Source organism: Gobio gobio, assembly GCF_949357685.1.
Source record: "Gobio gobio genome assembly, chromosome: 1".
NCBI classification, from domain to species: Eukaryota; Metazoa; Chordata; class Actinopteri; order Cypriniformes; family Gobionidae; genus Gobio; species Gobio gobio.
The window spans coordinates 85,570,080-85,642,168 of record NC_137097.1 but is presented as its reverse complement, the minus strand read 5'-3'; the positions used below and the strand labels follow the sequence as shown (position 1 = coordinate 85,642,168).

The 72,089-nt window shown below is 43.2% G+C and overlaps 1 protein-coding gene across 1 annotated transcript; it reads right to left on the bottom strand.

Annotated features, from left to right (window-relative positions):
• Window positions 1-29,687: 29,687 nt before the first annotated feature.
• LOC307132272 (uncharacterized protein) lies at window positions 29,688-69,851 on the bottom strand. Its single transcript, XM_079826471.1, has 2 exons — window positions 69,792-69,851; window positions 29,688-31,991 (listed from the first exon to the last, which is right to left on the bottom strand). Exon 2 carries the CDS (start codon window positions 31,984-31,986, stop codon window positions 30,922-30,924), a length of 1,065 nt encoding a protein of 354 aa, XP_079682597.1. The 5' UTR covers window positions 31,987-31,991; window positions 69,792-69,851; the 3' UTR covers window positions 29,688-30,921.
• Between the last annotated feature and the right edge of the window lie 2,238 nt (window positions 69,852-72,089).

Here is a 72,089-nt window from a genome sequence, read left to right as displayed (position 1 = left end):
TCCGTCATATCTCTGTAGAGTCTTTAGTTTGATCATATTTATAACGCTGTACCGATTCTTTTCGAAAACACCCGAGCTCATGCAGGCGTGCAGAGCTAAAGAGTCACGGACACACACACACACACACACACACACACACACACTACATCATGACATTATCCCTGGATAACTTTCGATTCACTATAAATGCCACCCAGTTGTGCATTGTGTAGTTAGATATATGCAAAAACAACATTTTTGGAAATAGTTAAAATAGTTTTGCACAAAGTGTTGCTTTTGCAAGAGATGTCTGATGTTTTGTGTGTAGAGTTACAAGAAATGGAGCCATATTTTCAGAAATTGTGTGTAAGCAATTAGATAAAACTGTAAATGAATCCAGTTTATTTTAGTTCAGGACTCATAGTCCAGGTGTTAGTAATCTGTGCTTAATCTTTGTTCCAGGCAACAATTTTTTAACTCACGATTAACTAGATTAAGGCCTACTCTTGGCATAATTTAAACCCTGTCCAGGAAACCACCTCTTGAAAATCTGCATTGATAATTCATAAAATGTGGTGTGAGCTCAATTTAAATGACAATTACAGAAAAACACAATCTGACTTAACTATAAACACACAAACTTGTACTTTTCACATTTATGATTAATAGCCATTTAAAAAATCATTCACAGTGCAGGGTGGAAAAATTAATGTTGGTATGTAAACTGTATGCTTTACTTGATTTATTTGTGTGCTTTGGTTCATTGTCTTGTTGCATCACATAACCTCTCTAAAGGTTGAAGACATGAACTGCTGTCCTGTATTTTTTTATTTTTTTTACATAACATTGGTTATCGCTAATGACATACAGAGTAATTCATCTACACTGTGAGCCCGGACAAGTTGAATCTACTTAAAAAATTGGAGCAAACTGGTTGCCCTAAAAATTTAGTAATGTGTACTAAAACGAGTACATTTTACTTAAATTTAAGATAACATTTTAACTTAAACTTTAAACTTGTTTTAGTCAAAAAAATTCAGAACCTAGATAAAACTCCCCCTGCTGCTACTCTGATTTGCATTTGTGTAGCTCACAGCATGTTCATTTACATGATAAAGCCTCCCCTAGAATTAAGGGAAGGGGGGGTCATGGGGGGACAACTGCCAAGCAAGGCCCACGTCAATTTACCACAATTTACGGCAGTTTTCGGTGTTGCCTGCAAATTGCCGTGCACAGTCGTAAACCTGAAGTTTCACGGCAATCTACAGTGTCACATACTGACGAAAATCCCACTTTTCATGCAGTGTAAATCAGTACTCATCACAATAGATACTCATTACAAAACCCAAGTTTAAAACCATGTTAATAATGTCAAGTGTTTTATTAATACGTTCTAATTGTAGAGAGATATAGATAGATAGATATACTCACTTTTCATTAATAGTACATAGTTAAATCATAAAAATACACACATTACACATTGAATATATATATATAATGCAAGTTATATATGTAATGTAAATTAATATATATATATATATATATATATATATATATATATATATATATATATATATATATATATATATATATATAAAATGTAAGTTTATATATATATATATATATATATATATATATAAAATGTAAGTTTATATATATATATATATATATATATATATATATATATATATATATATATATATAAACCCCATTGCAACATTTTGTTAAGGATTTTTAAAGTAAAAAGTTTCTATTCATATTATGTCTTTAAAGATTATATTAGATCAATTGAACATAAAGCTTAAAACACTAAAAATGAAAACAAAGATTGAGCATTTGAACATTTATTTATATGACAAAATATTTTTTACTCAAGCATTTCAGAATGAAACTTTTTTCATAGTACATAATACACATTACACAATTATACACTGGAATGCATAATTCAAGCAGATTCAGATTAATCAAATCCCAAAACAACACACAAAAATTATTTACTTCCCCAAAGGCATCATATACTAGCTGGGGTTTGCTTTAAAAAAATACACAATCAGACCAAAGAGAATATATTGAACTAGGTTCAAAGTTATTGCACAGCAGGTACATGACAAATTAAATCAAATGAAATCTCCATAAATATACAATTAATTCTGAGACTCCTTTTGTCCAAATACTTAAAAAACACTAAAGGCTCTTTGGCAAGTTGTTGGTCAACCATTTCAGCCTGTTAAAGTTGAAGAGCTTTTTCCTGGTCTTCCTCTTTCAATTTCAGAAAGCACGGCTCCTCCACGAAACCTCTGAAAACGTTTGGTAGTTCACCTGCAGTGCAGAGGTCTTCTGTGATCCGTGGCTCCTTCATGAGAGAAGGGTACAAAAAATGGGATGAAATGTTGGAAGTTTTTAACATGTATAATAGTTTGTAAAAAAGTTTTGAAATTCAATTTCCCTCATGTCTATTTTTGTGACAAATCATACCCTGTCACAAATCAAATTAATTAACCATTTTCAGTTCAAAATGTATACAGAAATCAAAGGCAAGCTTTTCACACTGAGCTTATCGTCGTTCTAAAGACACTTTTAACCCCGGGTGAAGTAACATTTCACACTTTTATATTGACGTGCATTTGACAGTCACTGAAACACTGTGCATTCTATATAAATAATACATTCAGCGTTGGAGAGGAAAAATGTCAAATGCTGACAGAAAACGCAACAATTGCAGTGAAGAAGAGACCATTTAAATTATTTTATAGTCTGAAATGTCCATTCAGGATAAACTTGTAATACTCCTCATGCAAATCTTGAGCATTTATGTAAACATTTTGTGTGCGGTGTTCGTCCAATCAGTGACACTGACACTGCAGATAAGGATGTTATCCCATGGTTTAGTAAAGCACAGTGTGGAACGGCAGTGTGTGAATACCTAGGATTAATTGTTCATCTCAGGTTAATTAATGATCAGTGTGAAACGTGAAGCAAGATAACCCAGGATTCTGTATACCCGGGGTTTACTATTTCAAGTGTGAAAAGCCCTCATGTTTTTTATCCTAATGAAGAGAAGCTCTTATTTTAACAAAAATGTCTTACCATTAACATGAATATCCCACAGTCAATAGAGCTGACCAACTGTTGTGGAACAGTCTAAAACAATAGAACATTATTAAGTTATTCCTGGAAAAGATGTGACAGATATAACAACACACTATCTGTATAAGTAGCTTATGTCTTTATGAGAGCCTTTTAAAACTAACCTTGTTTTTGATCAGCTTCCATTGTCCTGTGCTGGGGTGAGTCTGCTTGTCAATTTACTGCAACAAAATCAAACCGAAATATATTATATATAATGTAACCATAAAAATTGTACAAGAGAGCCAAGTTTCATTTTTCTCAAGCAAAAATTACCACTTCAACCACTGCAAATTCAGAATATAAAAGAAACTTTCAGAACATCATCCAAAATGAACAATATCTATAATTGGCAATACATTTAACATGTTTGGTTGTGTATTTAATTTGATTTTAAAAGGACATATTCAGACACATTAAATATAGTTTGTATTTTGTTAGGTTAAGCACATTGTGCTTATATATAAATATATCTACTTGAAACTTTGAAGATGAGATTACATTTTTGACCAAATCATGCAACCAACTAATTCCAAAAGGATAACTAATAAATAGTATTTATTGCCACTGTATATAAACAAATAACTCAAAACATTCATACCTTCATGGACAGTTGCTTTTTGAAGTGAATTTGAAGGTGTGCATTCAACTAGTGCCATCTGGTCAGTTTAAAACCCCTGGGCAGTAAAAGCTGTTGCAGAATGTCTTGCATTGATGAAAATGAAGTAAAGCTGAGTATCTCCAAATCGCAATATGCCTCTATAAATTAGAAAAAAAATCCACATAAAACACATTGGTCATTATCAGAAAAGGTATTTAAATAAAAAATAAAGCGCCAACAACAAAGTAAACTCACAAACAATGAATATGTAACTTAAAGCAAGACCATATCAACAGACGCGAGAGACATCGTAAAGCTCGTTTAAAAAAAAGATTAAAGCCACGTGCTGTATAAAGTGTTAATACAACAACGATGGATCAAACAAATAAATACAAATAAACTTAATAGATTAAAATCACAACACAAAAACAACTGTTTACCGTGTTCTCTTCTTCCGCCATGCCGATTGTTTAGTTTTCGTTAACTCCGCCCACTTCCGATCTGAGGCTGCTACTCCGCCCACTTCCGGCATGTGGCTGAGGCGTGGCGCTGTTGTCCTCAGACTGCTCTGAGTGATGTATATGGGTTCTGCGGTTCTGCGGCTGCATATTCGATTTTCTTTTCTTCAGCGAAGCCCTTCGCATCGCTGGATCTGGAACCCGCCGCCGTGATCGTGCAGACGAGCAAGCAGAGGACAAGCGCCTGAAGAAGCCGGCAGCATCGCGCCACCTTCAGCCATCCGTGCCTGCTCTGCTATCCGGCAGCCCATATCCTTTTTCACGCTCAGTGTTGTCGCCGCTGCGTCACACTTTCTCAAAAAGAGCCGAGCGTTTGTTCCAAAATGTCTCGTTCCACCTGCGGCTCGTGTCACGCGCAGCTCAGTTCCGGGGACCGCCATGTGATCTGCGCTCTCTGCCTGGGCCGTGATCACGCCGCCGCCGCACTTCTCGCCGGCGGATGCCCGGAGTGCGAGGAACTGACGATGTCGACCCTGCGGGCTCGACTCAATCAGTTCGAGGACGACATCCCTCCAGTCTCTGCTAAGCCGCGCAGAAAGAAGCGCCGCTCGCAGCGGACTCCGGAGTTCGCTGAGAGAAGCTCGCCGGAACCCTTACCGCCCGCTTCACTCTCGCCTTCCCTGCCCCCATCCCAGGCCGCCATTTCTGTTGCCGCCTCCGGGGATGAGGCGGATGCGGCAGCGGAACGCGCCGACAGCTGCTCCATCATGGCTTCCGACAGCGAGGAATGGTCTTCCGCGACCTCTTAAAGGCTGCCCTCCCGTCTAAGGCCTGCAGAGTGACGTCATCGCTGATCGGCCGCGCTTTCGCTGCCTCCGGTCAAGCTGCATCTGCTCTGCACTCTATGGCCGTGCTGCAAATCCTCCAAGCCAATCTCCTCCGCGACCTGGACGAGAAGAGCTGTGACGCTGAGTTGATCACGGATTTGCGAAGCGCGACGGATCTCTCCCTCTGCGCTACCAAGACCGCAGCACAGGCCCTCGGACGCTCTATGGCCTCCCTCACGGTAGCTGAGCGCCACCTCTGGCTCACGCTCGCGGACATGCGAGAAACACAGCGCGCGGCCTTCCTAAACGCCCGCTCTCCCCGTCTGGGCTCTTCGGACCAGCGGTCAAGGGGATCGTCGATCGTTTCTCTGAAGTGCAGAAAACGACGCAGGCCATGAACCTCTTCCTGCCTCGACGCCCCGGCGCCAGCAATAGCTCCGTTGCTCGCCGTCCTCGCGACCAGCCAGCACCGAGCTCCGCGCAGCGCCCAGCGCGGACCCCTTCGTCTCAGCGAAGACCGAGCGGCCGCCCCAGATCGCGCTCTTCCAGCCGTGGTAAGCCGCCTCCCCCTCGGGGCCCCCGGCCTAGGATCGCGCTGAAGTCCGAGCCTCCAAAGTCCTCCTAGCCAGAGGCAAGAAACGACGGTTAAGTCCCGCCGCGGCCGGACCACCGTCAAAACTCTCTTTCCTGTCAGCCCCCACCACTGTGGCTGCTGCAGATGGATTTCACGCAGCCAACGAGCCGGCAAAAACGCCCTCTCGCCTGTCAATAACCGCCGTTTTTACGGCGAACCAGAGAAATCACAAAAGTTGCATTATTTCTGGTTGCACGGCTCACGCCGTATGTGTTTCAAATGCAGTAAATGCGCCCACTTTTCTGTGTTCACCCCTGCACACAAGCACTATAAACCCCGTGTCCCCCACTCACATAAAGCGGCCACCGGCCGCTCGAGTGCTAGAGTTAGGTCACGTGTCCGCTTGTTTGCGTCCACGCCTAGCCACCACACGCGCTGTCACACAGCCACTCTTTACCGGTCATGTTCCACGCGTAAGAGTTGTGCCCGCTCAAACGCGCTCACACATTTTCGCGAACATTATGCCTCAGGCGCTACGCGCCGCGCCACACACCATTTGTTCTCCGCCCAGGGTGGCCGGAGCGATGAGTGTAGGGCCACACACAAGCCATTCCCCGCTCAAAGCGGCAGAGATACAGTGTGTAAGGCGGCCAGCCATCGAGAGCGATCGGCTGGCCCACAGCACAGAGAGCACGCGCACCGCGCCCGCCCCTCCTATACAGGCCGTCAAACCCGCGAAGCGCAGCGTTTCGAGCCCGGAGGCCGTTCTATCCCGTGTGGCACACGCGAAAGCGTGGGAAGCCATTCCAGGTGTATCAGAATGGGTGCTGAGAACAGTGAAGCACGGCTACACTCTGCAGTTCGCTCGCCGCCCTCCGCGCTTCTGTGCGCGTACAGAGACGAGAGTGAGCGAGGAAGTAGCACATCTACTTCGAGCGGAGATAGCCACGCTGCTGTGCAAAGGGGCTATAGAACCGGTTCCCCATTCTATGAGCGAGTCAGGCTTTTACAGCCGGTATTTTCTCGTGCCAAAAAGGGATGGGTCGCTCAGACCGATTCTGGATCTGAGGCGTCTGAACAAAGCTCTTATGAGGAGATCGTTCAAGATGCTCACGACCAAGCAGATCCTCGCAGATCCCCTGCCCGAGAGACTGGCTAATTTCCCTAGATTTGAAAGATGCATATTTTCAAATCAAGATAACGCCGCGTCACAGGCCATTCTTACGATTCGCCTTCGACGGCCAGGCTTATCAATACACCGTCCTTCCGTTCGGCCTGTCACTAGCACCCCGTACATTTACGAAGTGCATGGACGCGGCCCTCGCTCCCCTGAGAAATCGAGGGATGCGAATATTGAACTACCTGGACGATTGGCTCATCCTGGCGCAATCAGAGGCCGAGCTCCTCGCCCACAGGGCAATGCTGCTCAGCCATCTGGACAGCCTGGGGCTCACGGTCAATTGGACCAAGAGCTCATTAGTGCCCACGCAATCAACCTCATTTCTGGGTTTGAATCTGGACACTGCGGCAATGTCAGCCCGCCTGTCACCCCTACGCGCGCGCCAAGTTCGGCGCATGGCTGCGTACTTCCGGCCGGGCAAAATCGCACCTCTCAAGCTTTTTCAGAGGATGCTGGGACGTATGGCCTCAGCTGCAGCTGTGCTCCAGCTGGGCTTAATGCGAATGCGTCCGCTGCAATGCTGGTTAAACGCCCGAGTGCCTCACAGAGCCTGGGCGTCCGGAGGCTTCAGGATCAGAGTGACTCAGGGCTGCGTTTCAGCCCTAGAGCCCTGGTTAGTAGCCGACTGGTACCAGAGAGGAGTGACAATGGGAGCCATCTCACACCGCAAAGTCATCTCGACGGACGCCTCCACCTCGGGTTGGGGCGCCGTTTTTGAGGGCAGACCGGCCTCGGGCCTCTGGTCGAGCGGAGAAAAACTCCTACACATAAACTGTTTGGAGATGATAGCGGTAGAGAACGCGCTCAAGCATTTTCTCCCATTTATACGAGGACACCACGTGTTGGTCCGGTCGGACAATACCACGGTGGTGTCCTACGTGAACCGGCAGGGCGGTGTCAGGTCCAGGTGTCTGGGCAATCAGACGGAACGCCTGCTCGTGTGGGCACACAGCTCGCTGCGCTCGCTGAGAGCTGCGCACGTACCGGGCCACCTCAATGTGGGCCCGGACAAGCTGTCCAGGGGCCTCATTCTCCCAGGAGAATGGTCCCTGCACCCCCAGACAGTCCAGCTGGTATGGCGCCTATTCGGCAGAGCGGAGCTCGACCTCTTTGCAACAAAAGAGAACGCCCGCTGCCCGACGTTTCTGTCCAAAAGCGAGGATGCGCTGTCCCAACCTTGGCCCAGCCTCCCGCTGTATGCTTTCCCGCCGATTTCCCTATTGACCCAGGTCATAGCGAAAATCAGGGAGACGCGCCGCCCGGTGCTCCTTATAGCGCCGCGCTGGGAGAACCAGATTTGGTACCCAGAGCTGGTGAAGCTGTCGCACTCACCCCCCTGGCCAGTTCCGCTGAGAGCAGACCTCCTCTCTCAAGCAGGAGGGTCAGTTTGGCATCCCCATCCAGAGCGATGGTCTCTGCACGTATGGGTGACCAACGGATACCCGTTGACCTGCCCGAAGGGATTATGAACACGATTTCACACTCTAGAGCCCCTCGACGAGGCGGTTATATAGTTCTAAGTGGTCGGTGTTCACTGAGTGGTGTGCTTCCAAGGGATTGGATCCACAGCAATGTGGGGTCCAGCGGGTGCTCTCCTTCCTCCAGGAGCTGTTGGAACTGGGCAGGTCCCCTTCCATGCTCAAAGTGTATGTAGCGGCTATAGCAGCGTTCACTCAGACGACGCTAGGCAGCACGCTAGGAAGGAACGAGCTCATCATCCGTTTCCTCAGAGGAGCCAGACGGATGAATCCCCCGCGGCCCCCATCGGTTCCTATTTGGGATCTGGCCTTGGTCCTAGAGGCCATGAAGGCTCATCCTTTCAAACCGCTCGAGACTGTGGAACCAAGGTTCCTTTCGCTAAAATCCGCGTTCCTGATAGCTCTGGCTTCAGTAAAACGCGTGGGGGATCTACACACGCTCTCAGTGAGCCCGACGTGTATGGAGTTCGGCCCAAATGACTCCAAGGTCATTCTTAGGCCGAGGCATGGTTATGTCCCCAAAGCGATAGGCACTCCCTTCAGGGCGCAGATTGTCTCCCTCTCGGCTCTGCCAGCACCCGACGAGGGGGATGGTGGCAATGTCCTCTGCCCTGTCAGGGCATTGAGGGTTTACGTCACATGCTCCGCCGCCTTCAGGCGTTCTGAGCAGCTATTTGTTTCGTTTGGAGGGCGCACTAAAGGTCTCGCCTCCTCGAAACAGACCCTGTCCAGGTGGATAGTGGACGCGATTGCAGTAGCTTACGCTTCCAAACACCTGCAGTGCCCGCTAGGTGTCAGAGCACACTCCACTAGAGGCATGGCCTCTTCATGGGCCTGGGCCAGAGGGATTTCCATCCACGATATCTGTATGGCGGCAGGCTGGGCCTCCCCGTCTACGTTTGTGAGATTTTACAATCTGGAAGTTCCTGCCTTACAGGCGAAAGTGTTATCAGTTCAATAAGGCTGTTGGTTCTGCCCAGTGATTCTGCGCAGACATAGCTCACATACTGGTAGTAAGTTCGGTACGAGGCTTATGTAAATTTGAAGGAGACCGGCGGTGCCGTTCCCTCATTTACGAAAAGAGCTGTTATGAGTTTGAAGGTGACCGGCGGTGCCGTTACCTCACTCATATGACAAGATATTGTGAATTTGAAGGCGACCGGCGTTGCCGTTCCCTCATTCATGAGACAAGGTGTGGTGAATTTGAAGGCGACCGGCAGGTGCCGTTCCCTCATTCATAAGACAGGGTGTTGTAACCACCCGTTGTAACCACCCGTCAGTTCGAACGAAGTGTCTGTATATGTGGTGGCCAGTTTTCCTTACCGGCCACCCTGCCCGAGCAGTGTTATGGTCCCCGGTTCCCTGGGATACATATGCTGTACGCGAGGCGCGCACGGCGTTGACAATGTGTTCCCGATGCGTAAGGAACTTACACAATACGAGAGAACCTCTCGTAAGAGAACGATACTCAGTTACTTAACGTAACCTCGGTTCTCTCTAGAAGAGGGAACGAGTATTGCGTTCCTTGCCGTGCGCCCCGCGGGCTTTTTTCGCTTCAGAACTACGAAAACCGAATATGCAGCCCGTGAGCCCTGCTTATATACACGTGGCCACGCCCCACCTGTAGGCAAATGAAGCCAGGTGGGCGCGAAGCGCCCTCATTGGTCGCCACGTCACGCGGGCTCACCGATAGGCTGCTGCAGTTGCCAGCAGAGCAGCCAATAGCACGCTGGAATAGCCTGCTATGGTCTGCCAGGCTGCCGCACTGCGTTGACAATGTTACAAAATTAAGGATAATTTGGGGTTTTTCAGAAATCTCGAAGAAAGAATACTTTCCCGATGCGTAAGGAACTTACGCAATACTCGTTCCCTCTTCTAGAGAGAACCGAGGTTACGTTAAGTAACCGAGTATCGTTCTCTGTGGGAAGTTTTGGAGCAGTCCAAATCACGAGCAGAGGTGGGGGAGTTTGGAAGAGTCCATTTGAGAGGGTGGCCTTCTTTATATTACTGATGTTTTAACCATAAATAACAGCATCGTCTTTCAGTAGAGCAGTTTAATAGTCTTTTGTCATATATCCTGAATGGAATAATGTGTTTGTAAGAGCAAACAGTCAGAATAAAGTGAGATGATCTGCTGATGATCCTGAATGTCTTGTTGAATGAGTGTTGATAGTCTGAGGCTCATCAATATTAACAGAGCTGCTGAAAAGACTCTTTATTTCATCTCAATAGTTCCTGTTTTCACCTCATTTATTATGATGATGTCTTCACAGCTCCTGTAAATTCACACTTAAAGCTCATTTCATTGCTGTCAACAGACCGAGGCTTTTTTCATGTATGATAATCAAGCTTAGCAAAGCAAACACTTCACGAAAAGAAAAGAAAAAAACACACTCACATTTTAAGGTATAAACTTAAATATGCAACCTTCTGTGCAAGGCAAGTTTGGATTATCTTATGTGTCGAGTAATTCAAACTTCTATTACAACCTGAACATTTCACAATTGGAGCATTCAAATTGACTTTCCAACATAAAACACTCAGCGTCATTCATTCATTTCTTATTCAATCTTTCCATTTGTCTGATAACCTTTATCATCTGTTTTCCTCTCCAGATCAATCATCCACTGTGAGGATAACTGTACACAAACCTGTATTTTACCGAAGACATGCACCAATATAATATTTTTAATTTTTATTAGTCACCCAGGTTTTGGCAATGCATGTAAAAATAAATCAGTAGGCCTATAATGATATGATATTGAGGTACCCAAATTAATAAGATATATTGAGGCATTCACTGCTTCGTCAGGACTTAAAAAGAATTGAGATAAATCTGTATTGTTTCCCCTTAAAGACTGCTCTTCAGAAAAAGAAAACATGTTAAACACAAATTAACATATCTAGGTGTAATATTTTCTAAAAATGAAAAACAGTGGAGTCAGTTAAACTTAAATAAACTTTTGCTGAAAATTTACTCACCCCCATGTCATCCAAGATGTCCATGTCTTTCTTTCTGCAGTCGAAAAGAAATTAAGATTTTTGATGAAAACAGTCCAGGGTTTTTCTCCATATAATGGACTTCAATGGGCTTGAAACGGTTCAAGGTCCAAATGACAGTTTCAGTGCAGCTTCAAAGGGCTTTAAACGACACCAGATGATGAATAAGGGTCTTATCTAGCGAAACGATCAGTTTCTGCCAGAAACCGAGCAGTATTTATGCTATTATTTTACCTCTTATCAGACGAACATGATCATCTCTGAGCTCAGCCATAACTTCCGCTAAGTGAGGTCAAAATACGAGCGTGGTCATAGATATATCGATCATAGATGCCTCATTCTACTGATCCGTGCAGGCGCTAATGAGGCATCTACGTATATATCTATGACCATGCTCGTATTTTGACCTCACTTAGCGGAAATTATGACGGAGCTCAGAGATTATCACGTTAATCATGTTAATATCACAGTCTCAATTCATCTAGAACAGAACACATTGGATTTTTTTAAATATATGTATATAATTAAATAGACAAACAGAAAATTAATAGAGTGATAGGTGCCTTTAAAGTCTGTTTATGAACTATTTACAAAGACGTTCAATGTGGATGAGCTTAAAGGCAGCAGACTGAGCTTTATTGGAACAGCAACTTTTTTTTAAATAATACTGTCAGGGTTGCTGAATGACACAAACAGGTAAGTTGAAAGGATATTTATTTAACACAAACATATAATGGTCACGGCAGACAGGAAGAAGTGATGAGATAAACTGGAGCGGTAACTGATGAAGTGTTCTGAATGAGTCTCTTATCTGATGCAGGATGGAAGTCGGGATGGTGAAAGTACAAGGCTGGTGATCTGAAGAAGGCAGGCTGGTTGAGGAAGGATCGTCGGATGAAGGAACACAGGTAAGTCTTCTGAAGGTAAGGATCGAGTGAGTGAGTCAGTATGGCGATGTAGTATCGACGAGACCTGACAATGACTGTAGGAACTGAAGGTGCTTATAACAGGAAGTGCAGTGATGGGGAATTAGGGACAGGTGATGAACACAGGTGCGGTGAATCAGAACTCGGGTGAAGCGGAGCGGATGGGCGGAGTGTAGAGGTCTGACGCTGATGCATCTGTGACAGTACCCCCTCCTCCACGGCCAGCTCCTGAGGGCCGAAAGACCCGACGACGGGGCCGACCTCGACCTCTCGGCGCCGGACGATTGGGATGAGATGAGTGAAAGTCCTGTAGGAGCATAGGGTCTAGTATGTCATCACGATGAACCCAGCATCTCTCCTCAGGTCCAAAACCCTCCCAGTCCACGAGGTACTCCAGTTGATTGCCCCGTCGTCGGGAATCGAGAATGCCCTGGACCTGGTAGATGTTCTCGTCAGCGGGGTCCACGGGAGGAGGAGGTACCTCATCAGCGCCAGGCTCTGAGGAGTGAGGAAACAAAGGATCAGTATAGGGTTTGAGCAGGGAGACATGAAATGAAGGTGAGATGCGGTAGTGTGCAGGGAGTGATAACCGGTAGGTGACGTCGTTGATCTGCCTCTGTATTGCGAATGGACCTATATATCGGGGACTCAGCTTACGACAGGGCTGACGGAGACGGATGTCCCGGGTGGAGAGCCAGACCTTTTGCCCTGGTTGATACCTCGGAGTCGCAGATCTTCTAGCGTCGGCCTGACTCTTGTGTCTCCGAACAGCCCTTTGGAGATGAACATGAGCTGAGTCCCAGACCCTCTCGCTCTCCTGGAACCAATGATGGACTGCTGGAACATCTGAAGGCTCACCTGACCAGGGAAACAGGGGCGGCTGGAAGCCGAGTATGCACTGAAACGGCGTGAGACCAGTAGTAGACTGTTGAAGGGAATTCTGTGCATACTCGGCCCAGGGTAGATACCTGCTCCAGCAGTCTTGATGGTCATGGCAGTAGGATCGAAGATACCGTCCGACCTCTTGTATCTTCCGCTCAGTCTGGCCATTGGACTGGGGATGGTATCCTGACGTCAAGCTGACTGTGACTCCCAGAAGGTTGAAGAAGGCTCTCCATACCCTGGATATAAACTGAGGTCCACGATCGGAGACGATATCTTCTGGTAACCCAAAGTGACGAAAGACTTGGTTAAATAATGCTTCTGCCGTTTCGAAGGCAGTGGGAAGACCTGGCATAGGGATGAGTTTACAGGCCTTCGAGAAACGGTCAACAACCACCAGTATACATGTTTGAGATTGAGAAGAAGGGAGATCGGTAACAAAGTCTATCCCCAGATGGGACCACGGCCTGGTTGGAATAGGCAAGGGTACTAATTTACCTTCTGGGAGCCGACGAGGGACCTTGGCCATGGCACAGACTGAGCAGCCCTTAACGTACTGGGACACATCCTGGCTCATACTGGGCCACCAGTACCGACGTTGAAGGAGCGAGAGGGTCTGTTGACTGCCTGGGTGTCCAGAGCCCAGCGAAGTATGGACCGAGTCCATGAGGGACGGACGTAGACGCGTGGGAACATAAGTCCGTCCCACTGGCCCTCCCGGCGGAGCAGGTTCGGTTCGGGTGGCGTCGGCTATATGGTCATCTATACCCCACTGGATGGGACTAACAATCAAGGCTGGAGGGAGGACAGGTTCTGGTTCTGGAGTGAAGGTATCGGGTTGATGTATACGAGATAGTGAATCAGCCTTGACATTTTTGTCCCCTGGACGGTATGTTACCTTGAAGTTGAATCTTGTAAAGAAAAGGGACCAGCGAGCTTGACGAGTGTTGAGTCTTTTGGCCTCTCGAAGGTATTCCAGATTTCGGTGGTCTGTGATGACTATAAAGGGATGTTTCGCTCCCTCCAGCCAGTGTCTCCATTCCTCCAGAGCTAGCTTGATAGCCAGCAGTTCCCGGTTGCCGATATCATAATTCTGCTCCGCCGGGGACATCTTCTTGGAGAAGAAGGCACATGGATGGAGTCGAGGAGGCTTCCCCTGCTGTTGAGAGAGGATCGCTCCTACCCCAGTGTTGGACGCATCCACTTCGACGGTGAAAGGAAGATCTGGATTGGGATGCACAAGGGTAGGAGCGGAACTGAATGATTGCTTCAACACATCAAACGCTTGGGTGGCTTCAGAGGTCCAGGACAGAGACTTGGCCCCTTTTTTCAGGAGTGAGGTGATTGGAGCACTGATTTGACTGTAACCTTGAATGAATCTACGGTAGAAGTTTGCGAAGCCCAGGAATCGTTGCAGCTCTTTGATGGTGATGGGTAATGGCCAGTTGGCAACGGCATCCACCTTCCTCTGGTCCATGGTGACTCCCTGAGGAGTGATCACATACCCTAGGAAGTGGAGGGTTTCTTGATGGAACTCACATTTCTCAAGTTTTAGATACAGCTGATGATCCCGAAGACGTTGGAGAACTGACTTGACATGAAGGCGGTGTTCAGACAGGCTGGTAGAATATATAAGGACATCATCGATGTAGATTATAACGAACTGGTTCAGGTAATCTTTAAATATCTCATTCATAAACCCCTGAAAGACCGCTGGAGCATTGGACAGCCCGAAGGGCATGACGCGGTACTCATAGTGGCCTGCAGGAGTGATGAATCCGGTCTTCCACTCATCTCCCTTTCTAATTCTAATTAAATTATAAGCACTACGGAGATCAAGTTTAGTGAATACCTTTGCACCACGAAGCTGTTCCAAGGCGGCTGGGACCAGAGGAAGAGGATACCTATACTTGACGGTGGAATTATTGAGGGTCCGGTAATCTATACAGGGGCGCAAGCCTCCGTCCTTCTTACCGACGAAAAAGAAGCTTGAAGCAGCAGGGGAAGTAGAAGGTCGGATGTATCCTTGGTGAAGTGCCTCCTCGATGTACTCCTCCATGGCCTTCTGTTCTGGGATGGACAGTGGGTAGATTTTACCACGCGGTAGGACCGCCCCAGGCAGTAGGTCAATCGCACAGTCCCATGGCCGATGTGGTGGAAGTTTCGTGGCCAACTGCTTATCGAAGACATCCTGGAACGCCCGGTAACTGTGAGGAATCTCATGATGGTCGTTAATAGCTGGGCTTTCAATGGAGGTAGTACACATGGAAATCTTTTGGACGGGTAATGAGTGATGGTGAGACACCCTTTTAACCTGAGATAAACAGCGTGAAAAGCAGTTACTTCCCCATTGACGAACCTCTCCCGTAGACCAGTTGATATCTGGAGAATGAAGTTCCAACCACGGGCGTCCCAGGATGATATCTGCCGTAGAACCCTCCAACACCAGAAAAGACAATTCCTCTTGATGAAGACAACCAACTTTCATTGTTACAGAGGGGCTGCGGTGACATATCCTCCCACGACCGAGCGGTCTGCCGAGGATGGAATGCACTTGAAGAGACTGCGGGATGGATTCATGGTGGACTTGTAGCTTTTGAAGAGTGGAACGGGAGATAAAGTTACCAGCGGACCCAGAGTCGATTAGCGCTTGTGCTGGAAGAGAGTGCTGACGATGTGAGATCTGAACAGTAGTGTATTTCAGTTGAGAAATGGGTGATGGAAGATGTACTGTACTCACCGCCGGTCGTGGGGGACGAACTGGACAAGAGACTAGCAGGTGGCCAGCGGATCCACAGTATAGACACAGGTTGTTAGAGATACGTCTCTGGCGTTCAACTGCTGATAAATGTGCAGAACTGAGGTCCATGGGTTCTGGTGTTAGAGGGTTGACTGTGGTGGAAGGACGAGGAGGAGGCAGTGCAGGTTGAGCGAGCAGACAGGCAGTGCGGCGTTGGTCCACTCTGATGGAACGCTGAATGAGACTTTCCAAACCAATGGCATCATCATGAATGGTGAGTTGTAACCGGATCTCATGATCTAACCCTTGCCGGTAGGCGGTGATTAAAGCCGGCTCATTCCATCCACTAGAGGCTGCTAGGGTTCGAAACTGAAGGGCATATGAAGAAACAGATGACTTGCCTTGTCGTAGATGAAATAATTGATCATGAACTGATAAAGCATTAGCGACTGGAGAAAATACAACCCGGAAGTGACTAATAAAGTTGTTCAGGGTCTCAGTCACAGCTCCTTTCGCTTCCCAAAGCGATTGTGCCCAAAGCAATGCTCTTCCAGTGAGAAGGGAAATGAAGAAAGCTACCTTAGATCTCTCGGAGGCGAATTGTGATGCGTTCATCTCCATGAACAGCTCGCACTGCAGGAGAAATCCGCTGCACTCCCCCTCCTCGCCAGAGAAGGGCGCTGGCCGGGCCATGGGACTGACAGAGGCAGACGAAGAAGAATTGATGGCGGGTGATGAAGTGGCAGGTGAGGATCCAGTGGTGAAGATCGGCGTGGAAGCTTCTCCGTCGCCGTGACCAGATGGTTCGTGCATGTTTGGTCAGGTCTTCTGTCAGGGTTGCTGAATGACACAAACAGGTAAGTTGAAAGGATATTTATTTAACACAAACATATAATGGTCACGGCAGACAGGAAGAAGTGATGAGATAAACTGGAGCGGTAACTGATGAAGTGTTCTGAATGAGTCTCTTATCTGATGCAGGATGGAAGTCGGGATGGTGAAAGTACAAGGCTGGTGATCTGAAGAAGGCAGGCTGGTTGAGGAAGGATCGTCGGATGAAGGAACACAGGTAAGTCTTCTGAAGGTAAGGATCGAGTGAGTGAGTCAGTATGGCGATGTAGTATCGACGAGACCTGACAATGACTGTAGGAACTGAAGGTGCTTATAACAGGAAGTGCAGTGATGGGGAATTAGGGACAGGTGATGAACACAGGTGCGGTGAATCAGAACTCGGGTGAAGCGGAGCGGATGGGCGGAGTGTAGAGGTCTGACGCTGATGCATCTGTGACAAATACAAAATATTAAATTAAATTTAAATGGACAATTTTGCTAAATATATATAATCTAGGTCATGTATTAAGTTCATACATATTTTAATATGAACAGCTATTATTGAAAATATCTTTGAAATTATACTTTTTCTTATTGATGTCTCACTAAAGCTGTGTGATGTTCATAATAGTCTAACCCTTTAAGCTCACCTAAAAATAATATTAAATCTTTAAAAATACAGCAGTCTAAAACAACAAAACATCAATAAACTGTAAATGTATAATATAATGGATTAAAAAATGCAAGGCAGTAATGCTTGTGAAGTAATATATTAGTGTAGCACACAATCTTATACAGCTAGTAAGCTACTATGTTCTGTAGCTCCTGCGCTATGTTGCTAAAACATCCATCTTTTGATCAAACTGTAATTATTTCCCACATCCAGGTTCCATGTTATAATATGCAACATTTTAAACATTAATCTCTTAATTTTGCTGTAAGAAGTTATACTTATCAAAAATAAAGGTGTAACAGAATAAATTCTCTGTCAAAGTTAAGGTTATAGGGATGTTACATTTATGTGTGTGTAATACATTCTGTCCTTAGGGACTTGCCGTAGGCAAGAGAGGGATGGGCATGCGCAGGAGGTTACTGTTAGTCCCTGGAGAACATGTGGTGAAGATGGGGGAGAATTAAAAGTGCACTGTTAATGAAAGTTCTAAGTCTCGTTTTCATTTATTTCATTATGTGAAAGTGTTTAGGCGAACCCGATATAAAAGCTCGGTTACATTGGTGGCAGCGGTTTTATTTTGGTTTTATAAGTTGTTGAACTAGTGTATAAAGTGTTCCGGCGGGTGTTAAACTAGTTAGCATAGTTTCAAAAGTTTATAGTTAAGTAACACACGCGGTCATCGGTTTGTAATTATGTGGTGCAAGGACGAGGATAGCTTTAGTGTGTCGCTGGACCGTGACAGAGGCCATAGGAGCGTACGAATTGAATTGCCGCCGGCCTTCTCTGGGGAGGAGAGGCAAAGCTTCGTGTGCTGGGCCAGACAGTTTGAAGTATCGGTCAAAGCGCTCACGGAAGGGAGTGGAGCAGCTTCATACAACTATGAACTGACAAGGATTTTACCTACACGTCTAAGCAATGCAGCCTTTTCTCTGTGGGACAGTCTCTCTGATGCTGTTAAATCGGACTATAACGCGGTGAAGGAGAAGCTAAAAGAGGCATTTGGAAGGAGACAGTTCATGGAGCGATTCAGAGCCAGCCTATCTGCCCGCCCCCGTGCAGCGCGGGAGAGTTTAGAAGTGTATGCAGCAGAAATAAGCAGGCTAGTGGATGAGGCTTTCCCCGAATACGGCGACAGGGCACAGAGGGAAGAGAAGTTTCGCCGTTTCGTGGCGGGTCTGGACCCAGTGCTGAGGACAAAATGTTATGAGCAGGGAGCGACGGACATGGAGGAGGCGGTAATAATTGCAGGTCGGTGCGAGAACGCAAGAAATGCGATGGATATGGGATATGTGACTGCAAATGTCAGACATGATGTGACTGCCGACGGGGCTGTTGGTAATGTGAACTCGGTGTCGGACATTAGTGGACTATACAGAGCGATTGATAGATTAACTGACGAGGTGAAGGGCATGAAAGTAGCTCTTAACCGTCTAGAGGAGGAAAATCGCAGACTGAAAGAGAGAGTGAACCGTAGCGGCACAGATGAGTGGTGGAAAGCGCGCTCCCCGTCACGTGAGTCAGGTCAGTGTTGCTGTCAGGGGCGCGCTTGCCGCATGCAGACATATGAGACGCAGAGAGGCCGCTCATCTGACAGAAAACCGTTTATGGAGTTTAATGGTCGTAAGGAACAAAATTCGACTCGTAGCCCTATGAGACGCAATGCTAGCCCCTCCCCCAACCCCAGTATGCTGAGACGAGGCAGTTATGAAGAGGAGACGAAGAAGCAGGGCGTGCGCTTCATTACCCCTAGCGGCGAGGAGAGAAACTACGAGCCGGGAAACGGACTGTAGCTGATGTTGCGGCCCAAACACCAGCTGTACTCCCCAGGGGCCTAGAACCGGATGACAGTCCATCTGTATTGTTGTATGCAGAGGCGTACGCAAACAGTGAGGGGCCACTGGTATCATATGTTAAAGGAACAATTGAGGGCATTGAACTTCCCATTTTAATAGACTCTGGTTCTAGTGTATCACTAATGAGTTCTGATTTTCGGATGTCAATCCCAGCACTTCGCAGTCGACCTCTAAAGAGAGACTATATTGCGGCTCGTGCCGTAAACGGGCAGATGTTGGACACGCTGGGCACACTTACTGTGACATTACAGCTGGGTACTGAAACATGGCAACACGTTTTTCATGTGGTGAGAGAAGCGACACAGTCCGTATTGTTGGGATGGGATTTTTTAGTGAAAAATCATGCCCTGCTGGACATTAGTCATGCTAAGCTGCAGTTATGGGACGTTTCCATTCCGCTTCTTGCTAGCAAAGACTTTGTCCCAACATGCTGCAATGTGTCTCTAGCCACAAATATGACATTTCCACCCCTCAGTGAGTCAATTGTGCCTGTTAAGATTGATTTGCCTAGCGCCGCCCAGCTGTCTAGTGACTTTGTGGGGTATTTGGAACCTAATGTGTCTGATTCAGCCGGCCTGGTTGTGGCGCACACAGTCACTAGTGTGCACAATGGACAAACTAAGGCTCGAATTTTGAATCCAACTGGACAGGACATTTCTATAAAACAGGGGACGCACCTGGGCGAGTTTTATTCTGTAGCTGATTCTGATGTTCAGCCTATTAAGCAGGACTCAGGTGAAAGGGCTGTTCCTAGCCCCTGTAATGCAGCTCCTTCTATATCTTTGAGTGAGTCGCCAATTTCAGCACCAGACAAAGAGGAACTTTCATCACTGTTGCGGGAGTACAGCGATATTTTCAACTCCTCAGGGCAGAATACAGGAAAATGCACGCTAGTGCAGCATTATATCAGAACAGGAGGACAGGCCCCTATTAAGCAGCGGGCATACCGTACATCGCCTGAGAAGCGGGCCGAAATTGAGAGGCAAGTGGCAAGCCTTCTAGCTGATGGCATCATCGAGGAAAGCTGTAGTCCCTGGGCGTCGCCAGTCGTGCTTGTAAAAAAGAAATGTGGCACCTGGCGTTTCTGTGTGGACTATAGACGTTTGAACAGTGTCACTATTCAGGATTCGCACCCTTTGCCACGCGTGGATGACACACTGGATGCATTAGCGGGCTCCAGATGGTTCAGCACGTTGGATTTTTCTAATGGCTACTGGCAAGTGGAGGTGGCTGAGCAAGACAGAGAAAAGACAGCTTTTACCACGGGTCAGGGTCTATATCAGTGGCGCTCCATGCCGATGGGACTTTCTAACTCCCCCGCCACATTCCAGCGGATGATGGAGCTAGTTCTGAGAGGGCTCCCATGGCATATCTGCATGGTGTACCTGGACGATATTTTGATTTATAGTGGAACATTTGCAGAACATTTGACTCATCTGAAAGAGGTGTTTTCTAGAATACGATCAGCAGGTTTGAAATTAAACCCCAGAAAATGCCACTTGGCCAGGGATCATGTAGTTTTCTTGGGTCATGTCGTTTCAGAGAAAGGTCTTCAGCCTGACCCGAGAAACACAGAGAAGGTTCAAAATTGGCCGGTTCCACAGTCTCCCTCCGAGGTTAGAGCATTTGTGGGACTGTGTTCATACTATCGACGTTTTGTCAAGGACTTTTCAAAACATGCAGCTCCACTGAACCAGCTGGTTGGCAAAAATGTGCCTTTTGTGTGGAGTACTGATTGTGACGACTCGTTTAACTATTTAAAGGAAGTGCTGTCTTCGGCTCCCATTGTGACACTGCCGGACTTCAAGGTGCCGTTCAAAGTGTATACTGACGCCTCTAAGTGGGCTGTTGGTGCTGTACTTGCACAGGAAAAAAGTGGACTCGAGTATGTAGTGGCCTATGCCAGCCGTGCTTTAAATGCCACACAAAGACGTTGGTCCACTTTTGACCGGGAGTTATGGGCTATCGTGTGGGCAGTGAGGGAATTCAGACACTATCTTGGACTCTCCTCATTCACCATCATTACGGATCATCGCCCACTATTAGCGCTACGGCGCATGTCCATCGAGGATGACCCAACAGGCAGAAGGGCTAGATGGCTCTTGGAATTGGACCCGCTTAACTGGGTCATTGTGCACAAAAAGGGCAATCAGCATAAAAATGCAGATGCACTGTCCCGCCGTCCGGTGACACCAGATCTGGAAGACGCTGAGACAGTAGTTGAAGTAGTGCGGGACGTGAATGTGGTGAGTGCTGAACAATCAAATAATGACGTGTCTTGTTCCGGTGAGGTGGCTGAGAAAGAGACTGTAACTGACTCGTCCTTCACTGCGGACAACATAATAAACCTATCTGATTTATCATGCGATGCAGCAGACATTGTTGTTATGCAGCAGGATGATCCAGATATCGACACAGTACGGCACTGGGTGGAGCGTTCACAAAGGCCTCCTAGGAAACAACTGGCAGGTACATCTCAGAGTTTACGTAAATATTGGACTGAGTTCAATCGTCTCTCTATAATAAATGGACTGTTGTGTCGCTCCGTTTCCTGTCCCCTCACGGGTGACCCTGTTGCTCAAGTTGTAGTCCCTCCTGCTCTTAAAAATGACGTTCTTTTGCAGCTTCACGGGGCTCCGACCGTTGCTCATTTTTCTCCGGAGCGAGTGTGGGAACGGGCGAGGCGCTTTTGCTACTGGCCGTCTATGTTTAAGGATATCAAAACATGGTGCGAGCAGTGCACGGCTTGCCAAACTCGTCGTAAGCCTGTCCCTATTCATCAAGCACCCATGGGTGGGTCCCTAGCAATGCGGCCCTTTGAGAGAGTTGCAATGGACATTTTGGAACTGCCTATATCAACCAAAGGAAATCGGTATGTTCTAGTAGTTGAGGATTATTTCACAAAGTTTGTTAATCTGTATGCTTTGCCTAATCAATCTGCACAGACTGTCGCAAATTGCCTGTTTGAGGATTACATTCTGATACATGGCATTCCCGAAACTTTGCATTCAGATCAGGGCCGCCAGTTCGAATCTGAAGTTGTTCTGACCCTCTGTCGATTGCTAAACATTAAGAAAACGCGCACCACTCCCTACCACCCGGCCTCGGACGGCATGGTGGAGCGTTTTAACAGGACATTGATCGATCAAATGGCTAAGATACTCTTGTCATGTGGGGGTGAATGGGATGATTATATCAAACAGGTCGCATTTGCATACAACTCCTCACCCCATTCTAGTACCAAGTTCTCACCATATTTCCTGGTCCATGGACGGGAACCAAGGATGCCCACTGACTGGTTACTAGCCACCCGTACACTTGACTGTGACATTGCAAAGTCTCATGCTGACTTTGTATCAACTTTGCTTGCAAAGCTGCAAGACGCTTTCAGGAGTGCTAGAATGTATAGTGAAGTGGCGCATGATCGCCAGAAGCTGTATCACGATTCAGACCTCAGACACCAGCCCTATACAGTCGGCGCTATGGTGTGGCTCCACAACCCTGTGGAGAGCCGCATGAAGCTGGCACCCCACTGGAAAGGACCTTTTCGGATTGTGCAAGTCTTGGAGTCGGGTGGAGAGCCAGGACTAACGTACCGGATCGTTAGCCCTATGGACTCAGATGAACGAGGACAGGTTGTGCATTACAATAGACTGAGACCTTATACATTGCCTGGTGCCACACTGTCATCTAATGAGAGACTGCCTACGGCTCTGCATTCTTTGCCTAATTCCCCCTCTAAGGAACCTGACATACTGGGGGGGGTGAAGTGCAATTCACCTCAAAAGGACTTGGGTGAGGTACTTGAGGGGCCTGATAAGCTCATACCTGGTACGAGTAGGGCGGGGAGAAGTTTGAAACCTCCTGGTTGCTTGAAAGATTTTGTACTGTACTGAGGTTCATGGTTGTATGGTACCTGTTCATTGTTGTGAAAAGATTGACCAAAGTGAAAACTGTTCAAGTGATAATTGTACTGGCATTTCACATGGTACAAACTGTTTTACGGTTGGACACTTTTTTTGTTGTTGTTCTATCCCTAGTTGTTTGGCGGATAAACGTGGACGTTTATTTTAGGGGGATGGGACGTATGTAACAGAATAAATTCTCTGTCAAAGTTAAGGTTATAGGGATGTTACATTTATGTGTGTGTAATACATTCTGTCCTTAGGGACTTGCCGTAGGCAAGAGAGGGATGGGCATGCGCAGGAGGTTACTGTTAGTCCCTGGAGAACATGTGGTGAAGATGGGGGAGAATTAAAAGTGCACTGTTAATGAAAGTTCTAAGTCTCGTTTTCATTTATTTCATTATGTGAAAGTGTTTAGGCGAACCCGATATAAAAGCTCGGTTACAAAGGCTTAAGCATTTAAAAAATGCACATTTAAGGGGCTACACTTTTAGTGAAAGTTTTCAGACAGCTTTCAAAATGGCCACCAGACAGTGTGAACACATGAATACCCGACTGATTCGTTTGAAATTACAGGAGGTATATAGTAACAAACACATCAATGGGTTAAGACATCAAGTAGGATGATAAATTATTTTTTTCTTTTTATAATCTGAGTTCAAAGATTGTAGTGTGTTTAATGGGTACATGAGCTTAATAAGTACGTTTACCCCATATCTAGATCTGTATATACATCTTTATCATTAGATGTGCCTCCTAAGGTGATTAAGGAGTTGGATAAGATACTTTATGACTTTATATGGAGAAAAATAGCCACATTATTTAAAAAAAAAAAAGAGGTAATATGTAATACGTCCGTGTAATGCGCTACACTCCAGAGAGCTATCAATATAAACACCCAAGTTTTTAACACGTTCTTTAAAGGGATAGTTCATCCAAAAAATTGTAATGCTCTCCTCATTCACTCAAGCAGTTGTTCCAAACCTGTATGAATTTCTTTCTTCTGCTGAACACAAAGGATGATATTTGGAAGAATATCTGTAACCAAGCAGATTTTGGCAGCCACTTATTACCATAGTATTTCTCCTTTCTTTGTTCACGTCCATCAGGTCTAAAAGAAACATTCAATCATGAGATTTCAAATGAGAGACATCTCAAAGTCAAAATCACTAAAAGGACTGTTGAACTCATCAATCCCATCAAATTTGGTCAATTATGCTGTAACGGTGGGGCCGCCATTACCTCAATTAAATGACTTTCAAAAGTTCGAGCGCCAGACAGTTTTTCTAAAACTGCCAAAATTTACATAACCCAAGATAGCAATTAAAAAAAAAACCCAGTTACATAAAGACACAGAAAAAGTCACTTCATTTTTCACACAGGAATTTTTATTCCTTTCAACAACTTCAAACACTCATCATGGTTTCAGATAAGACACATAAATCAAAGAGAAAAAGAAAAAAAAACCAATATATAAAGGTGACAGGTCAGTCCGTGTTAATCACATTATTCGACAATAGAGGTGAAATCTTGCAATCCCCGCTGACATTGGTCACAAACCCCTGAAAGTTTGCGTCGGCAGATTCGTTCCTCCACCTTCTCGCCTAACTTTATACACAATAAAAAGAAAGAAAAAAGAGAAAACACTTTAAATAAGTACTTAGGGGCTGAGAACCCAAAACAACTACAAATCTAAATTTTGTGATAATCATTATACTTAAACAATAACACATACAGATAGGCAATAGGAGAAAGTGCGTAAGTGAATGGAATGCTTGCGTGTGTGTGTGTGTGTGTGTGTGTATGTGTGTGTGCGTGTTTGTTAGTGTGTTTGTTAGCAGGTGCATCTGTGAATGAGTGTTGGCGTGAGACTGCAGCGGTGATCACACTGACCAATTTGGCGTGAATGGAGAGTTTTGAGGGACCTCATCAGGCTCCAGGATGAAAGGAACAGCCTTTGAACATGTCTCGTTTCCAGCCGATCATAGAAGTGCGTCGCATCAGAAGTCACAGACTCCGCGTCGTACCAGACAGCGTGAGATGAACAAGCGGCCGTTTTTTTCTACGGTAACCAATTACTTCTCTCAATCAAATTAACTCCTCGCTTATGCTGACCAACAACAACATTGACGGTCCTTTTTTCCAACTCTCAGGTGAAATAGACCTCGCCCTTTATACTCATTTTCGCTAATTACTTTACTCCACTCTTTTCATTTTAAAGTGACAGTGAAAGTAAATTCCTATTTGCTGCTCTGTTACAATGCTCTACTTTAATGTCATGGAGATGATTTGTGTTATAAATCACTAGTTTGGTAAATCTGGTGAGCATCAGCATGTTCTTGAGTTTCATGATGTTTCATTCTGCCGGTTCTGGATCACTGGCGTTCTCTCTGTCCTCTCCTTCCAGATGCTTTCTGATAGTTCCGGCCAAAACAAACAGACGTGATGTGAGATCAACCAACAAAACGTCCTGTCGCTAATCATGGCTGTTAAGACACTAATGAAAGAATGAATGATGCGTTTATATAGCGATTTACTATGTTCTACTGTACACCCGAGGTCTGTCCTCACCCACCACTGATGACACCAGCCACAGTGATACAGCACCTGTGCTTCACTAGCCATAAGTGAGAGGAGCGAGAGATAGAGCCGGTTTAGTGGACGGGGATTATTAGAAGGCCAGGATTGATGAAGGCCAATGGAGGGGATCTGGCCAGGACAAACAGTCCTGCTCTTTATGAGGAGTGCCATGGGATTTTTATGACCACAGAGAGTCAGGACCTAGGTTAGCTTCTCATCTGAAGGATGGTGCCTGTTGTGTGCCATATGCATCAGACGTTCAGCCAACGGTCCATGGGCTGAGACTAGGGAAAACTGGGCTGCCGCTGGAAGAGGTGTTAGTGAAGCCAGCAGGGGGCGCTGCTCACCCTGTGGTCTGTGTGAGTCCTGATCCACCTTCACCAGAACTTCTTCCAGCGGCAGCCCAGTTTTCTTTCCCTGACTAACTGCTTCAACTACTTACCGTGATTTCAGACTGTGCATGGATCCTCATGTGTTTCTTCAGGTGACTTTCAATAGCGAAACTCTTTCCGCACTGATCGCACCAGTGGTGTGTGGTGGTGTTTTAAAATGAGGAGGCAAAGTCCTCACATTTTTTATATACATCAGTTGTTAATTCATGTCCGTTACACTTAATAAACATTACATAAAAGAGACCAAATACAGTTCTATTTTGTATTTTTACACTATGTAATGTTCTATTCATTAAAACCAAGTATGCATTTCATCAAGTTTATATTTTTACATTTATTCCAAAATAATAACTAAAGGCAGTACCATTTTAAACAATATATTGTTGGGTGACCGTCATCACAATGGAGAGACACCAGTTGCGAGTCTTGTGAGTGCGACACACACTAATCCTAGTCTCTTCTATAGTTAACCTAAAAACTGTGCAGGGATTACTCTGCAAATTAAATTGAGAATATAATTAACCACAGCATATATGCTATTTTAAATACTGTAGTCTATGTCAGAGACGTGATGTGTTAGTCTGTGAAAATACCATGTCAGGCAGACTACACAAATACTAATCTTGACATTGTTAGCCTCTTGTCTTACATTGTGCATTTAACTTAAAATATTTCATTATATTAATGAATTAGTATCTTATTGTAGAGCCTCAGGAAATCTTGCTCATTGTTGAGCCCGATCTCACACAATTTTTGCCATACAGATACGTTCAAGACATAATTATAAACTGTCTACTTTTGTCTGTGTACACACAATAACAAAGGCCGTGGACGGAATGGATTTATTTGCATGCACTCCACTCAAAACGTTGTCTTCATTAAAAAAAAAGAAAAAAGAAAATTATATATATATATATATATATATATATATATATATATATATATATATATATATATATATATATATATATATATATATTCTGTTAAACGCAAAAGTTAGTTTTTAATTTAAAAAAAATGTCATGTGTCACTTCTCTCCCTATACCTATGCAGTGACTACAACCCCCCAGGAGAACGGTAATTAACTAAACGTTCTAAATAAATATGCACATAAAGGCATATTTTGTATCACTATGACACGTCCATTAGAAAATATCATCAATAACATCTCGTTATTACCCATGGAATTGATTTTTATTTTATTTTATAATGCATCTTGAGGTGTACTTATATTGTAAGTATGATTTTTACATCATAAAATGTCATAATTTAGAAATAAAAGGCATTTTTTCTATACTGATGTTTGCCCTCTAGCTGAATGCTCCGTTTCAAGGGGCGTGTCTGCTGTGAGACTTCAGTAAAACGCCCACTGTTGTGATTGGCTGACATCTCTGCATTTGAAATTAGATCTTGTGGCGGAGGGGGCGTGGTTTAGCAAGGTCTACGAGTCTGCCAGAGAGACGGACTGATACCCTTTTCCACCAGAATGAACCGGGTTCTAGTTCTTAGTTGGTTCAACTGACAAGCCTTATAAGAACCGGTTTGCTTTTCCATGGGCTAACGAGCCGCCACAGAGCCATGTGTCACTGTATAGGTCTCATCTCTCAGCAACGCCAACGCTAGCGAGGGAGCGGGAAACACACACATCAAAACACCGCATGAGAGAATCAAAAGCATGAGGGGCCCGTTCTTCGTACCTCGCTAACTCAGTTAGCTGGATTTGATTGTTGACGATTTGGCATGATCTTGGATTGTTTGGTTCTTCGACGCTCATCCTGGACTTGCTGTCATAGCAACAGGTCCTTGAGCTTAAACCTGCTTGGGAGCAGGCTTATTTCATGTAAACAGGATTAGATTGCATCTTGAGGTGATACTTAAAATCTGTCCCAGCCACTGCTACTTTATTACAAGAGTTCATTCCTGAACCAGGGGCAATAATAATCATTTTAAATAATAATAATATACACATTTCAAATTGTATATGTATATGAGAATGTATATAATATTATAATGTTGTGTATAATACTATAGACACAGCCGCTTGATTGAGCGATTTATTTGTGATGGAATAATTACTTTATAATTTTATCTGAGGTTTGCACACATGTTCTACAGTTAATCTGAGCCGTGCATTAATTTAAGTGATGACGGATATTATGGGATGGCTTGATGCAGCGCAGGAGATGCAGAGAATTTGATCTTGACCCTTAAGAAACTTTAATACTGTCACGTTACAAATCTGCTTCAAATTGAATTAAAAATTGAATTACAACATTGAGATAAAAATGTAAAGGGTGTACAAATACTGTATAAAATTGTGAATATAAATAATTGGTAATCATGTAAAAAAAAAAAAAACATTTGTCATTGATCTATTATAACTTTTATGTTGGTTTGGTCGTTTAGCTGTTTCCTTATAAAGGTCCAGATATTCGTGGGGTTTTTTTGTGTAATTTGTCGAGTTTTTTGCCAGGTGGCTTTTTTAATTATATGATGTCATTGCGTTGCTGTCTTGACGCCAGCCAATCGCTGCATTGCTGATCATGGTTTCGAGTATCGATGCATCTGCCCTCTTCAGGGAAAACAAGAACGTGCAGTGATCTTAGATCATTTAATCCAGATATTTAAATCCAATCCGCAAATTCGTTTGAAGAACCAAACTAGCCAGACATCAGTTATCAGGATTAAAAGATCTGAGATCTGTCAAATCATCTCAGATGTATTAAGCGAGGTACGAAGAACGGACCCAAGGAGTCATATGCTCTCGCCGGACTCGTTGTCATACAGTGATCGGTCTGCACAGCACCGCTGCATCTCGAACAAGCCTTCCATCAACAATAGCAAACAGTGCGTTATTATTGATCCGCGTGGATCCTACATCGGCATCAAAACACAGCGAATCCAACGCATTTGTGCAGCTCGCCGTAATTTGTATAGACGGAAATTACAAACGAGCAGCAGCATGTTTCAGTGAAAACAAACCTTAACATCACTGATCACAGATCAGAAGGAACTGGAAAAAGACTTCTGTTTTCATTTACATCAACACTGGGCTGCCATGATCTCTCGAGGGCATACTCACATGGGCGTGCCAAATTCTCTGGACGGGCAAAGCATAGGAAAGGGAGGTACCGTTCATGGTAATGACGTCATAACATGGAGAGATTTCAGATCGGCTCGTCTGAGCTGTCATTTTCTCAAAGGCAGAGAAAAATAGTCAGAACTCAGTTTACACCGATCGAAATTTCTAGCCACTTGGGGACAATATTCAGGCTCGGGGAACTCATATTAATGTTGAAAAACCTCATAAAATGAAAATTTCATGCCATGGGACCTTTAAAACTCTGCTGAAGCAACAGTAACAGGCATGGTAAGACAGAATAAAAACGGTGCATGTCACTGAATAGATCATGTGATAGAGTTGTTCTCAACAATAAAAAACTGACCAGATCTTGAACTGTTTTCATCCCAGAGATGTGTCTTTGAAAGGCTGCATGGAATGCAATCAATTGTTGTGGAAGGGCTGGAGACAAGTCTTTGTTATATCTCTCCACTAATCTCTGTTCCCTTTCATATATCGCTTTCTTCTCCTCAGTTGCATGTGTGGCTGCACCACTCTGAACAAATCGGCAACTGATTGAAAAAATGAAAATCACACCTCGTTTTCTTTTCTTTTTTATTTGTCGCAGCGATGCAGCTTCATATATAAAAATTACAGAGTAGTTCTACTGCAGTCGCAGGATGCAAAAAATAATAAACGCAAACAAGAAATGACATAGAAATTAGACATGGAGAAACAAGAAATTACTACACATGACATGACACATATGTTTATTGTGGCCACAAATTAAAAATGAATTCCCTCGTTTTAATTAAAAGTTCCCCATAGGTGGGCCCCCTATTGGCCCGGGCCCATTTACACCCTGCATGCCCAGACACTATGCCACTGGTTGGAGCTAAACTCTGCAGGACAATGGCCCTCCAGGACCGAGATTGGAGACCCCTGCTCTAGAGGAATACACATGAAAGAAGTGCAATTCTGTAAACCAGGTGAAGTCACGGACGGGTTGACCCCTGTAACCTTAAGGTCAACTAGGAACAGATCTATGGGTGACATGTTGAGGGACTCAAAATACCCAAATACCAACACCAGAATGTGCCTGAAAAAGTTGATTAAACACTTCACAGAAAACATATGACTAAAAGTATATTTGAGTCACTTATTGAATATAGAAATTATTATGATATTAAAACGATTATCACTGAAGATATGTTGAAGAGACAAGGGTTTCTAACCCAACCCTTCACTATATTATTTGTGAACTAATTTCTTTTTTAATAGTTAATCTATTTTCAGCAGTCATCGTCAATCTTGTACATGTAGGCTACTCTGTTCACAGACAGGACGATGTACCTTTCATTTCCCCAAGCTGTGTGCTCACTAAAAACCCCACGAGTGGCTTTCAGGTCATTTCAAGTTTGATTTTGACGTGACAAAGCGGTCTATAAGTGTCAGAGTTGTTTACTTTAATTAGTCTTCCCATTATCGCCATCATTATCTTCAGGCCAATCTGTGAACGCACACGAAAACAAGAAGCGGGATTAATTCGACGAAACTTCATATTCAATTATAACGATCATATCGAATCATATCAACAAATCACAGGACTTCACGCATTAGGGAATCTGCTTTATGTCAATGGTGAGAGAGGAGGCGCATCTCCTTCTGTAACTTCACCTGCGGGTGTCGCTGTTGGACAGTATTACTTTATAAAAAACTGACTTTTACTCTTTTAATCATCAAATTCATGAATATTTGCTTTGTTTTATTACTGTAATATTGATTATTTTGTCATCCAGTTTTTTGTTTTGAGGAGGCACTGCCTCCCTTGCCTCCACAGAGGAAACTCCCCAGATCACTTGTGCGGCTTCTCTCTGCTGTGGTTCCTCTCGTGTGTTTTCATGTGTCCTGACTGACTGAATCTCTTGTCACAGTGTGAACACTTGTAAGGTTTTTCTCCAGTGTGGATCCTCTCATGTGTTTTCAGACTTCCTGACTGACTGAATCTCTTGTCACATTGTGAACACGTGTAAGGTTTTTCTCCAGTGTGGATTCTCTGGTGTAGTTTTAAACTGCCTGCTGTAGTAAAAGTCTTCTCACACTCAAAGCACATGTACTCTCTAACACCAGTGTGTCTTTTCTCATGTTTATGTAAATATTCCATCAGTGAGAAACTCTTTCCACACACAGAACATGAATGTGGCTTCTCCTTCGTATGAAGGGTCAGGTGTGTCTTCAGGTTTGATAGACAATGAAACGTTTTTCCACACTGATCACACTTGAAAGGTTTTTCTCCGGTGTGGATCCTCATGTGAATATTAAGGTGCTCTGATTTTGTAAATCTCTTCCCACACTGATCACATGTGAGCGGCTTCTCTCCAGTGTGGATCCTCATGTGAATATTAAGGTGGTCTGATTTTGTAAATCTCTTCCCACACTGATCACATGTGAGCGGCTTCTCTCCAGTGTGGATCCTCATGTGTACTTTAAGGTTTGATGAAACAGTGAATCTCTTCCCACACTGATCACATGAGAACGGCTTCTCTCCGGTGTGGATCTTCATGTGTTCTTTAAGGTTTGATGAAACAGTGAAACTCTTCCCGCACTGATCACATGAGTACGGCTTCTCTCCCGTGTGAATCCTAATGTGCTGCTCTAGATGGCCTTTCCTTGAGAAACTCTTTCCACACTGATCACATTCAAATGGCTTCTCTCCAGTGTGAACTCTCATATGGACATCAAGACGTTGTTTGATTGAGAAACTCTTTCCACACCGAGTGCAGGTTGTAGATTTCTTGGCTCTTGTTTTCTTAATAAATGTCTCTTTAGTCTTTGAGCGACTCAAAGGTTTTTCTCCAGGTTTGACATGATGTTCCTCCTCCACTTCACTCAGTTCTTCACTCTCCTCACTCTCTTCCATCACATCTGAAATGAGAGAAATAATTAATTTAATTCCAGAAAGCATGGTTAACATATCAACATATATACCTTAAACTCTCGGTTGATTAACCCAAACCTTGCTTACTCGAGGTATGCTGGTTTCAAAAATGCGTCCAAGAGTAAGTTCAGCCAACTCAGAGTATGTTAACCACGAACAGACAAGACATCCTCAACAGAGCAACGAATCGGTGATTCACCATGGAAACAGACGCTAAGAAAAAGTATGCCAATCTACTTCCTCTTCCTCTTCTACTTTTGTTTAATGGCGATTTACATAACCTACTTAGTGCACATTGCTACCTGTTTGGTGGTTGTGCAATAATTTTTTTCAATATCTTCGTTTAATAAGTCATATTTATTCACAGAGAATAAGGATTATATTGTTTGTTTAAAGGGTTGGTTCCGTGTTTTTTTTTCTAGGCTTGGTTGTGTTAATGGGGCGCAGTATAACATGTCTTAATGCTTCTTTTTTTTTAAACGCCATATTTTTCTTATATTTTACCTTTATTCCACACCGCTGTCTCCACTGTCCTTTGAATGGCTCGTTTGCTTCCTGCTTCTATGAATCCCTTCTTTCTCTAAACATAGGCAACATCTCTATGGCCAAAGAGCTCTAGTTTTGTCTCATCTGACCAAAGGACAGGTTTCCTGTATGCATCATTTTTCTCCAGTTTCTTCAGATGTGGAGTTTTTCTTGGTCAGCAACCTTGCTGTCCATCCCTGTGCAGAGCTCTAATGACCGTCTTCTTGAGACATCAATCCCAAACTTGGCTAAATCGTTCACTAGTCTCTTGGCATTTGTTCTTAAGTCTTTAGAAATCTCTCCCATTAGTTTTCTTTCCAAAGTTTTTGAAATCTTCCTGCCTTTGCCATGCTTTGGCCAGAGTTGAACTGGCACCCCGACTGAGCCTGGTTTCTCCCAAGGTTTATTTTTCTCCATTATGCCTCTGATGGGGTTTTGGTTTCCTTGCCACTGTCGCCTCTGGCTTGGCTTGCTCAGTTGGGGACACTACATTTTCAATCTAAATTTTCAACTAAATATCCAAATTAATCTAATTAGTAAACTAAAATAATTATATAAACTAAATTACTGATCTGCCACATTGTCACTGTATGATAATTGGAATGAGCTGATGACATCACCATTTTCTCCGGAGCGGCTGTACGGCCGAATCAAATTCTGTTGCATTTTCCTGTTTAACACTGTGAAGCTGCTTTGAAACAATCTGCATTGTAAAAAGGGCTTTATAAATAAAGTTGACTTGACTTTGATAAACATGTACATCCTTCTCCTACTTTGTGAGCATTAAAAAATATTTTTTTGAAGTCTAAGCTAATTTGTTTTGTCTTTGCCACGATGACAGTACATAGTATTATAGGATATAGGATATACTTCGAGATGGCGCCGAGGATGGCTGCTTCGTTGCGAGCTCCGCTGAAACATTGTAGTTTCTTGTTTGTTCTGTTTATAGTTTTTGTGTTTTTTGTCTTGGATGTTGTCTGCCTTACTACATACGACAAACAGACACTTTTGGACATTGGTTCGGCAATCGCACACCGAAAACCGGACTTTAAATTCCTCAACGACGACGCGCTGTTTACAAACACGGCAGCAGAACCCTTTGTATGGTCGGCCCGACCGCGCAAACGCCGCCGGAGAAGAGTAAGCAGAGCCGGCGTGCTCATCAGAGTAAGACGCCGTGCAAACCGACCCCCGCTCCCCAGTATTTTACTGGCTAATGTTCAGTCTCTGGACAATAAACTCTGCGAGCTGAGAGCACGGATCTCTTTCCAACGAGACACGAGGGACTGCTGCATTATCTGCCTTACAGAAACTTGGATGTCTGCTGAGATTCCAGACTCGGCCATCGAAACCACGGGGTTCTCCGTGCATCGGATGGACAGAGAAAAAGATCTCTCCGGGAAAAGCAAAGGCGGGGGTGTATGTTTTATGATCAACCGATCCTGGTGTGATCAGAGGAACGTACATTCTATCAAGTCTTTCTGTTCTCCTGATCTGGAATTTCTCATGGTTCTGTGCCGACCATTCTGGCTACCGAGGGAATTCACAGCGGTCATCATCACAGCTGTGTATATTCCCCCACAAGCCGACACAGACCGGGCACTAAAGGAGCTGTATAGGACAGTGAGTGAGCAGGAAACCGCGCATCCTGAGGCTGCGTTTATTGTGACCGGGGACTTTAACAAAGCCAACTTCAAGCGCATTGCACCTAAATACCACCAACATGTTAGCTTCAACACGCGAGGGAACCGTATTCTGGATCACTGTTACTCTCCCTTCCGGGACGGTTACAAGTCCCTCCCTCACCCACCATTCGGCAAATCGGATCATGCTTCCGTTCTCCTTTTGCCCGCATACAGGCAGAGGCTGAAACAGGAAGCACCCGCCCTCAGAACCATCCAGTGCTGGTCGGACCAATCAGACTCTATGCTACAGGACTGTTTTGATCACGCGGACTGGGAGATGTTCCGGTCGGCCTCTGATGACGATATCGAGGTCTACGCTGATAGCGTAACGTGTTTCATCAGGAAGTGCGTAGAAGACGTTGTTCCGACCAAAACAATTCGGCTGTACCCAAACCAGAAACCGTGGCTAAATGGGGATGTTCGGGCCTTCACTTTTAACTCCGGTAATGCGGAGGAGCATAAACAAGCAAGTTATGCCTTCCGGAAAACCATCAGAGCAGCAAAACGCCAGTACAGGGACAAGATTGAAGGACAGTTCAACACCACCGACTCCAGAAGCATGTGGAGGGGAATTAACACCATCACGGCCTATAAAGGGAACTCAAACTCCACCGTGAACACCGCTGCCTCTCTCCTGGACGAGCTGAACACCTTCTATGCTCGCTTCGAGGGAACTAACACCGCCCTCGCGGAGAGAGAGTTCGCGGCTGAAGATACTGAGGTTAGTTCACTCTCCGTATCTTTAGCGGATGTAACCCGATCCTTCCGGCGGGTGAACATCCGTAAAGCCGCGGGTCCAGACTGCATTCCGGGCCGCGTCATCAGAGCGTGCGCGCACCAACTGGCTGGAGTTTTCACGGACATTTTTAACCTGTCCCTCTCCCTGTCTGTGGTCCCCACATGCTTCAAAACGTCCACCATTGTGCCTGTACCTAAGCAGTCAAAAACACTCTGCTTAAACGACTGGCGTCCTGTTGCTCTGACCCCCATCATCAGTAAATGCTTTGAGAGACTAGTCAGAGACCACATCTGCTCTGTTTTCCCCCCCTCACTGGACCCACTGCAGTTTGCATACCGCATAAACCGCTCCACTGATGATGCCATTTCATCCACAATTCACACTGCTCTCTCCCACCCGCATAAGAGGAACTCGTATGTGAGAATGCTGTTTGTAGACTACAGCTCAGCATTCAACACCATTGTGCCCTCCATACTTGACGTGAAACTCCGGGCTCTCAGCTTAAACAGCTTGTTATGCAGCTGGATCCTGGACTTCCTGTCAAACAGACGCCAGGTGGTCAGAATGGGCAGTAACATCTCCTCATCACTGACTCTCAACACTGGAGCCCCTCAGGGCTGTGTTCTCAGCCCACTCCTGTACTCCTTGTACACACATGACTGTGTGGCAACCCACAGCTCCAACACCATCATCAAGTTTGCTGACGATACGACGGTGGTAGGTCTCATCACTGACAATGATGAAACGGCCTACAGAGAGGAGGTGCACACTCTGACACGGTGGTGTCAGGAACACAACCTCTCCCTCAACGTCAGCAAGACCAAGGAGCTGGTGGTCGACTTCAGGAGGAATGAGAGAGAACACCGCCCCATCACCATCAATGGAGCTCTGGTGGAGAGAGTCAGCAGCTTCCAGTTCCTCGGTGTCCACATCACAGAGGAACTGTCATGGTCCGTCCACACCGAGGCCGTTGTGAAGAAGGCTCATCAGCGCCTTTTCTTCCTGCGACGGCTGAGGAGGTTTGGAATGAACCGCCACATCCTCACACGGTTCTACACCAGCACCATAGAGAGCCTGCTGACTGGCTGCATCACCACCTGGTACGGCAACAGTACCGCCCGCAGCCGCAAAGCCCTGCAAAGGGTAGTGCGCACGGCCAGCTGCATCATCGGAAGTGAGCTTCCCTCCCTCCAGGACATTTATGCCAGGCGATGTGTGAAGAGAGCTCAGAGGATCATCAGAGACTCTAGCCACCCGAGCCATGGGCTGCTCTCACTGCTGCCATCAGGCAGACGGTACCGCAGCATCAGAACACGCACCAGCCGACTCCAGAACAGCTTCTTCCCACAAGCAATTAGACTCCTTAACTCCTGATCCATCAGGATCATAACACACACTGGACAGAATATCACTCAGCACAACCCACTGTAGATACACACACACTATATACACATTTATTATAATTTATTATTTATCCTTTATCATATAGCACCAATTGTACATTTGGTTCTCATAACTCTGTTTTGTGGATCTCTACTCTGAATAATAATGTATACTGTACATTGTATATTATTATTATTATAGCTTAATGTATACTGTTTAATGTATGTTTAGTGTATATTGTTTAAAGTATATGTGTATTGTAAGTATGTGTATATTGTTTAAAGCTGTGAGAACTACACTCACATTGTGTAAATTATTTATTGTTTATTGTAGAGTTTACTGTGCTGTGAGTAATTGTGTGCGCATCAGATGTGTAATCTGATGTTGCTTTAAAATGTTGTACATGTCATGTCATGACTGCTATGTTGCTCGGAACTGCACCTAAGAATTTCACCTGCTGTTGCACTTGTGCATATGGCTGTGTGACAATAAAGTGATTTGATTTGATTTGATTTAATTGTTCTGCAAGAGATCCCGAGATCCATAAAATGTCTTTCGGTAACTGAGGAGCGGGTCCCCGGTGACGCGGATGACCCCCCCTGACCACGCCCACATCCCAAGGACCGGTTATTCGCCTGATTCGCCTGAAGACAGAGCCTAAAGAATTACCCTCTGAGTGGAGGACTGATCTGGAGGGGAAAACCGATCATTCCAGTCATCGGATAAATGGAAAAGTTCAAACAAGAAATGAATGCATGATGTTAGAAATGTTATGATGAAAAAAGGTCAATTAGAAATGTTCAACTTGCAAGAGAAGTTTGAATTTCTTGAAATATATATAGGGCTTTAATAAGTATTTCTGCTTGCACATTTCTAATCGTGAAACTGTTAAAAAGGGGAAGTTCAAGCTGATTGTCGGCTGTGATAAGAGTTGTGGTTTTGTCTCTGCAAATCAAGATAAAAGAAATGTGTGTGTGCGCTTGCTGCAAAAGTTATAATAACCTTAGACATACATATTATGATTGCTGTAGTCCAAGGCAAATAGTTTATAAGGAGTTATTATATTGTGATGACAGTCATAGCCTCTTAAGGAGGATAGAGATATCTTTATTTTGTTGTAGTTAGACATTATATTATCATCCTGCCCAGTGCACACACTGCATGAAAACACTGAAATCCGGCACTATCCGGGCATGGTATACTCCTGTGTAATTTGATGTTTACCGGATGTATGTGGGAAAAAGCGGATCAGAGTAACACGGAACAGTATATTTCCAGAAAAACCCGGAAACCTCACGTATGCGGACGTATACAGGAATCCGTGAAATTTCACGGACATATACAGCTGAAACACTGCTGGGTGTGCTAGGACTGAAGACTGTTAGGTGTGAAGAAGACCTTTCATATGTTAATGACTGACACTAGTGCTGGCTGTTCTCAGAGAGAGGGGGGGCAGGGGAGGACTTCAGGATTGAGAATTATCTCTGGTCTACTGTAGGCTACAGCAAACAAGCTTTTTGCACAGAAAAAAAGAATTGTTAAGGCCCTGAAACACTAAACTGAACTAGCAATGACTAAAGCCGACTGTGGGGTTGGTTCACGTTGCCTGGGTCTGGGCCAAACCATCAGAATGGTGTGTCAGGGCCTTAAAACCACTGCATGAAAAGAGTCTCTTAATCAAATATTTTTTATAAAAACAGTACAAAATAAAAACCCTGTCTGAACATATACGTTCACAAAAAAATCTGAATAGGTAATGAAATAAACAAAGAAATGTAATGGAATTAACAAAGGATAATTAACCAAACATTTTAGACTATCCCCAAACAATTTTTGCAAAGTTTTACAAATTGTAGGCAATAATAGAATTAAATAAAAAGGAGATGAAATGTGGAAAATGAAAAAGTTTGTTTTAAAAACACCAAAAACTGATATGCTCAAAATAAAAATATGGAATAAAAAAGAGCAGGGATTCACTTGCTCAAGAAACACAGAAACACAAGCAGATCTTTCAGCTCTGCAACTGTTCACAAAAAGTGTCACTCCAAGATTCTTAACTTTAACACGCTGCAAAAGAGGGGCGTTTTTAGGTTTGAAATCCACCACTCACAATAGATGTAGGTGCAACCAATAAGGTTACCAATAAAAATAAGGCAACCAATAAAAATAATCCTAATTTTACAGAAAAAAACTTTTACAGTATTTTCTTGTAATTTTGAATTATGTTTAAAACGATGTAAAATTACAAACAATATCTAAATAAACAACTTGACTGTTATTTTAAGGATTATATCATTAATGACAAATTACAGTAATTCTCATTTTTTTATACAGGAACATCACTGTATTATTTTTCTGTTTTCATAAATAACAAATTCATGCAAAATTACAAACAATATCTGTAAATTAACAACTGTAATACAATATTTAGCTTATTATATTAAAGGTTTATGTTTATGTCCATACTAACAATTTAACATTATTCTTTGTCATTTTAAAGTAAATCTTATTAGTTTTATATTTACACTGTAAAAATAAAAACCTAAAAAAACAGCAGCTACAGCTGCAAAACAAAAACCGTAAAATTAAAGTCAAATATCTTAAGTCAAATAAAGTTAAAAAACTTCACAGAAATTTACATTAAACGTTTTAGAGAAAACACTATTAGTTTACAGATTTTTCCTTATTTAAATTAAGATATTTTACTTTAATTTTCTGTTTTACAGTGAAGGTGTATTTTTACATTCAAACTGGTTTTACATTCAATTCTGGATACAAATATAACAAACTATATAGCAAACTAAATATCAAACAATAATTGTTTTTAAAGAGTACAAATCTGCACTGCTCTCCAGGTTGAAACTTTCAAGCCTCTGCCCACACCACAAAACACCATTTGACCAATTAATTAAATATAACAGCAAATAAAACTAAATATACACATTTTCTAACTGTGGTTTAAAACATTTTTTTTTCTTTATTTGCAAGGCTATGCTTTCTTTCCGTGTTCTTTTGAGCGTGATTGGTCAATCTGAACGTCATCCAGAAATCTGGCCAATGACAGTGCGCGCCTTCAGTTTGAATTATACACCCGTTGCCGTTGCCGTTGGAGTTGATCGTGGCTCGCGGGGACGCGACGCGATCGCGGCTTCTAATCTTCACGTCGGTCTATTAATGGCATTGCATGGACCATTTAAACCTGTTAAAATCTTATTTTGGACGAATTTTGATTGTGGGATGTCGACTGAGAACGAAAAAACATGAATACGAACAGACTAAGTTTCCAATGGCGGACAGCAGACGGCAGAAGGTAACGTAAATCCCTTTATATTTTTTCTACTGCTCATCAAGATATAACGTTAGTGCATTAAAGTCATATGCTAATCGTGATTAACTTACATATTCTGTTTCTGTGTTTTGTTGTGTTGTAATATTGTTAAGATAGGACTGGGTGTTATGGCGATCTGATGATACTGACTATTGTTAGCGATTTTGCTGTAAACTTTAACATTACCTTTTTATATTGCGGAATGGGAATATAGCGTATATAACGCAGCACTGACTGTACTAAAAGTTTTTGACATTTTGACAAGGAAACATGCATGAATGTAGAATAATGAACGGGACATGCATGTGTTAAAATAAGCCTCTCTCAGACAGCATGCGATCCCGAAATCAATTATTATGTGAGGTATTCACTTGATTTAAACAGTCAGTTATGTCTTAAGTAAAGTCAAACAGTTCAAGTTAACATGGGGAAACCCGGATGCGTGTCATTCTGTGTATCCGTTCTTAAAGCGGCTGCAGCTTTGTCATCATTTTAATAAAACAAAATAATAGAGAAGACCTTCTGCTTCTTTAAGAATTAAGTGATATTAATTAATTGAATATCATACAGTGAAGACTTTTAAAGCAGTATTATTCTGTAGCATTTTAATAAAATATCCATCAAAATAAATATTTTGTGATATCGTTATTGTAAAATAAAATTTCTCATGTATGTATAATTATATGGTCATAATGCCCATCCCTACTGTCAGCTAGTTTTAAGATCAAGCTTGTCATAAATGTAAAGGAGCTTTGGAATGAGTAATCTGAGATCATGTTCACTCATTCAGCAGAGAGGACAGGAAAACACCATACTTGGACTCTGAAGAATTATAGGAAAACCAGGATTTTGGATCTACTGTAAAGTTTTTGTATGGGCCTGGTGAGTATGTTTTGCAAGTCCATGTCCGTAAGTTGATAATTAATATTAATGTTTTATCAAACAAATTAATATTAATTTGTGTGTGTGCATGTTTCTTCCCCCCTCATGATCCAGAAGTTTTGGATCCATGATCCTGAAGAACTTTTACAGATGTTGACCCTGAATGTGTAAAAGGTAATCTTAAATATGTTGTCATTATGTTCTCTGTTTTTTCTCTGAACATTATGTTATTATGTTCTCTGTTTTTTTCTGTAATGTAGACGCATGCATTTTCTGTGAAGTTGCTTTGAAACAATATCAGGGTTTTTCCTACATTGAGAATTTTTTGCCGGCCGCCAAAACAAATTTTTGTCCCGCCAAAGCCTTATTTGATCAGTTATTGGGATTTATGAGTGATGTAGAACAGATGAGTGCTGCACTTGAGTTAACTGAGTGACAGAGAGAACGACCAGGGAGCTCCTACCCCGCTCGCACGCTCTCTGTCTTCAAAATAAGCATTCTTAGCTTTCTAATGTTTCAAATTTTACGTTAATCAAAATCAAAAGGTCGGAAGACCGAATCCATGTTGCACGTGGCGCTATCAGACGTCTTCCTTTAATTACCGCTGGGTGTGAAATGCGCTCAAAAAACATTGACTGATTCTCTGACCAGCTGACACAAAGCATACTTTAAATAAACAGGAAACAAATCCTATCCGGTTATGAAGTGTTTTCTGTGTGTTGACAAATCTTTTGCGATGTTCTAAAGACGGGATTCGCACACAACGCGTGTGCTAATGACTCCTTTGAACTGAATCATTTTAACGACTGGTTAGAACTGATCTGTCCAACACTGAACTCACAAATTAGTTTAATCATTAACTCAGAACAACACCTGAAATGAGAACACAGGTGTGCTTACCCAATTTAGCAAGAGTGGATAGTAAGAATTATTTTTAATTATCAACAGTCTTTCAGCTTATTTATGTTCACAATGTGTAGTAAAATAAATAGCCTACAATCATTTAGTTTAGACTGGAGTGAGGTGAACCCAGAACATATTTGTTGTTAGCTAGCTGATTGTATATGGCAGAAAATTGGGCTATTTGTTCATTTTTTTAATACTATTTTTTAATATTGATATGATTACCAAAACAAACAATTATCAGTAAATAGTGTAAAAATGAGGAACAAAAACAAACATCAAGGTATCAAAATAAGATAAGCAAAAGTTACAAACTTTCTTTGAATTTATTTCAAATGTATTGTCAGTATTGCGCTTGCAGATCAAGTGGGTAGGGTATTTTTTTTTTACCGTGTGTGTGTGTGTGTGTGTGTGTGTGTGTGTGTGTGTGTGTGTGTGTGTGTGTGTGTGTGTGTGTGTGTGTGTGTGTGTGTGTGTGTGTGTGTGTGTGTGTGTGTGTGTGTGTGTGTGTGGATGACCATGTCTGTCAGCCACCACCGAAGACCATTTTTGACCCAGGAAAAACCCTGAATATGTATTGTGAAAAGCGCTATACAAATACATTTTAATTGAATTGTTTTACTTACTTTTATTGGCATTAACTATATATTATTCATGATTTATTTGGCAGGTTGCAAGATGTATTTTATTTTGTGAGACTTTGCTGAGGAAGTATTCTTTGGCTCAGTCTGAAAAGGCCCAGAAAAGAAACACTATGAAGAACATCACACAGAACCGTCAGAGAAAGAGACGGGTAAGTTAAGAAACCGGTTAAGCTTTTTCCCCCCAGAATGTTACTATACTCCTCTCTGAGTTTTAGTGGTTAATTTACTGTCATGTTTTGCAGTTGCTGGAGACCAGATCCAGGGTTGCACAAACCAACACAGAACCTGTGGAAGACCGCAACTATAGACCTGATGAAGATGAAGATGATGCTGTTGTTGATGGAAGGCCAGTGTGGATGGTTAGGCTAGCTACTACAAACCAGACTAGGCTGACCCACGCTACGCATCACATCACCAGCCCATCACAGCAGTTTGAAAAAAATTTCAAAACTCAAACAACATTGTGTTAGAGTTGGTCACAATTATTTTATAATTATAATTTTAATATTCAATTGTTCCATTTTATATTTTCTTTATTCCTATGTTTATATACTTATACTTTTATTGGTTCCCATATATAGAACATTTACATATATTTTATATACACTTTTTAATTTATAGATTTCTTTGTCTCGTTTTATATTGTATACTTTGTATGTTTGTTCCTTTTTAGATGTCCATGTTGCTTTTGATCTCCATGTTTTGTATTGTTGTTCCTCTTACGTCGCCTTCCTTTAGAAACATTTTGTTCACTTATCTTTTCCCCCATTCATTTTAATGTATGTTTATAATGCTCTTTGTTCTTTTTATTTGGTTATATTGTTTACTTGGAATATTTATATGTATTTTAATATATTTTATATACACTTTTTTTGTCTTATAAATTTATTGTTCTCATTTTATATTGTTTAATTTGTATATTTATTCTTTTCCTTTTTATGTTCACTGTGTATTTTATTTTTTTTCATCTCTGTCTTTTAAATGCATTTTGTTCATTTTTTTTTCCCCTTTTTGTTTCTTTACCAATTCATTTTAACGTATATTTATGTTCTTTGGACTGTTTATATTTTTACATTTGTTCCTTTACATTTTCATCCCTTTTAAATACATTTAGTTCACTTGTTTTTGTTTCACCATTGTTTTAATGTTCGTTTGTAATGCTGTTAAGAATGTGTTTTTTTTTTTTTATACCTTTTTAATAAATATTTCAGACTTTCTCAAATTGTTTTGTGTGTATTTTTCTTTTGGGAGGGAGAGGGGATTATTTTTTATATATATATATTATATATTAATGAGCAAAATCTGCATAGCTGGCCTATAACCAATCAAGTCCCTATGCTACAAAACCTAGCCCACCCTTAGCCTTAGAAGTAACCAATAAAGTCACTTGACTGGGTTTTCAATGCGTTCTGTTATCCAATAGCAGTCTGGGTTTTGGGAGTGGTTTTAAAAAAAACAACCAATCCAGTTTGAGATGAAGGACCAATAGGGGGTGGAAGGCAAAGCTGTTTAGAGGTGTGAAAATGTCTCCTGGGAAAAACTTGATGGGATTATTTGCCATGGCAACAAATGGCTGTAGCATGGGAGTATACGGCCACAACATACATCCGATTTGGTACCATTTCGGATGTATACGGACATATACGGATCCATGGAATTTGACCTATCCGGCCAGTATACTCCTGGATTCTTCCGAATTTCAGCAGTGTATACAGGAGTATCCTGGTCCGGATACACCTTTTTTCATGCAGTGACATGACCTCGAGGTTGAGCTGGTTTAAGGACACCGCTGACCCTAAAGCAACTCCTACTCATGACATCTTTAACCTTCAGGTGAGAAGCTGTGTATGATTATTATAGGCTATGGGGATGTGTAGGATGTTTTAGGATGTTACAGCGGTATAAAAATACAACACAAACCTTAAAACCGTTAAAACTACTTCAACCTTTCTGCTAGGCTTTGGTCTGGACAAACTTACAGTTTCTAGTTAGCATTTGTTATGTTCAATTTATGTTATAAAATGTTTCATACATGCACATAGTGTGACATCCTATCCTGACCGTTGCAGTGTCCAGAGAAACTGCTGAGAGCAATACATGCTGGACGTCGAGTGGCCGCGGCTTTAACTACTGTAGTTTTAAATCATCCATTATAATACTAGCATTATCTGTGTCCTACATGTTCCACTCAACCCTGTGACTTCTGACATGAGTTTCCTCCTTTAAAAAAAGAGCATTTCTTAAAACTGTCACACACAGGAAGTGACATCATCTGGACCCTTTCTACAGCATGATGGGAGGACAAGAAAATAATCTCAATCCATGGTCTCAGTTTTGACACAAACTGTACAGTGTTGACCGCATTCAACAACCCTGTTACCAAAGTTACTGAGAGAAGAATAATCTCTAGAACTATTGTTCTGAAGAACAATAAATAATGAAACTATAAATGCATTTTGTTTCCCTCTATCAGAACAACTGAATACAACCTCCCTAAGTTTACATGTCTTTAATTCAATAAGTCTTAAAGACATCTTAATATATCAATTCATAGTTATTTAGCAGTAGTGGTTGATGATTAGTGTGTTTGTATTACTTGTAAAAACTGCTGTTCTCTTGTGTTTTCTGGTTGGGAGTAACTGAACGGCTACAGGATGTCCTATTAGAACATCACGTCTTACACCAGTCTGTACTCCAAGACTCAATAAACACATCTATAAACAATCCCACATCTATAAACAATCACACATCTATAAACAATCACACATCTATAAACAACCACACATCTATAAACAACCACACATCTATAAACAACCACACATCTATAAACAATCACACATCTATAAACAACCACACATCTATAAACAATCACACATCTATAAACAACCACACATCTATAAACAATCACACATCTGTAAACAACTACACATCTATAAACAACCACACATCTATAAACAACCACACATCTATAAACAACCACACATCTATAAACAACCACATATCTATAAACAATCACACATCTATAAACAACCACACATCTATAAACAATCACACATCTATAAAAAACCACACATCTATAAACAATCCCACATCTATAAACAATCACACATCTATAAACAACCACACATCTATAAACAATCACACATCTATAAACAACCACAGATCTATAAACAATCCCACATCTATAAACAATCACACATCTATAAACAACCACACATCTATAAACAATCACACATCTATAAACAACCACACATCTATAAACAACCACACATCTATAAACAATCCCACATCTATAAACAATCACACATCTATAAACAACCACACATCTATAAACAACCACACATCTATAAACAATCACACATCTATTAACAATCACAGATCTATAAACAACCACAGATCTATAAACAATCACAGATCTATAAACAACCACAGATCTATAAACAATCACAGATCTATAAACAACCACAGATCTATAAACAACCACACATCTATAAACAATCACACATCTATAAACAATCACACATCTATAAACAATCACACATCTATAAACAACCACAGATCTATAAACAATCACACATCTATAAACAACCACACATCTATAAACAACCACAGATCTATAAACAATCACAGATCTATTAACAACCACAGATCTATAAACAACCACACATCTATAAACAATCACACATCTATAAACAATCACACATCTATAAACAACCACACATCTATAAACAATCACACATCTATGTAACCAGGTCAAAAGTTACTAAAGTCAATAACTGGACTGGTTATCAAAGCCCTGTGTTAAGTGAACTGAACATGTAAAGTGTTTTAGTGCTTTTCTCATCCATGGATGGAATGTTACGCTGGCCCTTTAAGAAACGTCACTGTCTGGAAGTGTCGTGAGAGTGGTCTGTGAGCAGCGCGATTTCCCAACGTGGTTCGGATGATGCTCATGCGGGTGCTGTGTTGAATCAAGGCCACAAAAGCCGATTATATAACCAAAATAGTGAGAAATATGCACTTTTAGTAGTTTGTGAAGTCCTTCTCAGTGTTGGCTTGGCCGGATGGCTGTGCATTGTGTTGATTGATGGTGATTTCTGTCGAGACGCATCTCTGTGTGGGGAAATCCCAACAACACAATTCTCTAGAAGCGTAAGTGATGAACTATCGTCAATACCAGCGCAATGTCAAGATTATTTTGTGTATAATTTGATGTGAACTAGTGTTTTTGACTGTGGTAATTCTGTCTAATTAAGAGGGGAGAAGAGTGCTCTGTGTAGGCCCTCAGTGTGTTTCTGGGGTGAGCGTGAAACATCAGAGTGAGTGTTGTTCACTTTAATTGATTTCCAAGAAGTGTTTATTAGTCTTGTGTTCTAGATATTGAAGAAGAGTAATGTATTACTTATTTTACTGTCCACAGGGGAAAATCGAGTGCGTCATTCACTGTGAAAACATTTACAGGTTATAGAGTGGTGATGTAAAGTAAGTTTGAATATCATTCATTTCATTTTTGAAGTTGTACAAGTGTTTATTTGCTGATGTAAGACTAAGTGTTAAATTGTTTAATCATTTTTGAAAGGTATTGCAAATACTCCAAAATGTAACTTCTAATTTCATTGCCATGTATTTTGCATGTAACATGAGTAGCCTTTTCTTGGTCTTCTGTGCTGACAAATATTATAATTATTTGTGCATTTGTTTTCTAGAATGAGAGGCTGCTACTGTTGTCTATGTTAACTAGTCTAGTTTTTGTGATTGATACCTTTAATGTTGTGACTGAGAACAAGAGAGATAGAGAGACTCATTTTGATGTGAAAAGCAAACTTTATTGATTTCAATCACTTTACACAAACCTTTCTACTCTGAAATTCTGAAATTTCGCTTAATTAACGCTGCGCTGTTCCAAGTGCAGTCTGGAATAAAATACCCCGTTATTCTGTATCCGGTGTTGTCACTGTCTCACATACCGGGCTACAGATAATTTTGGTACCAGGAGTGGGGTTCCATTGCTAATTTCGGGGTGACTGTAGAGTAGAGGGAACATAGACAACAGTAGTGGTGAAGAGTCGTCGAGTAACCGGTGCTGAGGAGGCTGACGACGTGAAGTGTGACGTACCTGGAGAGCCTGCGGTGAAGCAAGGGACCAGTGTTCAGGAACGCAGGAGGGTGTTCACTTTGAAGCTGAGATCGTTGGCAAAGGCGACCGCAGAGACTAGCCCTTCAGGTTAAACTGCAGTGACTGTGTTTTATTACTGTGTGCCATTCGAGATAGAGACATTGCGAGACCATGGACCCGGACGACGATGTTCCAGCTGCTCGGGCTGGAACCAGCCGTGATGTGGACAATGCTGGCGCGGCGGGCCAGGATGATGAGGGTAATCCTGTGGCAGAACTGCAGTCACAAATTCTGGAGTTAGGTCGAAGACACGACCAAGTAATGTCAGCCCTGTCTAATATGAATAATGCTACTAGATCGTATGTTTATATTCCAAGGGAACGTCAAATTGTGCCATTTAGTGGTGATCATGTTAAAGATGGTCAATCTGTAGATGAGTTCATTGATGAGGTTGAACGTGTAATTCGAGTAAGGGGTTTGAACACTGACGACCAATTGGATTTCATACTTTCCCATTTAAGAGGTTCAGCTTTAGACGAAGTCAAGCTGTGTATGGGGGGGGAGACCAAACAACCCAGTGATCTGTTTTCATATTTGAGGGGGGCATTTAGGGAGAAACGTACTACCCCACAGTTGTTGCATGCTTTCTATGCGCGTAGACAGTTAGAGGGGGAAGACCTCCGTGACTTTTCCCATGCCCTCTCCCAACTTCTTAATTTTGCTCTCCAGCAGTCCCATAACGCTGTGTCTGACCCCCAGCTTGCATTAAGAGATCAGTTCATCGAAGGCATAAGAGATGCAACCCTGCGTAGGGAGCTGCGCAAGCTTGTCAGAGAAAAGCCTCAGTCTACCCTGTTTAATGTCCGTGAAGAGGCCATGATGTGGGTTATGGAGGACAGACCCCGTGGAGCTAATGTGGCCAGGAGTCGACACATTGTGAGTAGATGTTCGGAAGGGATGTCAGAACCTTCAAATCCGGTCAGTACTGCACAAAGTGATATGGTTGTGGCTCTGCAGGAGGTAGTGAAGATAATCACTCAGCAGGGTAAAGCCATTGGAGAACTCACCAATGCGGTTCGTGAACTCACTGTACAGAAAGTTAGTTCAAGTGGTAACCAGATTGGCTATCCCAAAGCCAAGCCCAAGTACACAGATGATGGCCAGCCCATCTGTCTGAGGTGTGATGGAGTTGGACATATAGCCAGACAGTGTCCTGTACCTCGTAGTTTCAAAGGCCAGCCCACTTCCACCACAAGTTCTACGGTACAGGGAAACGGGGTCCCTCCGTTGCAGTGAGCCGAGCAATGCGAGGAAAACCAGAAGGCTCGGGATGCAGTATGTTAACAAAAGAACGGTTCTTGGAGCGTGCCGTTGGAAGGTGCCCTGAAGTTGATATTTGCATTGGTGGTGTTCCAGTGAGATGTCTGCTAGACACAGGAAGTAATGTGAGTACCCTAACGGAAAGCTTCTTCAGAGAAAACCTACACGGAGAGGATGGAGACCTTCATTGCACCTCTAAGTGGCTAAGAATAACTGCAGCTAACAAATTACCCCTGCCGTACCTGGGATATGTTGAATTGGACATTCAAGTGATGGGGCTAACTATCCCGGAGTGTGGTTTTCTGATAGTCCGAGATGTGGATGCTGCAGAGCCGGACCCAACTCCACCCGGTATCATAGGCATGAATATCACCCAGAGATGCAGAGAGTTAGCACTGACGGAGTTTGACACCACATTAGGAGGAAGGTTGGACTCTGTATGGCGAGAAGCCTTTACCCGTGTACAGGAAGATGAACGGGGGAAGACAAGGGCAACAGCCAGAGTTAGTTCTCGGGGCAAAGGCAAAACCCATATTCCAGCATCCTCTGTAGCCATCGTTTATGCCAGAGTAAATAAGAGAGACCCTGATGCCAATGCTTGGCAAGTGCTGGGACCAGGAAGCTCCCCATTACCAGGTGGATTGATCCCCATGCCCACCTTAGTGCCGTCAGGAAGTCAAGTGTTTCCAGTTCAAGTGGTCAACTTCTCCCAGGAAGATGTCTGGCTGCCCCCTAAAGTTCCGCTTGGAATACTTACCCCCTGTCAGTGTGTTGAGAGTGAAGCTTGTCAGGTGAGATTCCAGCGTATCTCTGCTAATCACGAAGAAGTGAGAGTCGATGAGAAGGATAAACCAGAGTCTGGTACTAACCTGAGTAATCTGTTGAGTAGACTGCATATCGGAGGTACACCGGAACAGCAAGCAAGGCTTGGAGTGCTACTTGTGAAGTATGCAGATGTGTTTGCAGCCTGTGATGAAGACCTGGGATATACAGATCGGGTGAAACATGAGATCCACTTGATGGATGAGACTCCCGTCGCTCAGCCTTATCGCAGAATACCGCCGACTCAATTTGACGAGGTCAAGGAACATATCTCGGGTTTACTCAGGAAGGGTGTCATCCAGGAAAGCTCAAGTTCCTATGCTTCACCCATCGTTCTGGTGCGCAAGTCTGATGGAAGTTTGAGGATGTGTGTGGATTATAGGAAATTAAACTCCAAAACCAGTCGTGATGCTTTTCCATTGCCGCGCATCGATGAGAGCTTGGATGCATTGGGCGGGGCACAAGTTTTCTCGACAATAGACCTTGCGAGCGGTTACCATCAAGTTGCGGTCCATGAAAAGGACAGGCATAAGACAGCTTTCACTACGCTGTTTGGCCTCTATGAATTCCATCGGATGCCTTTCGGGCTATGCAATGCGCCCGCCACATTCCAGCGGCTCATGCAGGCCATAATGAGTGACTTTGTGTTCCAAATTGTGCTCATCTACTTGGATGACTTGTTGGTGTACTCCTCCACCTTTCACGAACATCTTGTGCGACTTGAAGCCGTGTTTAGAAGGTTAAAGGAAACTGGGCTGAAGATTAAAATAGAGAAGTGTCATTTCCTGCAGCCGGAAGTGAGATTCCTTGGTCATCAAGTTTCATCCCAAGGCGTTAGTACAGACCCTGATAAGATAAGTGCTGTTCGGGAGTGGCCAGTCCCCAGTACTCTCAAGGAACTCCGGTCGTTCTTGGGGTTTTGTAGTTATTACCGGAGATTCATCAAGGGTTTCTCCCAGATAGCCGGACCATTGCATGATGTGGTGAATGTGTGCCTTAGAGAGACAAGCCACGTCAAGGCAGTTCAGCTGTATAAGAGTGTCTGGACTCCTCAGTGTCAGACGGCATTTGAACATCTTAAAGGCAGACTTACCAGTGCACCCACGCTCGGTTATGCTGATTTCACGCTTCCCTTTGTGATTGAGACTGATGCTAGCAACCAGGGGTTGGGAGCGGTCTTGTATCAGCAACAAAAGGGGAAGAAGACTGTGATTGCTTATGCCAGTAGAAGGTTGAGAGGGGCTGAGAGAAATGATAAAAACTACAGCAGCATGAAGCTGGAACTGTTAGCGCTTAAGTGGGCTGTCACTGAAAAGTTTCGAAGTTATCTGCTGGGGTCCAAATTCACCATCATAACGGACAACAACCCCCTCTGCCACCTCGGGACTGCCAAATTGGGAGCCATTGAACAACGCTGGGCTGCTCAACTCGCTGTGTTTGATTTTGAAGTGAAGTACCGCCCTGGGCGGTGTAACACTGCTGCTGATGCTCTTTCGAGGAGACCAGGATCTGATGAACCGGCCTCAGCAAGCGAAGACGCCGAGTATGATGGCTGTGTGGCGATCTGTAACCTTCTCAGGACAGGAACAGCTCTGGGAGCAGACCTGGTAGCAGCAGGAGTTGAGTGCAGCAAGGTTAGGCAGTTACAGGCAACCTCGGCAGGAGAGGAGGATATCGAGTGTGAGAATACCCCCACTCTGCCTGGGTATTCAAAGTCGGAACTTTGTCAATTCCAGGAGTCCGATCCAACGCTCAGGGTGTTCAAGAAGTTCTGGGGCAGGCAAAGGAAACCTACCAAGCAAGAGAGGATAGGTTTGCCCAGAGCTGTGCGATCCCTGTTGAAGCAGTGGCCAAAGATAAGTGAAAAGGATGGTCTGTTATACCGTGTGATCAATGATGTCCACACTGGAGAATGTCATCAGTTGTTGTTACCTACCTGTTTGACAGATCAAGTCTTAAAGAATGTTCACGATCAGATGGGTCATCAGGGTATAGAGAGGACCTTAGGCCTGTTGAGACAGAGATGTTTCTGGGGAGGAATGTATGAGGATGTGGAACAGTGGGTAAAACGATGTCAGCGTTGCGTGTTGGCAAAGATGCCGCAACCAAAAGTTAAGGCATCTTGGGCTTCATTCTTGGCCACACGTCCATTGGAGGTTGTAGCAGTAGACTTTACGATTCTCGAACCAGCCACGGATGGACGAGAAAATGTTCTAGTAGTGACGGATGTGTTCACAAAGTTCAGTCAAGCATTTCCCACCCGTGATCAGAAGGCGGAGACCACTGCCAAGATCCTCCTCAGAGAATGGTTCCTGAAATATGGAGTGCCCCAACGCTTGCACTCGGACCAGGGCCGGAATTTTGAAAGTGCTGTGATTGCGGAGCTCTGCAAATTGTATGGAGTCAAGAAAACGCGCACGACACCACATCACCCTCAGGGCAATCCTCAATGTGAGAGGTTCAATAGAACACTTCATGACCTCTTGAAGTCCCTTCCACCCGAACGGAAGCGCAGGTGGCCTGAACACTTATCAGAGCTCGTCTACGCATATAATGTGACGCCACACTCATCCACAGGGTACTCACCGTACTATTTGTTATTTGGGATGCAGCCGCATCTGCCGGTTGATGCTCTGTTGGGCCAGGAGCCTGTAACCGATGACAAACCTGACTGGTTAAAAGTACACCAGGAACGCCTCCGAGATGCTCATGTTCGAGCTAAGGAATACGCGGAAAGGAAGGCTGTGGAAAGAGCAGCGCGGAATGAGGATAAGGTATTTTGCCCTGCTGTAGAGATTGGACAGCACGTGTACCTACGACACCGACCACTAGGAAGAAATAAGATTCAGGATGCATGGTCTTCAACAATGTACAAGGTGTTAGAGGTTCAAGGGACGACCTACACCGTGGAGCCTGTCGAAGGAGGTACAGTGAAGAGAGTGCACAGATCCAACCTCAGACCCTGCAATAATCCAGCCCCAGTGCCCATGCCAAGGCGTCGGAAAAAGTCTGTGGAAGAGATACCTACCCCAGATTCTGAATCAGAGATGACCTCATTGGAAGCTGAGTGTGTTCTAGTGGAGGAAGTTCCGTGTCCCAAGGAGAAACTGACAGTAGCACCAGCATCTGAGCGTCAAAGACAGCCAGTTCCTGGACGCAGAGACTGTTTCAAGAATCAAACAGAGGAATCTGTTAAGAGGGGTCATTGCACGAAACCAGAGTGCAACGAGGACCCTGAGGACACCCTGGGAGTGACGCCAATATCTCTGGAAACAGAAAGTGTCCACTTACCTGCTGAGAATCCAGTGATGAGACCAGTGCCTGCACCTAGAAAGGAAAGAGAAGAGTGTGTTAAGCCAGAAGTGCCTTGTCCTGCTGTACGTAGAACACAAAGGACAACTGCAGGAGTGCATAGTAACCCGAACCGCTTGCCAAAGTCGTCGTGTAATGCAGTGTCTTTTAGTCCTGATGTGCTCTCTCAGGTGCTAGCTGGAATGGTCCTCTATACCACAGGAAAGCTCCAAGGAGGGCAAGATGATTAGGGTTGGTAGTCACCGGGGACGTCGACTATCAGCAGGGGAGAGTGTAACCAGGTCAAAAGTTACTAAAGTCAATAACTGGACTGGTTATCAAAGCCCTGTGTTAAGTGAACTGAACATGTAAAGTGTTTTAGTGCTTTTCTCATCCATGGATGGAATGTTACGCTGGCCCTTTAAGAAACGTCACTGTCTGGAAGTGTCGTGAGAGTGGTCTGTGAGCAGCGCGATTTCCCAACGTGGTTCGGATGATGCTCATGCGGGTGCTGTGTTGAATCAAGGCCACAAAAGCCGATTATATAACCAAAATAGTGAGAAATATGCACTTTTAGTAGTTTGTGAAGTCCTTCTCAGTGTTGGCTTGGCCGGATGGCTGTGCATTGTGTTGATTGATGGTGATTTCTGTCGAGACGCATCTCTGTGTGGGGAAATCCCAACAACACAATTCTCTAGAAGCGTAAGTGATGAACTATCGTCAATACCAGCGCAATGTCAAGATTATTTTGTGTATAATTTGATGTGAACTAGTGTTTTTGACTGTGGTAATTCTGTCTAATTAAGAGGGGAGAAGAGTGCTCTGTGTAGGCCCTCAGTGTGTTTCTGGGGTGAGCGTGAAACATCAGAGTGAGTGTTGTTCACTTTAATTGATTTCCAAGAAGTGTTTATTAGTCTTGTGTTCTAGATATTGAAGAAGAGTAATGTATTACTTATTTTACTGTCCACAGGGGAAAATCGAGTGCGTCATTCACTGTGAAAACATTTACAGGTTATAGAGTGGTGATGTAAAGTAAGTTTGAATATCATTCATTTCATTTTTGAAGTTGTACAAGTGTTTATTTGCTGATGTAAGACTAAGTGTTAAATTGTTTAATCATTTTTGAAAGGTATTGCAAATACTCCAAAATGTAACTTCTAATTTCATTGCCATGTATTTTGCATGTAACATGAGTAGCCTTTTCTTGGTCTTCTGTGCTGACAAATATTATAATTATTTGTGCATTTGTTTTCTAGAATGAGAGGCTGCTACTGTTGTCTATGTTAACTAGTCTAGTTTTTGTGATTGATACCTTTAATGTTGTGACTGAGAACAAGAGAGATAGAGAGACTCATTTTGATGTGAAAAGCAAACTTTATTGATTTCAATCACTTTACACAAACCTTTCTACTCTGAAATTCTGAAATTTCGCTTAATTAACGCTGCGCTGTTCCAAGTGCAGTCTGGAATAAAATACCCCGTTATTCTGTATCCGGTGTTGTCACTGTCTCACATACCGGGCTACATCTATAAACAATCAAAGATCTATAAACAATCACAGATCTATAAACAACCACACATCTATAAACAACCACACATCTATAAACAATCACACATCTATAAACAACCACAGATCTATAAACAATCACAGATCTATAAACAACCACAGATCTATAAACAATCACAGATCTATTAACAATCACAGATCTATAAACAACCGCAGATCTATAAACAATCACACATCTATAAACAATCACACATCTATAAACAATCACACATCTATAAACAACCACACATCTATAAACAATCACACATCTATAAACAATCACACATCTATAAACAACCACAGATCTATAAACAATCACAGATCTATAAACAACCACAGATCTATAAACAATCACAGATCTATTAACAATCACAGATCTATAAACAACCACACATCTATAAACAATCACACATCTATAAACAATCACAGATCTATTAACAATCACAGATCTATAAACAATCACACATCTATAAACAACCGCAGATCTATTAACAATCACAGATCTATAAACAATCACAGATCTATAAACAACAACAGATCTATAAACAATAAACAATCACAGATCTATAAACAATCACAGATCTATAAACCCATACAGAAATGTAATATATGTCAATATATGTAAATTACATGTCGGTGCCCATGTATGTCTGCTGCCTATATGGGAATATATGCAATATTCATATATATAAAATACATATACATATATGAAACATAGATTTCAAAATATAGCAAAAATGGCCGTTTTCATGTAAGTGCCATATATTTTCCCGTATATGCACATACATGTTTAATATATGCAAGACGCATATATGTATACATGCATATATGTACTTATTTTCATAGTACATACTTTCACTTATATTAGGGATACAAATATGCTTCTAATATGATGACACCATGTACTTTCACTTATATTAGGGATACAAATATGCTTCTAATATGATGATACCATGTACTTTCACTTATATTAGTGACACAACTATGTTTTTATACAGCCTGCACATATATTTGTACTCATTCAACAGAACACACAATTTCAAGTCTTTTCAAGTACAAACTTTACTGAAATTTACATTAAAAGTTTTAGTGAAAAACACTGTTATTTTACAGATTTTTTCCTTGTTTAAATTAAGATATTTTACTTTAATTTTATGTTTTTTGTTTGGCAGCCATAGCTGCCAGTCATTTACAATTTTTTCACAGATTAAACTGTTATTTTACTGATTTTTCCTAGATTATGATCAAACACCTTTAATAAAAGTGACAATCTATAAAATAACAGTGTTTTTCTGCCGAATTTTTAGTACTATTACAATACAAAAAACATTCAATAAAGTGTTAAATTTACAGTTTTATTTTGGAAGACAATACAGTCTGTAAAACAATACAATACATAATAGATTTCAAATACAGATAACAGTGGAACAGTCTCATCAAATTTTTAAAGTTGAATAAAATTTCAAACTGAAAAAAATACAAAACTGATACATTTACAAGATTGTCACTGATTCACTATTGATTCTAAAACTTGATTATTCAGATGTAAATTTATGTAAACAAATTCTTCAGAGTAGGGATCGACCGATATGGATTTTTTTACTGCCGATAATGATTTTTTTCATCAGCCTTAGCTGATGGCCGATACGGGCTGCCGATTTTCGATATTTGGAGCCAATACTGCTTTTGCTGCCTTAAATACATCATGAAAATGAAGTCTCAATTTATAAAAAGTAAAATTTATTGAACTAAAAAACAAACAATATTTAACAAATAGTAAAAACAGGTGAGGAAGAACAAGAAAAAAAAAGAGTTCAGTGGTGAAAATAAATATTTAAGCATAAATAAATAGTTACACTATTGCACACAGTAGCAACAAGCAAGCAGCATAATAAAGTGCACACTGACTGTACTATACTTAATTTTAAAACTATTTACAACGTAGTCATTTAATGCTTAGGTGTACTTAACTTAATCTCTTGTAGAGCAACACCAGCGTTAATTCAGGAAAAAAATCTCCCAATGCTCTACATGAAACTTCGGTCTTCCGACCTTTTACCATCATTTCAATTCTCAATTGATTTTGATTCATATGCGCGAGGAAGGGAGAGCAAGACAGTTTGAAGACGGTGAGAGGACGCATGTGTTGCTGAGAGAACGAGCAGAGAGCGCGCCCCTCCTCTGGCCGCGCGTGCTCTCTGCTCGTTCTCTCAGCAACACATGCGTCCTGTTCAAATAAGGCTTTAGCAGGATAAAAATTTGCTTTGGCAGCCGCCAAAAAACGCAATATGTGACGGCCGGTGTTGATTCTGTGGCGCACCACCGCGAGTTAGTCTATGAGTGTGGGAAACACTGGAGAGACACACACAGCATCCAAACCGCAGCCAGGTGGTCACTGAATAAAACTCCCACAAATACCACGGTACGTCGGCATTACTTAATCCTATGACCAGTGTTCGTAACAGCTACCATATGCATACGAATAGCCTACAACTTCGCTATTTGCAGCTCCCTTAATACAATGGCAAGTTTTATAGACGAGGCATTCAGCATTTGCGTTTTCCATTTGGACGCACAAACTTGCTTAGCTATAGTTGCAAGCACATATAGAGCAACGTGTTTCCACTTTCAAAGTGTATAGCAATACTTCAACTAAGTCAAACAGTTAAAAGATGCTTTGAAAGTTTAAAAATTATCGTTGTATTGAAGAGCAGATTCCTGCACTGCTAGTGGGGCGAGGGGTAGTGCATGAACTGCAGCGTCTCCAGCAACACATCTAGAGCTGCCTGTGGACGCCTGTCTGTAAATAATGCTGGGGAAAAAATATCGGCGAACGCAGCAGCCTTGTATCGGCCGATACACGTAAAAATCGCAAATATCGGCCGTCCGATATATCAGTCTAACACTACTTCAGAGCCCCCAGGAGGAATTGAAAAACTAAAAATTGCATTTATCTTGTAAGTTAGGGTTACTAATATCATGATGAGGTTATGATTTCACCTCATAACAAAATAACAAATTGTGCCGTTTACTGTTAGCTTTGTATTTTCCAAATAAGTTTTATATTGTTTTCCTCTATATTCAACTGACCCCGAGGGCTCCATATAGCTCTGATAATATATATGGACAAACATTTACCTTTAATTCAGAATCCAAGCTATATAGTGTAATCAGAAACATAAATCAAAACATACAACAGGTCCATGATTCTGCTCCAGAAGGGACAGACACAGCAGATAAAGAGCAATCCTCTTCCAAATCTCCAATAATCAGCTGGATCTGTAAAAGAAAGAAAGAAACAGACATCGATTCACTGAAAAGTCCTTCAAAAGGGAGGATTTTGTTTTTGTACCTTTCCTTTAAACAACATTTGACATTGAGATATTCTGGCTATATGAACACAGAGTCCGCTCAGCTTTGAGATGGTTATTGGTGATTATTGTCCATAAAATTTGGTCCAATGTAGCTTGGTTACCAACATTATTCAAAATATTTAGTTTCACAGAAGAAAGTCATACAAGTTTGATAAGACAAGAGGGTGAGTTAACGATGATGGAGTTTTCATTTTGAGTGAGCTATGCTTTTAAACTCAAGGTACGTTTGAACCAGAGTTGTGCCTTGGTGCTGAGTTGCCTGTGTTCACATTTCCACACACATAAGGCTAACACCGTAACAGTATTAATGTTGGATATGACATGAATACTCACTTCCTCTTTAGATCATGTGGCAGATTTCCATTCCCAAAACTTCTGGATCATGAGGGGGGAAGCAACATAAACACACACACACACACACACACACACACACACACACACACACACACACACACACACACACACACACACACACACACACACACACACACACACACAAATGAATATTAATTTGTTTGATAAAACATTAATATTAATTATCAACTTACTGACAGAGACATGGACTTGCAAAATGTACTCACCAGGTCCATACAAAAACTTCACAGTAGATCCAAAATCCTGGTTTTCCAAGAATGGTGGTTTCCTGTCCTCTCTGCTAAATGAGTGAACGTGTTCTCAGATTACTCTTTCCAAAGCTCCTTTACTTTTTATGACAAGCTTGATCTTAAAACTAGCTTAAAACTTGATCTTAAAACTACCAGTAGGGATGGGCATTATGACCATATTATTCTACATACATGAGACATTTTATTTCACAATAACGATATCACAATATAGTTATTTTATTAAGAAATACTACAGAATAAAACTGCTTAGTCTTCACTGTATGATATTCTATGCATTAATATCACTTGATTCTTAAAAACGCAGAAGGTCTTCTCTAGTCTTTTGTTGTTTGATTCACATTATGAGAGGGCAGTTTATTAATCTGCTGCCCCTTTAAGAACGGATGCACAATGACACGCATCCGGGTTTCCCCACGTTAACTTGAACTGTTTAACTCTAAACATAACGCTAACTGACTGTTTACATCCAGGGAATACCTCACATGACAGGGATTTTGAGATAATTGTGAGCATTTTACCGAAAGGATAATTGATTTCGGGATTGCATGCCCCTCTGAGAGAGGCGGCTTAACGTTACTCTTTATTCTTCATTCATGCATGTTTCTTTATCAAAATGTCAATAACTGTAAGTAACGTTAGTACAGTGCTACGCGGATATATTTACATTCCGCGATATAAAAAGTTAACATAATTGTAAAATCTCTCACTATCATCGTCATAGCGCCCAGCCCTATCTTAACAGCATTACAACATAACAAAACGCAGAAACAGAATATTAAAGTAAACACGATTAGCAGAAATTAAAACTTCAATGCACTATATATTGATGTGACAGTAGAAAAAATATAAAGGGATTTATTTACCTTCTGCCGTCTGTTGTCCGCCATTGGTAACTTAAATGTCTGTTCATATTCATGTTTTCCGTTCTCAGTCAACATCCCACAATCAAAATTTGTCCAAAATAAGATTTTAACAGATGTAAAATGATCCATGTAATGCCATTAATGGACGGACCGAAGCGGTCCTGCTGCAGATTAGTAACCGTGCCCGTGAACCACTCCAACGGCAACGGTTGTATTTTCAAACTTGATCGGTAGAAGGCGTGCACAGTTGTCATTGGCCAGATTTCTAGATGACGTTCAGATTGACCAATCACGCTCAAGTGAACACAGAAAGACAGCAAATAACCTTGCATCCATAGAAATAACTTGTTTTAAACTACAGTTAGCAAATGTGTATATTTATTTTTATTTGCTGTTATATTTAATTAGTTGGTGTTTTGTGGTGTGGGCAGAGGCTTGAAAGTTTCAACCTGTAGAGCAGTGCAGATTTGTACTCTTTAAAAACAGATTATTGTTTGATATTTAGTTTGCTATATAGTTTGTTATATGTGTGTCCAGAATTACAGTTTGAATGTAAAAATACACCTACACTGTAAAAAAAAAAAAAAAAATAGTTAAAAAAAGTCAAATGACTGGCAGCTACGGCTGCCAAACAAAAACATAAAATTAAAGTAAAATATCTTAATTTAAATAAGGAAAAATCTGTTTTCTCTCAAACTTTTAATGTTAATTTACGTAAAGTTTTTGCACTTTATTTGAATTAAGATATTTTACTTTAATTTTACGTTTTTTGTTTGGATTTTTTTGTTTGGATTTTTTTTACAGTGTTGTAATTAAATGCATATAGTTGGAGATTTTGTCTGTATTGTGTGAATACCAAATATAGTATTTTTAATACAATAATGCAGTGTTTTCTTTGTCATTTTTGACAAATACATCGACAAAGTACCATAACCATATGCCACAGCTTTAAAAATGCATCAGTATGAAATGCATGTATGTTTACATACATTTATTAAATATGTGGAACACAAATATGTATGTCACATATTTATACTTAATGTTGTCTATATTTGCGAGAAACCAATACTATACTGTAATATATGCAGATATATGGTATCATATATGGATGAACTCAAATATTGTCTTAACATGTTTGGACACATAAATGTTCATATATGTTGCAGGCATATATTGTGTTCTCAGATAAGTCAAATATATGTATAGATATATGTCATGCTATTTGAAATATAAGTACATATATGGCCATATATTACATTTTTGTATGGGAACAATCACAGATTTATAAACAACCACAGATCTATAAACAATCACACATCTATAAACAATCACAGATCTATAAACAATCACAGATCTATAAACAATCACACATCTATAAACAATCACAGATCTATAAACAACCACAGATCTATAAACAACCACAGATCTATAAACAATCACACATCTATAAACAATCACAGATCTATAAACAATCACAGATCTATAAACAACCACAGATCTATAAACAATCACAGATCTATAAACAACCACAGATCTATAAACAATAACACATCTATAAACAATCACACATCTATAAACAATCACACATCTATAAACAACCACAGATCTATAAACAATCACAGATCTATAAACAACCACAGATCTATAAACAATCACAGATCTATAAACAATCACAGATCTATAAACAACCACAGATCTATAAACAATCACAGATCTATAAACAATCACAGATCTATAAACAATCACACATCTATAAACAATCACACATCTATAAACAATCACACATCTATAAACAACCACAGATCTATAAACAATCACACATCTATAAACAATCACAGATCTATAAACAATCACAGATCTATAAACAATCACACATCTATAAACAATCACACATCTATAAACAATCACATATAAACAATCACAGATCTATAAACAATCACACATCTATAAACAATCACAGATCTATAAACAATCACACATCTATAAACAATCACACATCTATAAACAATCACACATCTATTGAGCAGTGGCGATTTCTTTAAGACTGCAAGGGAAGCTCAGCTTCCCTTATAATGTCACAAAATGAATGGTCAAATATGTACTATTGTATTAACATTTTATTGACTAAAAATGCGTTAGAAAACGTTCATCTCAAAGACGAGTTCGTACAGAATCAGTTACATATAGCAGGTAGGCTGACTCGATTTCCTTCTCATACATTACCGCAGCGTCACAGTGTATTTCCCTATTGAAGCCCAGCGTCCATTGACTTCAATGGGGCTGCTTTGAACGGTTTTTTTCAGCGCTTCGAAACTAGACGGTCATTGGATAAACGCTGCGATTATGTCCCGCCCACGGACGCTCAGCGTCTCTGGGGGTGAATGGGGAGTGGGCTGGCCCGGACTCCGAGCTTCTGCGTGATGATTGGAGGGTCTGTCGAAAGACTGCATCTCCTTTTGACTGACAGCGATTCTGTACTATAAGGAATCACTGAAGCTATTCGCGCTCAGTCCCATCGCGGATTTCTCAAGTTCAGTCGAAATAAAAACTGCTGCAACCTATTTCTTTGATATTTGCTTGGCGAAATTGCTTGATTTTCATCATACATTTCACACAATTATACACCACATTCCTTGTTTCAGTTTTACAGAGTTTAATATTTTTTTTTAGATCGTTCATTCATTCATTCATTCCTTCATTCCTTCATTCATTCATATAACGTTAGTAGGCTAGGCTAGCGTTGTGGGTGAAACTGCGCACGATGGCAGACGGTGCTAATATTGTCGACCTGATTTTGGCGAAGCCATTTGAAAGTGTTCCTTACGAGGAAAAACTTAGAATTAAACAGCAGGGCAGATCAACACCTAAGATTGATTTAGTGCAAAAGATAGGGAAAAATAACAGGTCTTTTCAGCTCTCCTGGTATAACAAAGTTAGCTGGCTGACTGGAAGTGCTGTGACAAATAAAATGTACTGCTGGCCATGCCTCTTGAGAGGACACTGGTCAAGTCACTTGAAAAGACTCCTAGTTGGTACGACAGGGTCACAGACCATTTTCTTGAAAAGGAACGTAGGGCAGAATTTACTTTTAAATAAATAGACAATTTTAAGATGTAGGCCGAAAATGAGCTTCCCCTCTCTGACAGACCAGTAGCCGCCACTGCTATTGAGCTAGCGGGACGCCACACACTCCGGGCGGATAGAACATTACATGGCTCCGGTAAGACCAGAGGTGGTGGATTGTGCATTTACATTAACAAAGCTTGATGCACAAACTCTGCTATTGTTGGGAGTCATTGTTCAGCTAACCTTGAGTTTCTCATGGTTAAATGTAGACTGTTTTATCTACCGCGGGAGTTCACTTCCACCATTATCACTGCAGCCTATATTCCCCCGGATGCTGATGCTAAGCTTGCTATGAAAGAACTTTACGCAGCCATCAGTAAACAACAGACTGATCACCCGGAAGCTGCGTTTATTGTTGCAGGTGACTTTAATCACTCAAACTTAAAGTCAGTGCTACCCAAGTTTCACCAGCATGTTTCCTGCCACACCAGAGGAAACAAAACCTTAGATCATGTTTACACAAACATGGCTGGAGCTTACGTTGCAACACCCCTCCCCCACATGGGACAGTCAGACCACCTCTCTTTGTTTCTAACACCCAAATATGCACCACTCATCAACCGTGTGAAGCCATCAGTGAAGACCATAAAGGTGTGGCCTGCGGGGGCAGACTCCACACTCCAGGAAAGGTTTCTACACACAGTCTAGAGTGTGTTTGCTTCTCAAGCTACCAGTGGCGCTTACACGGACATTGACTCATTCACCTCCTCTGTATTGGATCATATCAATACCACCATTGACAGTTTTACAACCCAGAAACAGATCACCACATACCCAAATCAGAAGCCTTGGATGAACAGGGAAGTGCGACTCCTGCTGAAGTCACGCAATACTGCCTTCAAATCAGGTGATGCACAAGCCTACAGCACATCCAGAGCAAACCTGAAGAGGGGCATCAAAAAGGCCAAGCACTGCTACAAGCAAAAGATAGAGGGACACTTTATGTGGCAGGGCATTCAGGCCATCAGTGATTACAAACCCACCCGGTCCACCCCCGCAGCCACTGATGTCAACTTCCTGAACGAGCTAAATTACTTTTATGCTCGCTTTGAAAGAGACAACAGAGAAACTGCCACCAAGCTCAAACCCTCAGCTGACCACCCACCAATCACACTCTCCTCCACAGATGTCTGCAAGGCACTGAGCCGGATCAGCGCGCACAAGGCTGCTGGACCAGACAACATCCCTGGTCGTGTTCTCAGGGCATGTGCGGAGCAGCTCGCTGGGGTTTTTACAGACATTTTCAACCTGTCTCTTGCCCAAGCAGCTGTACCAACATGCTTTAAACGCACTTCCATTGTGCCAGTGCCGAAACACTCTAGCCCGAGGTGCCCTAATGACTACCGCCCTGTAGCACTCACACCCATCGTTATGAAGTGCTTTGAGCGGCTGGTCCTGGAACACCTAAAAGACTCTCTACCATCCACATTGGACTCACACCAGTTTGCCTACCGCAGCAATAGGAGCACAGAGGATGCCGTTTCCATGGCACTGCACTCTGTGCTCACCCATCTGGACCATAAGAACACTTATGCACGCATGCTGTTTGTTGACTTCAGCTCAGCATTCAACACTGTCATCCCATCCAAGTTGATAGCCAAACTTGGAGACCTAGGCATCAACACTTCAATGTGTAACTGGATTTTGGACTTCCTAACTGACAGACCCCAGAATGTTCGATCAGGATCCACCTGCTCCACGTCCATCACACTTAACACTGGTGTACCACAGGGATGTGTGCTAAGTCCGTTTCTCTACTCCCTCTTCACCTCCGACTGCAAGCCTGTGTATGGATCTAATTCCATCGTCAAGTTTGCGGACGACACTACGGTGATTGGGCTCATCAGCAACAACGATGAGACTGCCTATAGGGAGGAGATCCAGCACCTGGCCACATGGTGCGCTGATAATAACCTGCTCCTCAACACCACCAAAACAAAGGAGCTCATCGTGGACTTCAGGAAAGACTCAAGAGGCACACACGACACCATCCACATCAATGGAATGGCTGTTGAGCGTGTCTCCAGTTTCAAGTTCCTGGGGATCCACATCTCGGCGGACAGTGGTCCCAGCAGCAGCACTATAACCGGGTGGCCCAACCACGGGAGTTCAGGCAGGGTGATCACATCCTAGTCCTGGTTCCCACGGCCGCCTGCAAGTTCCTCGCCAACTGGCAGGGGCCATTCACCGTCACTGAGAAGGTCGGCCCTGTCACCTACAGAGTGTGCCAGCCAGGGAAAAGAAAGGAAGACCAGTTATACCATGTGAACCTCCTGAAACGTTGGGTCGGGACCGGACCCCAGCTCTCTGCCCTCGCCGCCGTGGCTCCCGTGGTGGTCGACATGGATCCTCAGCTCTCCGCCACCCAGAAGTCCGAGCTGCAACACCTGGTCAGTCAGTTTTCTGCAGTGTTCTCTCCCTGACCCGGGCGGATTCATGTTCTGGAGCACGACGTCCGCAAACCACCGGGGGTCGTCATACGGCAGCGGCCCTACCGGGTTCCGGAGGCTCAGTGACACGCCATCGAGGAAGAGGTGCAGGAGATGTTGAAGTTGGGGGTATTCGAGCCGTCTCGCAGCCCATGGTCCAGCCCCATCGTCATGGTCCCCAAGCCCGACGACGGCACCTTCCGTTTCTGCAAAGACTTCCGGCGGCTGAACGAGGTCTCAGAGTTTGACGGCTACCCCATGACGAGCTCCTGGATCGCCTAGGAAGGGCCCGGTTCATCTCGACCCTCGACCTGACGAAAGGGTACTGGCAGGTACCCTTAATGGAGAACGCCAAGCCAAAGACCGCCTTCTTCACCCTGAGTGGCCACTGGCAGTACCGCGTCCTTCACTTCGGGCTGCATGGGACCCCAGCCACGTTCCAGCGCCTGATGGACGTCCTCTTGCGGCCACATCAGACCTACGCGGCCACAGATCTGGACGACGTCGTCATACACTCGGAGACCTGGGAGGACCATCTGGACCGGCTGCGGAAGGTGCTGTCGGAGCTCCGTGACCGTCAACGCCTGACCGTCAACCCCTGGAAGTGTCACCTGGCCCTCGCGGAAGCAAAGTACCTGGGCTACCAGGTGGGGTGCGGCTTAATTTGACCCCAGGAGAAGGTGACCGCGATCCACTCCGCGCCGCGCCCCACCTCCAAGACTCAGGTACGGGCCTTTTTGGGGTTGGCAGGGTACTTCCAGTGTTTTATCCCTAACTTCTCCTCCTTAGCCTCTCCCCTGACAGACCTAACCAGGAAGGGGCAACCGGAGAGGGTCCAGTGGTGTACTGAGACGGAGCTCCAGCGGATCAAGACGGCCCTCACGGCAGAGCCTGTGCACCGGGCTCCCGACTTCAACCGCCCCTTCCTGCTGCAGACGGACGCGTCCGACACCCGGTTGGGAGCCATTCTGTCCCAGGTCTTGGACGGTGAGGAACACCCGGTGATCTACATCAGTCGAAAGCTGACCCCCGCCGAACAACGTGACGCGACCGTTGAGAAGGAGTGGGCAGTCCTGGAGCTCCGCTATTACCTCCTCGGACGTCATTTCACCCTGATCACCGACCACGCGCCCTTGCATTGGATGGCCCGAGCGCAGGACACGAACACCAGGGTGACTCGGTGGTTCCTCACGCTCCAGGACTTCAGCTTCACTGTACAACACCGACCGGGGGACGGCCAACGCCAATGTCGATGGTCTCTCCAGGATGTGGGCAGCTTTCGCAGGTCTGTCAGGGTCCACTCCCACCCTCCCCCACCGGAACGGGTCGATGCTTAGGGGGAGTGTGACAAGCGTCCCGAGCCTCCATCAGCGTCGCCCTGGAAACAGACCAGCCACACCTGCACCCGCTCATCACGGGCTGAGCGGTCACACCTGCGGATCATCACGCACCCGCTATATCAGCCTGAGAGACGACCAGAGGGAGAAGAGCACGGACCCACAATGCACTGCACGACACTAGGAGGATTGAAGACGAAACACCGAGCACCGAGCACCCAGCACCCACTGACTGCACTTTAACCTACTTTTTTGCACTTCCACCTTAAATAAAATCCACCCTTCGGGGAACTCACCTGCATCCTCGTGTCCTGTGCTTCTTCACCCCGTCACAATAATTATATATATTATATATATATATAACATTTATTAGGGGTGCACCGAAATTTCGGCCGCCGAAAAAGGCATTATCGGTTTAGGGCCAAAATAAAAAAAAAAACAGTCGAAAACGTAAACCAAAAATGAATGTCACCTGCCTCTTCCATCCGTGCGTAAGTGCTTAGGTTTCACTCACGGTCGAGCCGTTATCACTTGACGCGTCTGCCTATCAAAGATTAAGCATGTCAGCGGTATGAGAACAAATAGAGACATATCCAGGCTCCAGCTGAACTACCCATTGCCAGAAGCGACAATCCCCTTGACAACTGGTGCGCGAACGAAGGCTGATTTCCATTGCTTGCACGGATTGCACACAGGTATTTATCTGCCCCAAGCAGTGTTGCCAAGTCCGCGGTTTTCCCGCGGGATGTATATCCATGTCCGCGGGTTGAAGCGACCCCAATTGGACCCAGGAATGCGACCCAGGAATGCGAATTTTAGCAGGCAACCCTGCCAAAAAACCCCCCACACATTTCACCCCCCAAATGCCATTTTTCCCGGAGAACAGTGACAAACAGTGAGAGAATATTCAGTGCAGCATCTCATGTTCTTAATGAGAACCATTCTGTGATTTTGTGTGCAGTTAATCAGATAATTGTGGATCTTTTTTTGCAAAACTGTTAAAAAACTATTTTATTTGATGGAACATAAAACTTGAAGAATAATATTATTTGGTATTATTATTTATATTTATTGTTAAAAATATTTTTTATTGCTAAAAGTCGCTGGGCAGCGTTAATAAGTTTCTGTGCTCATGAATGACATCAAATATTCTTGAAATATTGTGATATAATTTTGAGGCTATATTGGCCACCCATATATATATATATATACAGGTCCTTCTCAAAAAATTAGCATATTGTGATAAAGTTCATTATTTTCCATAATGTAATGATAAAAATTAAACTTTCATATATTTTAGATTCATTGCACACCAACTGAAATATTTCAGGTCTTTTATTGTTTTAATACTGATGATTTTGGCATACAGCTCATGAAAACCCCAAATTCCTATCTCAAAAAATTAGCATATTTCCTCCGACCAATAAAAGAAAAGTGTTTTTAATACAAAAAAAGTCAACCTTCAAATAATTATGTTCAGTTATGCACTCAATACTTGGTTGGGAATCCTTTTGCAGAAATGACTGCTTCAATGCGGCGTGGCATGGAGGCAATCAGCCTGTGGCACTGCTGAGGTGTTATGGAGGCCCAGGATGCTTCGATAGCGGCCTTAAGCTCATCCAGAGGGTTGGGTCTTGCATCTCTCAACTTTCTCTTCACAATATCCCACAGATTCTCTATGGGGTTCAGGTCAGGAGAGTTGGCAGGCCAATTGAGCACAGTAATACCATGGTCAGTAAACCATTGACCAGTGGTTTTGGCACTGTGAGCAGGTGCCAGGTCGTGCTGAAAAATGAAATCTTCATCTCCATAAAGATCTCCCCTTCATCTCCCTTTTCAGCAGATGGAAGCATGAAGTGACCCAAAATCTCCTGATAGCTAGCTGCATTGACCCTGCCCTTGATAAAACACAGTGGACCAACACCAGCAGCTGACATGGCACCCCAGACCATCACTGACTGTGGGTACTTGACACTGGACTTCAGGCATTTTGGCATTTCCTTCTCCCCAGTCTTCCTCCAGACTCTGACACCTTGATTTCCGAATGACATGCAAAATTTGCTTTCATCCGAAAAAAGTACTTTGGACCACTGAGCAACAGTCCACTGCTGCTTCTCTGTAGCCCAGGTCAGGCGCTTCTGCCGCTGTTTCTGGTTCAAAAGTGGCTTGACCTGGGGTATGCGGCACCTGTAGCCCATTTCCTTCACTGTGCACGGTGGCTCTGAATGTTTCTACTCCAGACTCAGTCCACTGCTTCCGCAGGTCCCCCAAAGTCTGGAATCGGTCCTTCTCCACAATCTTCCTCAGGGTCCGGTCACCTCTTCTCGTTGTGCAGCGTTTTTTGCCACACTTTTTCCTTCCCACAGACTTCCCACTGAGGTGCCTTGATACAGCACTCTGGGAACAGCCTATTCGTTCAGAAATGTCTTTCTGTGTCTTACCCTCTTGCTTGAGGGTGTCAATGATGGCCTTCTGGACAGCAGTCAGGTCGGCAGTCTTACCCATGATTGCGGTTTTGAGTAATGAACCAGGCTGGGAGTTTTTAAAAGCCTTAGGAATCTTTTGCAGGTGTAATTTTGATTCAGATGAGGTTAATAGCTCGTTTAGAGAACCTTTTCATGATATGCTAATTTTTTGAGATAGGAATTTGGGGTTTTCATGATCTGCATGCCAAAATCATCAGTATTAAAACAATAAAAGACCTGAAATATTTCAGTTGGTGTGCAATGAATCTAAAATATATGAAAGTTAAATTTTTATCATTACATTATGGAAAAGAATGAACTTTATCACAATATGCTAATTTTTTGAGAAGGACCTGTATATATATATATATATATATATATATATATATATATATATATATATATATATATATATATATATATATATATATATATATATATATATATATATATATATTAGTATACATTTTTAAAATAATACATTTTCGGCTTTCGGCCAAGTGCAAGTTCAAGTTAAAATAATACAGCAGAGCAATTTGAGCAAATACTCCTAGAGAACCAATTTCTCCACAAGGATGCACTTATCAAACAAATCAAACGATGCACACCCAAGAAACAAAAGACAGGGGTATTTATACAGAATCGTTTACATTGATCTCAATGCAGTTTCTTTGGGTTTTTCCAGAGGAACTGAAACTGCTGACCGGCTGTCAGTTGTCTTGTGTCACCCCGACAGAGGATGCTGGTTTCTTCATTCTTTGCCATATTTGGATTAGGGTCTTGTCTCATGTGTGTGCGTGTGTATGCATCTGGAAGTGTATTTGTAAGTTCACAATACCTTTCAATATTTATATAAGAATCCTCTCTTACAACAATCACAGATCTATAAACTAGGGCTGATGTGGCCTTGTTTTCTATATGTATGACATGCCTAGACCATCAGCTATATGATGTAATCTTTCTCTCATTGGTTAAATGCATAATCCGCCTCTTTTACTCTTTCCTATATCTTTCTGATTTTCTGAAATAAACAAAGATTTTATTATCCAAATACACTGGATTGGGAAGGGCACGCAATGGGAAATAAAACTTATCAAGCATGTTAAAGAAATAGATATAACCCTGAATATATGAATACAAACTCAGTCAACGTCTCACTTGTGAGACTAACATTCCCTGAGACACAGTTTCAAATCTACACAATATAATATAAGTGCACATCAAATACTTCACCGATAAAGAACACAGGAAGATTATATGGCATTAAGACAATGTATTTATGCGACAAGATAATGTGCAAACCGAGTTATTAATGTAAACATTCAGACGCTCCTTAATGTCTCTTAGCAATATAGTAATCACTAATGAAGAGAAGATACTTACACACAATCCACAAAGTCAGTCCCTTCTGACTACTTTAACTGTTAATAACTAAACACAAGCACATCTCTGCATCCTCACTCTCTGATCTCTGGTTCTCTGGAGCAGTCCAAATCACCAGCAGAGGTGGGGGAGTTTGGAAGAGTCCATTTGAGACGGTGGCCTTCTTTACATTACTGATGTTTTAGCCATAAATAACAGCATTGTCTCTCAGTAGAGCAGTTTAATAGCCTTCTGTCATATATCCTGACCCAGACAGCAAGCCAACATTGAATAAATATTGATTTTCCATCTGAATCATCATTATGGTTGATATCGAAATTTCAATGCAAAATAAATGTTGAATCACCATTGCCATATCGATGAAACCTGACGTTATTAATGTTGATGGCAACAACATTGGAACAACATTGATCTATAGTTATCTTTATGCTTGATTAAGCATTGATATTTGGTTTACCGGGCGATTGCCAATGTGTTGAAAAGTCATTGATTTAGAGTTGACTGGGCAACGACCTGTTGTTGAAAAATCATCGACATATAGTTGACCGGGAAATGTGATTGAAAATGCATCGGTGTTGGGTTCCCTTTCGTTCAGTCACTACCACGTACGTTAGTGACTAACGAATGGGGGTTTCGCTTAGAAGCCAATCATCTTCTTCGTATTCAACAGCGCCCAATGGCAGTGCCAATGCCATGGGCATGCGGAATTTGCATGCGTAACTCCGCCCCACCTCGTGGGTATATCAGGAAGTACGCTGGCAACATCGCATTATGTTTCTGCTTTGGAGCCAAGAGGATCTCTTCACTCCTACAAGCCTGATCTGAGTCTTCGACAGCTTTCGAGACGAGCAGCTTTCCAGAGGCGTTGGTGTTACGGCGCGTTCCAGCGATCATCATACTGCCTGCCTGCTGATCTGCGCAGTGGTCTGCTAGACAGCTGGTGTGTGGTCCCTGGGCGCTTCGGCGTTCTCTGCGAGGCTTTCCTCTCATTAAAGAGCTTACACGTGACGCGTCCTTTTCAGGATGTCTCGTCCGTGTACTTCTGGGTGTGGTCGGTTGCTTTCCTCCTCTGATGGGCATGAACACTGTCTGGTATGTTTGGGCTTTCAGCATGCTCAGACAGCGTTCGTGGATGCGTCATGTTCTCACTGCGGGAACATGACCATCGCAGTGTTGCGGTCAAGACTCCATGACCTTCGTACTGAAGTGAGAGTCCCCTCTACCACACCCCGATCTACTGAGTCCCAGAGGCCCAGTACTTCGGCTGGTGGTCAGGGTGACTTGACGGTTACGGTGTGGAACAAAGCCCCGACGCTCATGCCTCGGGCCACACCCCCGTCTTGCACATTGCAACCCGCGAGCGTTCAGACGCAGATCGCGGGGCCGGCTCCGGCCCCCCCGCGCATCTCGTTTGGCGCTCCGGAGGAGGATGCGATGTCGATCACCGCATCACAAGGTGGGCTCGAGTCCTCTGGAGATGATGACTCGGCTGTGCTGCCGCCCTCGGGCGTGCCAGCATTGCCCGAGTCAGATCCAGAGCTGACAGCCATGTTGTCTCGGGCAGCCGCGAGTTTAGGGATCGCGTGGAACCCTCCACCCTGTCCCGAACGCTCAAGGCTCGACGATTGGTTTTTGGGGGCTCGCGCTGACACCCGTCAGTCCTTGCCCTCAATACCTTTCTTTCCCGAGCTGCATGAGGAACTCACGCGGTCCTGGAAGTCCCCGTTGTCTTCCCGCGACCGTTCGGTGACTTCCTCCGCCTTCTCCGTCCTCGATGGGATCACACTGGGATCCCTCCAGTTGAACGTTCTGTTGCGATGCAACTGTGTCCTCAGAGCGCTTCAACCTGGCGTGGTGATCCTAAGCACCCCTCCAAAGCCTGTCGATTCACATCAACCTTGGTGTCGAAATCGCACAGAGCCGCGGGGCAGGCTGCCGCTTCGCTGCATGCCATGGCGATCCTCCAGGTCTACCAGGCCAGGATCCTCAAGGACATGCACGAGGGTGGAGTTGATCCGGGGCTCTTAAATGAGCTGCGTGCCGCCACCGACCTCGCTCTCCGGGCGACGAAGGTGACCGCACGCTCCCTGGGTCAAGTGATGTCCACAAATGTGGTCCAGGAGCGTCACCTGTGGCTGAAACTGGCCGATATGCGGGACACCGAGCGGACCCGGTTCCTCGATGCCCCCATATCCCAGGCCGGCCTCTTCGGCGGGGCGGTTGAGGACTTTGCCCAACAGTTCTCAATCGCCCAGAAGCAGACTGAGGCAATCAAACACGTACTGCCCCGGCGGCCAG

What these genes read in the sequence shown, in the direction of transcription:
- LOC307132272 (XM_079826471.1), bottom strand. Translation starts at nt 31,986, where the DNA reads ATGGAAGAGAGTGAGGAGAGTGAAGAACTGAGTGAAGTGGAGGAGGAA.